The 71,595-nt window shown below is 47.9% G+C and overlaps 1 long non-coding RNA gene across 2 annotated transcripts; it reads right to left on the reverse strand.

The window, feature by feature from the left end:
* Positions 1–14,112: 14,112 nt before the first annotated feature.
* On the reverse strand, positions 14,113–36,602 carry LOC149122294 (uncharacterized). 2 transcript variants are annotated; one of them, XR_016220248.1, is made up of 2 exons: positions 36,353–36,602; positions 14,113–17,573 (listed from the first exon to the last, which is right to left on the reverse strand). It is a non-coding gene; the product is annotated as an uncharacterized LOC149122294 (long non-coding RNA). The 2 variants fall into 2 exon arrangements; XR_016220249.1 differs by lacking the exon at positions 36,353–36,602 and adding an exon at positions 23,017–23,847.
* Between the last annotated feature and the right edge of the window lie 34,993 nt (positions 36,603–71,595).

Below are 71,595 nucleotides of genomic sequence, written 5' to 3' on the forward strand. Positions count from 1 at the left end.
CTTCAAGAACTCCTGTTGCCCTCCAAGCCTCAGCACACTGCTTGGAAGCGGCAGGTTCATTTCTTCTTTGACAGAAGTTAACACAAAGGGCTCACAGGAAGCTAGAACGAACTGGGGCAGACTCTACTTATTAGGCAATTAATACTTAAGCATATAACTTTATAAAAAATTTAGTTTTATTTATGTATTTACATATTCATGTGTTTATGGATGTATGTATGTATGCATTTGCAAGATAAACTATCAGATAGAGAGAGAGAGAAAGAGAGAGAGAGAGAGAGAGAGAGAGAGAGAAAGAGAGAATCTTCCATCCGTTGGTTCATTCCCCAAATGGCTGAAAAAAACTGGGCTGAAGCCCAGGAGCCTGGAACTTCCAGGAGACTGGAACCCTCATGGGTGTCAGGGGCCAGGCACTTGAGCCGTCTTCTGCTGCCTTCTCTGGCACATTAGTGGGGAGTTTGATTGGAAGTGGGACAGCCAAGACTTGAACCAGACACACCAACATTGGATGCTGACATCCTAAGTGGTGGCTGAACCAGTTACACCACAATGCTGGTCCCTAAGTATGCAACTTTTTGTCATGGTTGGAAATAATCTTGGTATTATATTATGGTTAATTCTTTTTAAAAATATTTATTTATTTATTTATTTGAAAGACAGAGTCAGAGAGAGGCAGAGGCAGAGAGATAGAGAGAGAGAGAGAGAGAGAGAGAGAGAAGTCTTCCAGCTGCTGTTTCACTCCCCAAATGGCTGCAATGGCCAGAGATGGATGGATCTGAAGTCAGGAGCCAGGAACTTCTTCCAGGTCTCCCACATAGGTACAGGGGCCCAAAGACTTGGGCCATCTTCCATTGTTTTCCCAGGCTATGGCATAGAGCTGGATCAGAAGTGGAGTAGCCAGGACTAGAACTGGTGCCCAAGTGGGATGCCCACACTTCAGGCAGTGGCCTCACCTGCTATGCCACAACACCGGTCCTTATGGTTAATTCTATGTATCAACTTGACTGGGCCAAGAGGTGCCCAGATTAAACATTAATTCTGGATGCACCTGTGAGGGCATTTCCAGATGAGATTAGCTTTTCGATCGGTGGTTTCTTAAAGTCCAGAGCCCTCTCCAACGTGGATGGCCATCATCCAACTTGCTGAGAACTTGAATAGAAAGAAGCCTGGGGGAGGCATGTAACTCTTTGCTTCCTGCCTGCTTACTTGAGCTGGGACATGGGTTTTCTCCTGGTCTTGACTAGATGTACAACAGTGGCTCCCCTGGTTCTCAGGCCTTGGACTGATATCAGAACACTACACCACTGGTCCTCTTGGGTCTCTAACCTGCAGATGATGGGGATTCTTAGCCTCTATAACTGGAAACTGATTCCATCTCTCTGGAAAACCCTGATACAGGTGGCTTCAGTGTGACTTCAGTGGCTTTAGATTTTTCTAGTCTGGAATATGAAACAGTGACATCTCTTTCCATGGTCAAAGGATATTTTCCTGATTCAAGAGATGAAAAGAATTTGACCAGAGTTTATAAATGATTTAATGATTAGAAAATATATCCTATCAATACTAAGGGATTAATCTTATATTAATTTATATTGTTTGATCCGAAGAGAGAAAAGGATTGAGGGGGTACCTTTAAAATGGTATTCAACTATAAGAAAGTTTGTTGACTAGCTGTTCTCAAGTTCACCCAAAAAGAGGGGAAAAATAAGAAATGCATTTCAGAAGCACCTTGGGGGAATGGAGGGCAAACTTAGCTCCAAACACATCAGTGGTGCTCAAATGTTGGAGTGCATAAATCCTCCAGGAACTTGTTTAAAAGGTAGGCTCCTGGTCTCTACAGTTAGCAGCTCTGACTTGGTAGATCTGGGGTGGAACTTAAAAGTCTCCATTTTAAGAAGCCCCATCTCTTGAAGTTGAATTGGGTTGGATGGACCATTTTGAGAATTGTTGGAGTTGATGGTTCAATGCTTAGGAGATTCATTGAGCTTTTCTTCTCTTTTCTTTATTCCTTTAAACACAGGAGAGCTTATCTGGTATTTAGGGGGTATATTAGATTGGGTAGTATCCCTTAAGATTCATGTCCTTCCTAGAACCTCAGAATGTGAACTTAGGGTCCTTGGAATTGTACTCAGTTAAGATGCAATCCTACTAGAGAAGCATGAGTCCCTAATGCTAGGTGACTGGTGTCCATACAAGAGGATAAGAAGCCCAGAGAGACATGCTACGTGACAATGGAGGCAGGGCTTACAGTGATGCACCTAAACGCCAAGAAATGCCAAGAGTTGCTGGCAGCCAACGAAAGCCAGCAAGAGGCAAGGAAGGATCCTCCTCTAGAGCTTTCAGAGACACGCCAATGACACCTTGGTCTACGCCTATAACCCCCAGATCTGTGAAAGTAAATTCCTACTGTTTGCAGCCACCCAGTTGAGACACTTTGTTCTGGCAGCTCTGGGAAAGTAACAAAGGGAGTTTTGATACAATCCTGCCACTGAGCAGAGAAGCAGATGAGCTGTTGGTCTAGCATTTATTGTTTTAAAGACTTGTTTGCTCATATTTGGAAGGGTATTGGTATTCAAATATTTACGGTTGTAATAAACTAGATAGTGCTTTATCTATATTTATAACATCCTTGACCCAAACTGCTCCTTCAAATTGAACTTACATGATCTTGAATGTTTGAGACAAATGGTGCTTTGATTTTTGTTTTAGACGATAAAAGAAGTAAATGCATTTGTGTGTGTGTGTGTTTTCATAACAAACAGAACATGCCAAACTTCACAGCAGAAAGCAAGTTATTTAGAAGTTGGGTTATCTGTCATGGATAGATCTGTAGTCACTTTCTTCTCTTTAAATTTTAGAAGTTAATTTCAAGAAAAAAAAAGTCTGAATTTCCATCAATTTGAAAGTGGAATTTTGTACAGGAAGTTTATCTACTTGAAAGAGGTGTCAGTAATGTGAACCTAGATGTATACCTTATGCAAGAAATTAAACTTATTTCCTTATAAGGTATGTTAAGAGAATTCCTCTCTCCCCCACTTTTTTTTGGCAGTTGCTTTGTAATTGTTGAATTATTCTAAAAGATTTCACTTCTCCAGTGCTGAAAGCTCCTTATGCTTTTTGGTTGTTTACTTTTTAGTGAGACAGACATCTAACAACCATTGATTTGCTGGCACTTAACTTGTAGTTCCTTGCTTCTCGATGGGTGCTATATTATGGTGTAATGTGATAGAGCAAGGACAAAGAACTTGGAAGGTGGCTGGCATATCAGTTCTTTCCGTTAATAAAACACTCGACTGAGTCATTTTCTCTGGCCACTTTTCCATTGTAAAAAAATCTAAATCAAAGAACATGACTGCTTTTATTGGCAAAACAGTAGATAAATCAGGGATGTAAAAATTCAAGAAGGATTCAGTACAAGCACTACACAGAATGGGCTCTCTGGGTGAAAGGTTTATTCTGTCAGTTTTCCTCTTGAGACACTTAGGTTTAAGGAAATGTTTGCACTACTCTAGAGAAAAGGCTGGCTGTGTGTTTTTCTTTTGTGTTTAGGCCACTCTGGAAGTAATTCCTCTGGGCACAATTATCTAACATACGGTGATTTAGAAAAAGCCCAAAGCAAAGGTCATTTGGATGTTTTCGGCAGGAAAGAAGAAAATCCATCTTGGAGAAGAAAAGGGAGTCAGGAAGAAATGAGATACAACTTATGGTCAAAGGGACATGGAAAGTAAAAGTGGGGTAGACCTCAAGCAAAAAAAATGCAACTCAAGTGTTTTTAATTTTGTTTTGCATGAAGACTGCATGTGGATATAAAGGAAGGGCTTTGTTATCAGAGAAGCTTGGTACTAGACCTGGCACAGAAAAGATCAAGGCCAGCATGGAACCTGAAGGGAGCATGCTGCAAAAAGTTCCTGGGGAGCTGTGGGAGACCTGGAAGAAGCTCCTGGCTCCTGGCTTAGGCCTGACCCATCCCTGGCTGTTGTGGCCATCTGGGGCGTGAACCAGTGGGTAGAAAATCTGTCTGTCTGTTTCTGTAACTCTTTCAAATAAATAAATAAATCTTAAAAAAAAAAAGTTCATGGAGGGTAGGCTATTAGCCTAATAGTTAAGATGCCTGCATCCCACATCAGAGTGCCTGCATTCCATTCCCGACTCTGACTCCTGACTCCAGCTTCCTGCAAATGCAGACCTTGGGAGGCAGCAGTGATGGCTCAACCATTTGGCTCCTGCTGCCCACGTGGGGAACCTGAATTGGGTTCCTGGCTCCTGGCTTTGGCCCCAACCTGGCCCAGAGCTGTTGAGGGTGTTTGGATATGAGCTATCTCTGTCTGACTGTCTGTATCTTTCTCTTGAATTAAAAAAAGGAAAAAAGCTCACAAAAATTGAATTAAAAGATTATTTTATTTTGGTGCAAAAAATTGAAAGCCACACATGATTTTTTTTTTTTTTTTACAGGCAGAGTGGACAGTGTGAGAGAGAGACAGAGAGAAAGGTCTTCCTTTTCCGTTGGTTTACCCCACAGTGGCCCCTGCAGCCAGCGCACGGCACTGATCTAAAGCCAGGAGCCAGGTGCTTCTCCTGGTCTCCCATGTGGGTGCAGGGCTCAAGCACTTGGGCCATCCTCCACTGCACTCCCGGGCCACAGCAGAGAGCTGGCCTGGAAGAGGAGCAAGCGGGACAGAATCCGGCTCCCTGACTGGGACTAGAACCCGGGGTGCTAGCACCGCAGGCAGAGGATTAGTCTATTGAGCTGTGGTGCCAGCCCCGCACATAATTTTTTAATAAAACAGGTTTTTCATAAACTGTTTGAAGACCCCTAGTATACATGGATTTCAAAAAGTTTTTTTCACCAAAAATTAACTCATCTTTCCATTCCATTTTCCACAAACCTTTTGAAGTGTCTTTGTGTATAACCTGTGCTGGTGAATGAGGCCCAGCACTCAAAAGATCCCTTCACATAGATCAATGCTCTGCTGTTGTTATCTTGAAGTTCTTAATTTTTTTAAAGATTTATTTTTATTTATTTGAAAGTCAGAGTTACATAGAGAGAGGAGAGGCAGAGAGAGAGAGAGGTCTTCCATGCCCTGGTTCACTCCCCAATTGGCTGCAATGGCCGGAGCTGCACCTATCCGAAGCCAGGAGCCAGGAGCCTCCCTGGATCTCCCATGTGGGTGCAGGAGCCCAAAGACCTGGGCCATCTTCTACTGCTTTCTCAGGCCATAGCAGAGAGCTGGATGGGAAGTGGAGCAGCCGGGACTTGAACCCGCGCCCATATGGGGTGCAGGTGCTTCAGGCCAGGGCGTTAACCCACTGTGCCACAGCACCAGCCCCAAAATTCTTAATTTTAAACCTTAGATCAGTGAGTTAAATTGCCATTTGCAATGCCGGCATTCCCTATGGGATTGCCAACTGGAGTGCTGGCTGCTTTGCTTCCAATCCAGCTGCTTGCTAAAGCTCCTGTGAAGGCAGCAGAAGCCGGTCTAAGTGCTTGGGCCCTTGCCACCCATGTGGAAGACCCCAGTGGAGTTCCTGGCTCTCATGGCTTTGCCTGGCCCAGACCTGGCTGTTGCAGCCATCTGGGTTGTGAAGCAGTGGATGGAAGCTCTGTGTCTCTCCCCTATTTCTTTCTATGTTTCAAACTAACAAAATAAACAAATCTCTTTTTTAAAAATCAACCTTAGGCCCTACATTTTTTTTTTTGACAGGCAGAGTGGACAGTGAGAGAGAGAGACAGAGAGAAAGGTCTTCCTTTGCCGTTGGTTCACCCTCCAATGGCCGCTACGGCCAGCGTGCTGCAGCCAGCACACCGCGCTGATCTGAAGCCAGGAGCCAGGTGCTTCTCCTGGTCTCCCATGGGGTGCAGGACCCAAGGACTTGGGCCATCTTCCACTGTACTCCCGGGCCACAGCAGAGAGCTGGCCTGGAAGAGGGGCAAACTGGACAGAATCCAGCACCCCGACCGGGACTAGAACCTGGGGTGCCGGTGCCGCAGGCGGAGGATTAGCCTAGTGAGCCGCGGCGCCGGCCAGGCCCTACATTTTTATTTTGCGCTGGACCTGCAAGTTATGTAGCCTTTTGACACAAGATGATCTCTTCCAAACCTTTGGATTTTTAGATGAGAAAATGCAGTCCAGAGAGGATAAATGACCTGCCGAATGGAGCTAGGAATAGCTTCTCTGGGCCAAAACTCAAATGAACTCACATTCTAAGTGTCTCACAAAGAGAAATGTTTTCACCCTCAATATTGAAAAGAAACTTCTTCATGCATCAAAAATGTGCCAAATAAAACATTCAAAGAATCCAAAAGGAAGAAAGGTTTGGATATGATCGGATATGAGGAAAACCTCTTATTGATTTTTTTAAAGTCATTTCCAAAAAGCATGGGCTGTTATATTGATTTTCCTCACTTGACTCCCTGAGGTCAGGAAATCCTGGCATACACTCCTTGTCTTCTACCCCAGGAGTCACATAGTCAGGAAGTAGATCCAGCTAAACTGATGTTCTGATGCCGTGGAAAACGAGCGTGTTCTGTGCACCCGTATCACTGGTGTGGCCCAGTGCAAAACGGATTAATCTTAATCAAAGTGCACTTTTCTTGTAGGGTCAAGAAGAGAATTAAGATCCAGCCAGCTTCAGCCATGCAGCAAACAACACTGCACATCAGAGCATGCAGTACGAGCACCATGCAGTACGAGGCCATTGACTGTGGCTTCCAAAGAGGAACTCAGCCCAGAGCAAACCAGCACGGGGAGCATTCGCAGCAAACTGGAAATGCCCCTGACTCTGCAGTGTCCTGTGTCCCCTGATGCTGCCGTCAGGATTAATACTTTTGGAGGATTCTAGATGAAGCAAGCTAAATTAAAGAGTGGATTTTTAAGATGGGAATGAAAGAGCTACTTTTAGCTACTATCCCTCCCCAAACCGACTCTCCCCAACTATCTCACGATAAACAACATCTATGGAAATGACAAGGTAGGCTTACCACTGTGCCCAGAGGGTCAGCTGAAACTGTGTTTGGCCAGAACAGGCAAAGGAAATCTCAAAACACATCTTCCTCCCCATGAGAGACATCCTACTTAAAATTCCCTCAGTGTACATCAGAGACGAATAGGCAGGCTGGTATGAGCTGATTCACAGAGAAAAAGATTTCTGAAATAACCACATTTGTTACTAGATTCAAGGAATCTGATAAGAGCCAGCCATCTCGCCAGAGTTCTGCCTACTCACTGGGTTTGGAGAGGTTGCAGGAGTTGACCGGCAAACAGGAGCCAGATGTGAAGGAAACATGGCTCCAGCTCTTTTATAAAGAAACCGTCAGGCTTTTCTCGGGTTTCTGCAGAGGGTGTGGAAGGGTGAGGCACCGGACACTTCCCACGTGCAGGTCAAGGACAGAGAAGGGAAGTGTGGAAATACAAGAAAACAAACTTAAGAGGTTTGTCTTGGCAGAATTTTTACATCCTAACATCTTGGAGCTGAAAGATGTCCTAATCCTCCACTCTCATTTTATAGACGAGGAGTCTGACGTCTGAGGAGGGTGGGAATTACTTGAGGTCACTTGGGCAGCAGGAAGCAGAACCAGGTCACAAACCTTCAACTCACACAACGTGAGTGCAGCAGTGAGCGCTCCGTAGGGAGAGGTTCAGGCAGGAGAAAGCTGGTCCCTGTTAAAGGTTGAGGCACAGTGACAGTAACTTCTGGAGCTCAGTAGTCCAAAGTGCAGGTCTTGGGACTGTGTTTCCAAGCTGACAGCCAAGCAGAGGCACAGAGCTGATGGCCCTGAGCCACCTTGAAAACCTCCACGATCATAGAAACAATAGCAACAGTGGTGATCCAACAGATCCAGACCCACTTCTGGAGAGAGTCCTGTCTCTGACAGCTGGAGCTCTCTGTCGACCTAGAACTCTGAGCCCCTTCATTTTGCCCATGTTTGGGTGAACGACGCAGAGGCACAGGCCGAAGGCGTATGAAATCCAGCACCAGGCACAGCATATGCATGTGGACTCAGCGGCTGCCAAGGTGGCTGCCACAGAGCAGTTTGTTGCGAAACAAGAGACTCTGGGAGGACAAATGCATCCCCTCCCACTAATTCCAATAATAGTCCCAGTGCTAGTGAGCATTACACAGCCAATGAGCCGGTTTAGATAGGAGAATGATCATGCAAGCCATGAAAGTATTACTGCCTCTGGACTTGGTTGATTTATTTGTAAGAGTACTTCCAAAGGTTAGTGGAAAATAGAATAAAAAGGTAAGTTTATTGTGGTGTGAAATATGGAAATCCATGAATGGCTTCTCATACTATGAATTTTCCATGAGTTTTTTGAAAACCCCCTCCATCCTTCATCCATACTTTTTTTAGGGAAATTTTCCTTTCTTTAAGATTTATATATTTAGGGGCTGGCACTGTGGCATAGCGGGTTAAGCCAATGCCTGCAGTGCTGGCATCCCATATGACACTGGTTCTAGTCTTGGCTGTTCCACTTCCGATCCAGCTCTCTGCTAGGCCTGGGAAAGCAGTGGATAATGGCCCAAGTGCTTGGGACCCTGCACCCACATGGGAGACCCATAGGAAACTCCTGGCTCCTGCCTTTGGATTGGTGCAGCTCTGGCCGTTGAGGCCAACTGAGGAGTGAACCATCAGATGGAAGACCTCTTTCTCTCTGCCTCTCCTTCTCTCTCTGTGTAACTCTGACTTTCAAATAAATAAATAAATAAATCTTTTAAAAAAAGATTTATCTATTTGTTTGAAAGTCAGGGTTACAGAAACAGAGAGAGATTCACTCCCCAAATGGGCCGCAGTGGTGGGGGATGGGCCAGGTTGAAGCCAGGAGTCAGGAACCAGGAGCCAAAAGCTTCATCCAAATGTCCCACGTGGGTAGCAGGGGCCCAAGCACTTTTTTTTTTTAATATTTATTTATTTGAGAGGCAGAGTTACAGAGAGGCAGAGGCAGAGGGGGAGAGAGAGGTCTTCCATCTGCTGGTTCACTCCCCAGATGGCTACAATGGCCAGAGCTGTGCCAGTCCGAAGCCAGGAGCCAGGAGCTTCTTCCGGGTCTCCCATGCAGGTGCAGGGGCCCCAGGACTTCATCTTCTACTGCTTTCTCAGGCCATAGCAGAAAGCTGGATTGGAAGTGGAGCAACCAGGACTTGAATTGCCGCACGTATGGGATGCCAGCACTGCAGACTGGGGCTTTAACCCACTGCGCCACACACTGGTTCCAACCATCAACTTTGAAGTTGCATCTGATAACCTGGAGAAGTTCACTGGATAGGAAGAGTTGCTGGCTACTCATTGTCATAGAATTTTTCAAGTCTGTAAAAGTTGCTTTTGCAATATTTCCTTAAAGCATACAAAATTTAGCTAAAGCACCACAGACTGTTAGCATTTGCGTTAGTATAATGGGAAACTTAAACTCACACCCATTCCCAGGTACTGCAGGTTATATTCAAAATTCAGTATTCCCCATAGTGAGAACCCCACTGCAGGCCGGAGCTTGCTTCTCAGATCTGAACTCTGTGCTCTGGATTGACTTCTAAAAATAGATCACCTGTGTACAACCCCTAGCTCAAGTTCTGCTTTTTGGAAGAAATTCTTTTCTCATTTTCTTTCTTTACTCTGATATCCTGTTTGGGTTCCAGCTATCCTATTTGTCCCTCATTTTTAACCTGCTTTCCTCATTCAAGCCAAGCGTACTGAAACCCCAAATCCCTTGAAATCCACGGCTATAAAAATGCCTCAACTCTTCTTCTTCTGAGTCCAAATGCTCACTAATTTCTGTGGCGTTAAGCCCAGAAGGTGAGCACAGCATTGTACCTTTAATTAGTTACTTTTCAAATCCCCTGTGGTATGTACAGTTTGGATTACTCAATTCTGCCAAAAACATTTCATGTGAGAGATGGTGTGAAGATTAATAAATCGTGGTTTCTAAATAGCTTTAAAAGGCTAGGATGGGAGGTGTTTTGCAAATATATGGCAATGCCTTTCGTAACAGACATTGCTGTAGCCCACAGAATAAATTCTATTCTGGGGAAATGTCTTGTCCAACTAAGCCTGAATAGATTGAACGTGCTGCTGTAATCCCATACTTTGACAGCTCAGATTGCCGCGGTACAGCCAGCCATCCTTCCTAAACACTTAGGAGGCGTTTCTCAAGTATCAGGAACTCTGCTGGGCCCTGTAGATGAAAAAAAAAGTCCCTTCAAGTTGCTCACATATCAGTGTATACGTATGTGGGGGCCGGTGTTGTGGCGCAGCAGGTTAAGCCACGGTGTGTGCGTGTGTGTGTGTTGTGTGTTTGTGTGTGTGCGCACATGTGTGTGGAGGAGAGGACCGAGCAGTAACGATAACTGTAATGTGCAGATACCCTTTAAGGAAGAAGCAAAATGCTAGCAGAGTTTAGAAGAAAGAAAGGTCAGATGGAATGGGAATTCAAGGAAGTCACAAGGGAGGTAATATTTGGATGAAGCTTGAAGAAGTGGGATATCTTAAAATAGGTTTCTTTTAGCTTTAAATACATTTAGATACACAGAAATTTACAAAAATAGAGCAGAGAGTTCCCACATACCTCTCAACTAGTTTCCCCCTTCTTAACATCCTTCACGTCCATGACATTTGTCCAAACTAAGAAGCCAGCACCAGCATCTTTCCATTAACTGCACTCGGTATCTTTTTGGGTGTCACTGACTTTTCCATTCATGTCCTCCTGCTCCAGGATCCAGTTCAGGCAGCGTCACTGCATTTGCTTGTCATGGTTTGTCCGTCTCCTGTGTTCTCTGACAGTTTCTCTTACAGTCTTGAGTACTGGCCAGGTATGCTGCAGATTGTCCCGCAGCCTGAGTTGATGTGTTCTCCTGATCTGACTGAGGCCATGGGTTTGGGGGCAGAACAGCACAGAAGTTCCCTCCCCCTCACAGCACATCAGAAGTACCTGATGTGCATGGGACACTACTGGTGATGTGTGCCAAGGAGTAGCATGTCAGTGCAGAAGGCTGCCTCCCAGGGAGAGCCTGCAGGTGCACAGTGTGATGCTGGCCTAGCGAGAATCTAGGTGGGGTGACAGCAGAGGACTCGGGAGACAAGCGTTGCCTGGCATGGCACTTTCCACTTTATAAAAGATTTTGTGGAAACTTTTTCAAAGCTTAGCATCAAATGGTGAAGTGGTTGGGTAAGTATTGTCCCCATCAAAAGGTGAGAAAACTGAGGCCCAGGGGAGTAAGGAAGATGGCGGAAGAGCACACAAGCAGCGGCAAAGCCAGGACTTAGACGACTCTCCCGAGTCTCGTTGCTCTTGTTTCATCACTTGGAAAGGCCTGTGGAGCAATAGTTGGGAGTGATGAAACCACACACATGAATATTTCGTGGCTGGAATCCCTGTCTGTCTGTCCCAATTTCCCATCTAAACTCCTCTACTCACAAAAGCTAGGCGGAGCAAAGCCAATTCCTACTTCTGAAGAGATTAGAGCTTTCCCACGCAGGTCTAGGTACATTTTCTTCTGCTATAGCAAGAAAATCTTGAAAGTACTTGGCTTCCATGTCCACTGGGGCCCTACGGGCAGAGGGGCTGCCGTGTAATGACTGCTAGCCAGTGTTCATTAGCGCCCTCTGCGAGCTGCCAAGGGAAATCAAAGGACAAAAGCATTTTGGCAACTGTTGGTCTTGGGAGGCACAGATCCAGACTGAGGGAGAATGAGAAAGGGGACCTGAGCAGTTTCTACTCTTTCCTTCGCCATGAACCATGGGACTGGTAGTTTACTGTCTCAGAAAGGGAGCCCCAAGTTGGATGAATGAGAAGTTCCCTTAATAGGAGCTTTTAAAATCTGATATTCACTTGCTCATTTCACGACCTGGATTGGTGGTAGGTGATGGAAGTGTAGGAGAAACACTGTCAGCATGGATTCTTTCTTTCTTTTAAGTTCACCAGCAGGGGAAATCATAAGAAGAAACAATTAGGAGGAGGGAGTGATTGACTGAGGTTCATGGTAGAAGTGATGCTGGAGCTGGGCATTGGGGGATAACCAGTTTTCAGGGTGGAAAACGGAATCTAGCCAAACATGGAGGAGAGAGGCACCCTCCTATGCCTGGGACAAGGAATCATGTGGTATTGCTGGAGCATGACAAGGGGTATTGGGATAGTGAGAGACAGAGCAGGGGCAGGTGCTGTGAGGCAGTGGGTTAACGCCCTGGCCTGAAGTGCTGGCATCCCATATTGGGTGCCCGTTGTAGTCACGGCTGCTCCTCTTCCGATCCAGCTCTCTGCTATGGCCTAGGATAGCAGTGGAAGATGGCCCAGGTCCTTGGGCCCCTGTACCCATGTGGGAGACCCGGAGAAAGCTTCTGGCTCCTGGCTTTGGATAGGTGCAGCTCCGTCCATTGTGGCCATCTGGGGAGTGAACCAGTGGATGGAAGACCTCTCTCTCTGTCTCTACCTCTCTCTGCAACTCTGTCTTTCAAATGAATCTTAAAAAATAAAAAAGAGAGAGACAGAGCAGGAACACTCAGCTCCAGGACCAGCCTCTGGGGTTCAGAGCAGAGACCTCCAGCAAGGAGCCCTCCAGCATTCTACCCACCCTTTAGCCAGCCAGGCACTTGGACCTTAAGTGTTTTCCCTGACTTCCCATTATTGCAACTTGATCTTGAAAGTACATATCCATGACGCGTAATCCCTTGAAATGTGTTGAGAGTGCAGCAGCGCTTGGTCTGTGATTGGCAGCAGCTTCTCTTGTGACTCATTTTATGCAGCTCAAGGCTGAGTGGAAACATCCCATATACTTCATGCAGTATTTCTGTCAAATTGCAGGGGTTTTTTGGGAGGGGAAAAGATTATCTGCAGATCTTTGATATTCACTTGTTCATAGAGCTCTGGCATTAGCCCGTGTCACATGGCTCCCTTATAGTTTCCAAAGCCATTAAATTCTAAAGAAAACAGGATTTTTCCAGCTCTGATCTCATTATGTGTACAAATTCCAAGAGCAGCCTCCCAGAAAATAAAAGTTTTTATACAACAGAGTAGATGTGTTCATGAAAGATATATTGTTTATTTTCTTGGCACAGAGTTAACTCTAAAATAAGATTACTTAATTGGAGAAAACATTTCCTGACATGCTGAGAAGGAACATTTGAACCAAATCTCCTCTTTCAGATTAAGTCTAGGGTGGATGTGTTCTAGGCTATTTAATCCCTGTGAATCTCAAACAAAATCACTTTAACTACCGAGGCATTTAGTTGGTAAGGCAAAATGTAACTCAACACTGGAGGCAACAGTTTGTAATCAATTATGATTTTTAGTTGGGAAAGTGCCTGGAGTTTGTTGTCACAGTAATACTTTTATTTATTTATTTATTGGCACAAAAATCTTAAATCTGGAAACATTTAATTGATTTTTTCATAGCACCAGACTGTTTCTAGCTTTGGTTCACAGAGTGATTCAGCTCATTTTTTGTGGTTCTTTTATAATACTTTTAAGACTTGGAATCATATAGAGTGTTATATATAGATACATATACCAATATCTATTACTCTTAATAGTGTGAGTGTTATGCCGGCGCCGCGGCTCACTAGGCTAATCCTCCGCCTAGCGGCGCCGGCACACCGGGTTCTAGTCCCGGTCGGGGCGCCGGATTCTGTCCCGGTTGCCCCTCTTCCAGGCCAGCCCTCTGCTGTGGCCAGGGAGTGCAGTGGAGGATGGCCCAGGTGCTTGGGCCCTGCACCCCATGGGAGACCAGGAAAAGCACCTGGCTCCTGGCTCCTGCCATCGGATCAGCGCGGTGCACCAGCCGCAGCGCGCCGGCCGCGGCGGCCATTGGAGGGTGAACCAACGGCAAAGGAAGACCTTTCTCTCTGTCTCTCTCTCTCACTGTCCACTCTGCCTGTCAAAAAAATAAAACAAACAAACAAACAAACAGTGTGAGTGTTATGATACATAATTGTATATAGTTATATAATATATGACTATAATATAGTTATATACAAGGAGTCTTCAAAAAGTTTATAGAGAAATGTATATTATAAAAAAATGCATGGATTCTAAAATTTGTTTGCACCAAAATAAACTCACCCTAACTTGTTATCCTATGTCTGATCAGGGTTCAGTTTGAGGCACCAAGAAAGATAAGGCATCATTTTGAAAACAGCCCCTATCCAGAGCAACATGAATTTTATTAAAATTGAACAAACATGAAATTGATGGCAAAGCTTGGGCAGAAGAATGGAGCAATCATTGATGCTTTATAAAAGTTTATGGAGACAGTGTCCAAAGGAAATCAGCAGTTTACAAATGAGTAACTCATTTTAGAAAGGGATGAGATGAAGTTAGAGATGAAGCCTGTGGCAGCAGACCATCTGCATCAACCTTGCTCAAGTCCTCATGGAAGATGACCAATGATCAACTGCTGACATCTCTGTTGGTTCTGCTTACACAGCTCTGACTGAAAACTTAAAGTGGAGTAAATTCTGCCCAATGGCTGCCAAAACTGTTGTACCCAAATCAGCTGGAGACAAGAATGAAGCCTTCAATGGAAATTTTACACAAGTGGAATGCAGTTCCTGGAGCATTTCTTCCAAGATTTGTTAACAGGAGATGAAACATGGCTTTACCAGTATGACCCTGAAAACAAGACACAATCAAAGCAATGGCTACAAAGAGGAGAAAGTTGCACACAGATCGAAAGTGGGCTGGTCAAGAGCAAAGGTCATGGCAACAGTTTTTTTTTTTTTTTTTTTTTTTTCTGAATACTCAACTTATTTTGCTTGTTGATTCTGTTGGGCCAGACAATGACCACATCTGCTTATTAGGAGAGTATTTTGACAAAATCAGTCAAAGTCACAGCAGAAAAAGCAACCAGGACAGCCTTTCCAGGGGGTCCTGTTCCATCATGAGAATGCTTCTCTTCACTCATTGTAGCAAACAAGGGAAATTTTGTGAAACTTTTGTTGGGAAATCATTATTCATTCACCTTCCAGTGTTGATTTGTCTTCTTATGGCTTATTTTTGTTTCATAATCTTAAAACCTCCCCAAAGGACACTCATTTTATTCCACCAATGATATAAAAATGTTGAATTGACATAGTTAAGTTCCCAGGATGCTCCATTCCTTAAGGATGGACTAGATGGCTGCTGTCATTTCTTATAAAAGTGTCTTCAACTTGATGGAGCTTATATTGAGAAATAAAGTTTAAATTCCAAGCATACTTTGATGTTCACTCATATAATATATATATAATTTTAAAATAACTATTTATTCATTTGCTTGCAAGGCAGAGGGAGAAAGTGAAAGAAAAAGAGAGAGCGAGATAACATTCCCATCTGCTGGTTCACTTCCCAGTTGCCTGCAACAACCATGGCTGAGCTGTTTATTTTATAAAGATTTTGTTTATGAATTTGAGAGGTAGAGTTACAGAGAAAGAGAGAGAGAGAGAGAGAGAGAGAGAAAGAGAGAAAGAGATAGACAGACACAGAGATGGAGAGAAAGGTCTTCCTTCTGCTGGTTCACTTCCCAAATGGCTGCAATGGCTGGAGCAAGCCCTATCTGAAGCCAGGAGCCAGGAGCTTCTTCTGGGTCTCCTACTTGAGTGCAGGGGCTCAAGCACTTGGGCCATCTTCCACTGCTTTCCCAGGCCACAGCAGAGAGCTGGATTGGAAGAGAAGCAGATGGGATATGAACCAGTGCCCATATGGGATGCAGGCGCTGCAGGTGAAGGTTTAACCTACTCCATCAGAGTACTGGCCCTTGAGCTGATTTAAAGTGAGGAACTGGGAATTCAAATCAGGTTTCCCATGTGAGTGGCAGGAATCAAACTACTTGTGCCATCAATGCTGCCTCCCAGGGTCTGTATTAGCAGAAAGCTGGAATCAGGAGCAAAAACTCGGACTTGAACCCAGGCACTGCAATCAGGGACATGGACATTTTTTCTTGTAAGATTTATTTATTTGAAAGGCAGAATTACAGAGAGGGTGGGCGGTGGTCCTCCATCTGCTGGTTCACTCCTCAAATGGCCGTGATGGCCGGAGTCAGGCGGATTCAAAGCCAGGAGCCAGGAGCTTCTTCCAGGTCTCCTACCTGGGTGCAGGGGCCCAAGGACCTGTGCTATCTTCTACTGCTTTCCCAGACCAGAGAGCTGGATGGGAAGTAGAACAGCCAGGACCCAAACTGATGCCCATATAGGATTCCAGCACTGTAGGCGGCAGCTTTACCTGCTATGCCACAGTGCCGGCCCGGGTCATGGGCATTTTAACTGACACCTTATTTGTAAGATTAGATGCCTGTCACCACATAATATTTTAGTATTATATATGTGTGTGTATATATTGCATATAATGATATTCTCACTATTAAGACTATTCTCCATATATGGTAGAAATACTTGGTTATTTACCCAAGTAACTTTTCCCTTTATTCCCCGGCTACATGGCTGTCCCATGGAATTGACTTCCCAGCCTTTCTTGGAGTTGGGTGAGGCCACGTGATGAATGTGTGTCACTTTCGGGGCTATGCCTTGTTGTTGGGGACACCTTGTCAATACGCTTTTGCCCTTTCCAGCTGACTGGAATTTCAATGTGGGGACTCAGCTTTGAACAGGTGGGCAATGACGATGGCCTCCGACAGTGGTCCCAGAATGTCCTTGTAGAGAAAAGCTGCCCTGCCTTTGAAATGCTAAATGTGAAGGAAGTGAAATCCCTGAAGCAGTCAGGGTTCAATAATAGACACAAAAGCACAAGGAAGAGGGCCAGTATTGTGGCATAGTAAGTTAAGCCGCCACTTGAAATACTGGCATCCCATACTGGAATGCCAGTTCGAGTTCTGGCTGCTCTGCCCCCCGTCCAGCTTCCTGCTGTTGTGCCTTGGAAAGCAACAAAAGATGACCCAAGTGCCTGGGCCCCTGTTACTCATGTGGGAGACCCAGATGGAGTTCCTGGCTCCTGGCTTCAGCCTGGGCTGGTCCAGGCCATTGCAGCCATTTGGGGACTCAACCAGTAGATGGAAGATGTTTTTTCCTCTGTCTCTTCCTCTCTCTGTGTCAATATGCTTTTCAAACAAACAAACAAACAAACATTTTAAAAAGCACTAGGAGGGATAGATATGGTAAGGGATTTGTTATAGAGATTTGATCTTTATCAACTGTGGGAGCTGCATAAGTAGTCTTTATTTGCTTTTGTTTTTGTTTTTAAAAATTAATTTATTCACTTGAGAGGCAGAGTTACAGAGAGAGGGAGAGACAGAGACAGAGAGAGAGACAGAGAGAGATCTTCCATCCATTGGTTCACTCCCCAAACGGCCGCAATGTCTGGAGCTGAGCCGATCTGAAGCCAGGAGCAAGGAGCTTCTTCTGGGTCACCCACATGGGTGCAGGGACCCAAGCACCTGGGCCGTCTTCTACTGCTTTCCGAGGCCATCAGCAGTGAGCTGGATCGGAAGTGGAGCAGCCGGGACTCCAACCAGCTCCCGTATGGGATGCCAGCACCACAGGAGGATGTTTAACCTACTACACCCCAGGGCTGGCCACGTGGATAAGTGATCTTTAAAGACTGTTGTCTTTATGACTGATGCAGAATTTGAAATCTTCAGTGCAGATAATTTGAAGTCTGTAAGGTCAGAAGGGAAGGTGATGTGAAATACAGTAAACCAAGAAAAGGGTGGAACACACAAGCACAAACAGTGGTTTCAGCTGCCCCTGAACTTGGGGGTATGTGCGTCTGCAGGAGAAGTTGCATTGCCATCACAGATCTGGGCCCCAGGCCTGGCCCAGGAGTCTGAGCAGCTTCAGGAGGGTCCCAGAGTCAGTGGGGCTGGTTCAGGCCCAGCTGCTGCCTCACAGCAGTGGGGTGAACAAGATCAACAGTGGTGGCTGCTGCTCCTCTCCCTCCCGGTCCCACACAAGAATCGCTCTGTGACCCACTCTAACTGGAAATGCACGGAATGCAATTCTGGGAAATAGAAGTCAGTGCAGCCAAGCTGACACATTATAAAGCCACCAGTCAACTCCTTGTCAGCTGGCACTGCACACAGCTCCTCACACCATATTTTCTCTCCAAATGAAAGCTGTAACGAAGTCATGCTTCTTCCTGACATGATACAACCGCCACACAGAAAACCAAAACCACATGAACGCTTTCCTCAGAGAAGAATGCAAAGGCCCCTTTTCGTCCTTAGATCGCGGACTTGTCCTGCGAAGTCTGCACCGTCGGGGAGGGTGGGGTGACGGCGTTCTCCCACAAGAAGCGCCGGGGACGGCTTCAGTGAATGTGTCCGCCTTCATTCACGACCACGCTCACTTATAAAAGGCAGGCAGAAGGGGGTAACTAACTCAGGGAACACTAACTCTATAGCACAGAGCCGACACTGGTGCCAATATGCCTCTCTAATTGGCTTGAAGGTCACATAGCTAGGGTAGCTTTCCAGGTGGGCCTGGGCCACACCCGGGAGCAGTTTACCTGATTGGCAGGAGGAGGGGGTGGGGAGGGGGCGGTGAGAGTGCTTGGGACTCCTGCTGCCCACCAGCAGTCAGACTAACTGCATGGGCTAGGCAGGCAGTCTCATGCTTTTACTTGAAAGTCAGAGTTACACAGAGAGAGGAGAGGCAAAGGGAGGGAGAGAGGTCTTCCATCCGCTGGTTCACTCCCCAGTTGGCTGCAATGGCCAGAGCTGCACCTATCCGAAGTCAGGAGCTTCTTCCGGGTCTCCCACATGGGTCAGGGGCCCAAGGATTTGGGCCATCTTACTGCTATCCCAGGCCACAGCAGAGAGCTGGATGGGAAGTGGAACAGCCGGGTCTTGAACCAGTGGTGCTTCAGGCCAGGGTGTTAACCCACTGCGCCACAGCACTGGCCCCATAATTCTTCCTCATTATATAAAAAGTTAATATTATGCATTATTTATAAAGTTAATTATAACATATTTAGGTTCGGTGATGTAGGGATGAGGGAGGGACAGAAAACAAAAATATGGATTAATATACATACATGAATACTTGAAAAAATTTGTGGAAACAGATGAAGTTCTTTGGTGCAAAATATTTTTGAAATCCGTGCAAAGCTTTTTCACATGAAATATTTTCCATGAACATTTCAAGAACTCACATGCATGGATTTCAAAAATTTTTGCACCAAAGTAAACATATCCTTTAAGTCCATTTTCCGTAAACGTTTTCAAGTACCCTTGTATAAGCATACTCAAGTGAAAAAAGGGAAGAAAGAAACTATCACAGTCCTAATTTGTGCAATGATCACGTGGTCATTTCTGGTACTCATCATTGCCATTCTTTTTTTTTTGGACAGACAGAGTCAGACAGTGAGAGAGAGACAGACAGAGAGAAAGGTCTTCCTTCCGTTGGTTCACTCCCCAAATGGCCGCTAAGGCCAGCGTTCCACTGATCTGAAGCCAGGAGCCAGGAGCCAGGTGCTTCCTCCTGGTCTCCCATGTGGGTGCAGGGCGCAAGTACTTGGGCCATCCTCCACTGCCCTCCCTGGCCACAGCAGAGAGCTTGACTGGAAGAGGAGCAACCGGGACAGAATCCGGCGCCCCAACCAGAACTAGAACCCGGTGTGACGGCACCTCAGGCAGAGAATTAGCCAAGTGAGCCGCGGCGCCAGCCCATTGCCGTCTTTCATTACTCATTCTATGTTCCCTTTTCCCTAAGCTGGCCATGGTTCCTTGTCTGAGCGGATGACTCAAATCTCCATTCCTGAAGGGCCGGGGCCATTAGCAGGCTCTCCACTGGTGTTTGTGTAGCGAGTGGATGGCCCTGCCGCCTGCCCACGCCACTGCTGAGCCTTTCTGAAGGTGGCAAATGCAGCACAATTTCAGCATCTGTCAGCAGCCAAGACTGCCTCCCACGGGGACACCGACAGCACCTCAGCCAGGTGGATCGAGTGCCTTCTATGTGCCTGGTTACTATTCCCCAGTAATGTTTTCATGCCAGTTGTTGGCCTAGATTGATTTGAAAGGACACATGACATCAATTACGCGCTGCTACATTTATTTCTTGTTCAAGTTGAGCACATGTGTGTATCCGGGCCTGGAGAGTCGTAACTACTGCCCTAGCAGTGCTCAAAGGAATTTATTGTTTCCTACTAATTATACATCTAAGTTGCTGGAGCAATCTGCTGTTAAGCTCTGAGAGACTAAGGCCCCTTTCTGACGTTGGGCTTGTTCAACATGCTTAAGCTTCCCTTGGTGTTTGGCACATGATAGAGCTTTGTAAATAATTGTTGAGAACGAATGAGTTGTTCACCAAGAACATGTCAAACACTAGTAACTTTCTGAGATGCCTCAAGGAGCTGACAACAGGGACTGGAGCACAGTTTAAAAAAGAGAAAGCTCTGGGCTGGGGCCAGGACAGCTGAGTTCTAGCTGGTTACGCCACCTTGAGCAAGGCTTACCTTGATTTCTGGTCTGAGACTACTTGGGAGTTGAGTTGAGGCCTCTGGTGCCCAAAGGCATTTCTTAAAAGCCTGCACAATGGCTGGCGCTGCAGCTCACTAGGCTAATCCTCCACCTGTGGCGCCGGCACACCGGGTTCTAGTCCAGGTCGGGGCGCCGGATTCTGTCCTGCTTGCTCCTCTTCCAGTCCAGCTCTCTGCTGTGGCCCAGGAGTACAGTGGAGGATGACCCAAGTCCTTGGGTCCTGCACCCGCGTGGGAGACCAGGAGAAGCACCTGGCTCCTGGCTTCGGATCAGTGCAGTGCGCCAGCCGCAGTGACCATTGAGGGGGTGAACCAATGGAAAAGGAAGACCTTTCTCTCTATCTCTCTCTCTCACTGTCCACTCTGCCTGTCAAAAAAAAAAAAAAAAGGCCTGCACAGTGTTCTAAGACGTTGTATTTGGGACATTGGCCTTCTGGGACGTGCATGCTCTGATTTGTGCATGCAGTTAACACTCCTTCTATGCACCTTTGTGCATTTTTGCTCCTGGCCTGGTCCCCGTAGATTTTGGAGTTTATAAGTTCTGAACACAATAGGTTCTAGCTCCGGCGTTCTCTGAGTTTCGTTGCCGCTGGAGTGTAAGCACCGTGAAAGCAGGGCTTTGAGCATTTTTTGATCTCTGCTGGATGACCAGTCTTCCCACTGCTCTGGGACATTGTAGAATGAATGCCTGCATGCAGAGACCCTTGGAAAAAGGGAGGTGGAGGGTCAGGTAGGGAGATGTCTCTCTCCCATTTGGACGCTTTTTTCTTTCGAAATGGAGCTGGAAAATCTCTGGTCTTCTCCAGTTCCTTGGCTTATCTGGGAGGTTCTGAGTTGGCTGCCACTGTTCAAAGAAAAGCATCTGTGCAAAAAACTTGTATCATCAAACAAAATAAATTAAAAAAATATTTTCATTTATTTGCAAAGCAGAGTGATAGAGAGAGTGAAAGTCAGAGAGAGATCTTCCATCTGCTCATTCATTCCCCGAATGCCCACAACAGCCAAAGCTGGGTAAGGATGAAGCCAGAAACCAGAGACTCAACTTGGGTCGCCCACAGGGGTGGCAGGGACCCAAGTATTTGAGCCCTCACTGCTGCCTCCCAGGGTGCACGTTAGCAGGAAGCTGGAGCTGGGAGCCGGGCAAGGACTTGAATCCAAGCATCCGAATGGGATTTGGGCATCCCAAGTGATAGCTTAACCGCTGAGCCAAACACCTGACCCAAGGAGGTTTAAATATTAACTTCCACTGTTCAAGACCTTTTGCTAAGCACCACTGGTCACTTTGTGTTGCTATGGGCACTGCAGGAGCCCTGTTCCAGAAGCCTCTGCCCAAGCTTCTCACCCATTTCCTGAGTTGATGTTTCCACTACAGGGATCTGATGAAGAACTTCTGTGAGCTTCTTACTGTGTGTGTTCAAAATTCCTTTCTGAGGGGCCGGTGCTGTGGCACAGTGGGTTAACGCCCTGGCCTGAAGCTCTGGCATCCCATATGGGCACCGGTTCTAGTCCCGGCTGCTCCTCTTCTGACCCAGCTCTCTGTTATGGCCTGGGAAGGCAGTATAATATGGCCCAAGTCCTTGGGCCCCTGCACCGCATGGGAGACCCAGAAGAAGCCCCTGGCTCCTGGCTTCAGATCGGCGCAGCTCCAGCCGTTGCAGCCATCTGGGGAGTGAACCAGAGGATGGAAGACCTCTCTGTCTCTACCTCTCTCTGAAACTCTTTCAAATAAATAAAATAAATCTAAAAAAAAATCCTTTCTGAGAGGACAACCCTACAGCACTGCTGTTAACACTCAATAAAACTTTTTTTTCCCCCTAGCAGCTGTTAAACTTTAACGTGGGATTACAGGACAGGGCAGCAGAATCTCCCACACACGCCTTCCTTGCCGTGCACAAGCAAAGGCCCCTAACGCGGCAGTCCCTGGGGTGCACTGGATTCAGCTCCCCTTCAGACCCCCTTGGGAGAAACGGCAGGCAACACTTCCCTGCCTCAGAGCCAGCCTGGGCCGCGAGATGCCTTAGACTCACTCTCAGACAAGTGAATGCGAAGGACTTAGAGACTTGAGATTGGGAGGAGAAGCAGTCTAAAATCTTACATTAGAGAGGAATGCTGGGGCCGGCACTGTGGTATAGTGGGCTGGGCCTCTGCCTTCATTGCCGGCATCCCATATGGATGCTGGTTCTAGTCCTGGCTGCTCCACTTCTGATCCAGCTCCCTGCTAAAGTGCCTGGGATGGGACCAGTGCTGTGGTGTAGCAGGTAAAGTTGCCACCTGCTGTGCCGGCATCCCATATGTGTCCCGGTTGCTCCACTTCCTATCCAGCTCTCTGCTATGGTCTGGGAAAGCAGTGGAAGATGGCCTAGGTCCTTGGGCCCCTGCACTCATGTGGGAGACCCGGAAGAAGATCCTGGCTCCTGGCTTTGGATCGGCCCAGCTCCAGCCATTGTGGCCATCTGGGGAGTGAACGAACAGATGGAAGACCTCTCTCTCTGTCTCTCCCCCTCTCTCTCTAACTCTGCCACTCAAATAAATAAATAAAAATCTTTTTAAAAAGAGAGCTATACATTAAAAAAAGAATGTTAAATTACTTCAAGCGTATGCTACTTTCTTAGGCTTTTCCTACCTCTGATAGTCCGTAATGTAAATCTTCTTTGTGAATTACAGAATGAAGCAACTTGACAAACTCTCTCTGACAAATCCAGAAAAATACCTATGTGCACAGCCTGTGGAAAGAAGACAGAGCAAGGAATTCTCCTGGTCTCCTGTAATTTGGAACAGCAAGTAGACATGGTGCCGTCCTGGGCCATGTTGACAGCCGGAGAGGAGCGTGGGCCTCTCCCCTGAAACTTCTCGGTGGAGACTGACGGAGGCAATGCTCCGTTGCCCTGTATAAATGTGGCTTTGCCAGAGTTTCCACTTTTGATTTCACTTGGCATCTGGAGACAGATGAGCCAGGTGCTTTTGCTCTGCCCTGCCTGCCCATCGGGGTACAAAGTTCGAGAAGTCTTGGGAAGATAAACACGCCGCAGAATCTGGGCCCACGGGGTCACAGGTTGTGCCTTTGCAAATTACACTCTGAGATAGCACAGTCATGCGTCGGGCTCACAAAGGTCGGGTCTGAACCGCCAACTGCAGAATCGCAAGTTTGAGGTTTATTTATACATCTGTGGCTTAACGTTTTGGAGTGGTTATCTCACTACCTAATTGAAATATATATATTTATTTAATATATTAAATTATATATAATTAATATATATAAATATATTTATATAAATAAATATATATATGAGCGTTCATTTTAACAGATAGGGAGAAAGTTCAGTAGGCTTCCAATTTAAGACAAAAGTGATCATCGAAAATTACTCTAACCATTTGACGTCCCATGGTAGCCTTGACAAGGATATTGAGAGAAAGTAGAGACAAGTTTCTAAATATGATCCTGTGAAACCTTGTCATAGTTTTAACAGATGTAGACAATCACTTGGGCAGAATTGAATGAGAGCTTCTGTGTTTTCATTTAGTGCATGTGAAAACATTGTCCTGTATTCTTATAATCATCCTCACCATCTCCAGCCACTCATGCGAATCTAAGCATGTGTGCAAGTGTTCCTGGTATCAGGCCTGGATGTACAACCCCAGGACGACAGCAGTGGTGGAGATGCTCATGCAAGAACATGCGATTAGAGGGCAACAAGCTAAAATTCAAAGGGACTTCAAAATATCTGTGGAAATGCAGAATTAAAAGATAAGCCTGGGGCCAGCGCCATGGTTCATTTGGTTAATCCTCCGCCCGTGGCACCGGCATCCCATATGGGTGCTGGGTTCTAGTCCTGGTTGCTCCTCTTCCAGTCCAGCTCTCTGCTGTGGCCCGGGAATGCAGTGGAGGATGGCCCAAGTGTTTGGGCTCCTGCACCGGCATGGGAGACCAGGAAGAAGCACCTGGCTTCTGGCTTCGGGGATCGGCGCAGCACCAGCCATAGCGGCCATCTGGGAGGTGAACCAATGGAAGGAAGACCTTTCTCTCTGTCTCTCTCTCTCTCTCACTATCTATATCTCTACCTGTCAAAAAAAAAAAAAAAAAAAAAAAAAGAGAGAGAGAGAGAAGCCTGGAAACAGTGTTAGCATGCAGCAGGCTAAACTGCCGCTTGCAATGCCACCAGAGCACTGATTGGAGTCCTGGCTGCTTTGCTTCCAATCCAGCTTCCTGCTAATGTACCTGGGAAGGTGGTGGAAGGTGGTCCAAGTCTCCATGTGGGAGACTGGGGTGGAGGTCTAGTCCCCTGGCTTCAGCCTGTATCAGTCCTGGCCAAAGTGGCCGTTGGAGAGAGAACCAGAAAATGGAAGATTTCTCTCTCCAGTTTTCTGTCTCTCCCTCTCTCTCTGTCACAATACTTTTGAAATAAATAAATAAAATTTTAAAAATATACATGTATTTTGGTACAAAAATTGGAATTCATGAATAGTTTTTTCATAATATAGATTTTCCATTTTTTAAAAAAGTCTATTTATTTATTTGAAAGGCAGACTTACAGAGAGAGAGAGAGAGAGAGAAGGAGAAACAGAGAGAGCGCTCTTCCATCTGCTGGTTCACTCCCTATATGACTACAATGGCAGGAGCTGGGCTGATCTGAGTCAGGATCCAGGAGCTTCATCTGGGTCTCCCACATAGGTGGCAGGGGCCCAAACACTTGGGCCATCTTCCGCTGCTTTTCCAGGCACCTTAGCAGGGAGCTAGATTGGAAGTGGAGCAGATGGGACTTGAATTGGCACCCACATGGGGATGCCAACGACGCAGGACCTGCTACACCACAGTGCTGCCCCTGTGAAGATCTTTCTTATGCAAGGATATATATTTTTTTCACCAAAATAAACTTATGTTTTAATGTATTTTCCCACAAGCATTGTGAAGAACCCTCTTGTGTTGACAGCCTGTTTTCAGGGAGAGGAGTTCTAGGCATCTCAGACTCAATAAAGCTCTTGCAGAGAGTCCCCCTGCATACAAGTTTTACCCATAGAGCAGCCAGCACAATATCTCCTAAAATCAGTATCCAGAAGAGTCTATGGAGAAGGTAGGATGTTTAAAATTGTTTGGAAGATGGGATGAAGTGTATCTCTGAGAGTCACATTAAATTTTTTTTTAAAGATTTATTTTATTTATTTGAAAGACAGTTACAGAGAGAGGCAAAGACAGAGAAAGAGGTCTTCCATCTGCTGGTTCACTCCCCAGATGGCTGCAATGGCTGGAGCTGCACCTATCTGAAACCAGGAGCCAAGAGCCTCTTCCGGGTCTCTCACGTGGGTGCAGGGGTCCAAGGACCTGGGCCATCTTCTACTGCTTTCCCAGGCCATAGCAGAGAGCTGGATTGGAAGAGGAGCAGCCGGGACTAGAACCGGCGCCCATATGGGATGCCAGCACTTCAGGCCAGGGCATTAACCCGCTGTGCTGGCCCCTCAAAAAAAAATTTTTTTTAAGATTTGTTGTTCATTTGAAAGGCAGTTACAGAGAGGCAGAGGCAGAGAGAGAGATCTTCCATTTGCTGGTTCACTCCCCAAATGGCTGCAGTGGCCAGAGCTGGGGTAACCTGAAGCCAGGAGCCAAGAGCTTCTTCCAGGTCTCAAGGGTCCAAGGACTTGGGCATCTTCCACTGCTTTCCCAGGCCATAGCAGGAGCTGGATTGGAAGAGGAGCAGCCAGGACTCAATCCAGGGCCCACACAGGATGCCGGCACTGCAGGCAGCGGCTTTACCGGCTATGCCATAGTGACGGGCCTCAAAATCTCTTAAAGAAAGGCAAGCTTTTCTTCTTCCTTCTTCTTCTTCTTCTTCTTCTTTTGTGTGTGTGTGTGTGTGTGTGTGTGTGTGACTTCTCTTTAAATGTGTTCTTTCTTCAAGAGGAAAAATCCACTTCTTCCTAAGTTCGGGTACTCTCATGGGCTACACTGCTCAGGGAAGCTCCTCAGGGACAAGTCTGTGATGTGTGTCCCTGGAACCTTCACCACATATCACTGTCCCATGTCCAAGCAACAGAAACTGCCAAGCTGCCCTGGGACTTTGGGGTAAGTGACTTCGGAATGCTGAGATTCGTTCGAAATGCCTGACTCAGTCCTAGCTGCCTCATATGGTCAGCACGGTTATGAGGGGAGCCTTCTCACACAATGGGAAGAAAAGGGCTCCTGAACTTGCGGACTGTGAAACTACAAGCTGCTCCCCTCGCTTCCTCTGCCTTCCGCGGAACAGGCCTTCATTTCTGCTGCCTCTCATCACCCTGAGAAAGAACGGGGCAGGCGCCCTCCCAGCTCCATCCTGGCCCATCAGCCTCGCCTTGCACATGCTGGTGGGCCAGCAAACCAAGACCACCGAATTGCACGCTAGAACTGAGATGAGCAGATGCATGAAACAGACCACCAAGGCCTTGGAAAGCAGAGCCCATGGGTCTGTGCGCAGTATCAAGCGGTGTATAAGAACGTGCCAGGCAGAAGCCCTGTGGGGGCGTCATGTTTTCTGTCATTTTTGCTCTTACCAAAGAGAAGTGTGCATGCACGTATGGACACAGAGTGTACGAGGCTGGTATGGAAAATGGAGGGCTCTCCCAGCTCTTCCACTTCCCACTCTGAAGGCAACCCCACTCGACTTCCCAAATGATGTCCTGGGTGTTTACCTCTGGAGCCCTAAATCAGATACTTTTATGGCTACTTCTTGAATTTTGACATTTGAATGTTATCTGTTGACTTTTTTTTTTTTGGACAGGCAGAGTTAGACAATGAGAGAGAGAGAGAGAGAGAAAGGTCTTCCTTTTTCCATTGGTTCAGCCCCCAAATGGCCACCACGGCCGGCGCGCTGTGCTGATCCAAAGCCAGGAGCCAGGTGCCTCCTCCTGGTCTCCCATGCAGGTGCAGGGCCCAAGCACTTGGGCCATCCTCCACTGCACTCTCAGGCCACAGCAGAGAGCTGGCCTGAAGAGGAGCAACCGGGACAGAATCTGGCACCCCGATCAGGACTCGAACCCGGGGTGCCGGCACCACAGGTGGAGGATTAGCCAAGTGAGCCATGACGCCGGCCCATCTGTTGACTTCTTGCTATGGAAGAGACAGATTTAACCCCCTTCCTAGCTTCTTGCCACCACCCTCCAGCTGGGGACGCTCAGGTGTTTTCACACACTCAGCTCGATAGATAAATCTGTTCCCACACGATGGCCATTCAAAAGCTATTTGCAGCTGAGCTAGGAGGTGCTCGTGGGAGAGCTTTCCCTGTTCGCCATGCTGTGGTCTCAGTGTCCCACCAAAACCTGTGAAATTTCATCCTCATCGTGAGGTGGTAAGAGGTGGGACTATGGGAGCTTTCAGAGCTGATTGGCCACAGGGGCTCTGCCCTCAGACGTGGAGGAATCACTCAGTGTTCATGGGTGAACTCCAGAGCGGGTCTGTTGTAAAAACCAGCGTGAGTCTGGCCCACCCTCCACTGTGCCGTGACCCAGCAGGACGCTGAGACATGACGCCAGCCGCTGAGCAGCGGCTGGGCCTGTGCTCTCTGAGTTCTGAGCCTCCAGCACCGGGAGCTCAATCAAGCTCTGTTCTTCCTCAATTCCCCAGCCTTGGCATTCAGTGATAGCAACAAAAGAACAGACTGAGACGCTCTACAGCTTGCTGCCTTCCCTGGTAGCAACCAGGTGCTTGCCTTCTTCTCTATCTGTTCATCACTAGGTCAGTTTTTATTTTTGTTTGTTTGCTTTAGAAACCTTTTATTTAATGAGTACAAATTTCATAAGTACAACTTTAGGAATATGCCCACCGTCCCACCACCACTCTCACCCCACCTCCTCCTCCCTCTCCTATTCCCAGTCCCATTCTCCATTAAGATTCGTTTTCAATTAACTTTATACACAGAAGACCAACTCTATACTAACTCAAGAGTTCAACAATTTGCACACACACACAAAAAATATAAAAACTGAAAACAAGTTTTACAGTTAATTCTCATAGTAAAACTCACTGAGGACAGAGGTCCTGCATGGGAAGTAAGTGCACAGTGACTCTGTTGTTAATTTAGCAATTAACACTCTTATGTATGACGTCAGTGATCACCCAAGGCTCTTGACATGAGCTGCCAGGGCTATGGAAGCCTTTTGAGTCCACAATCTCTATCAGTATTTAGACAAGGCCATAAGCAAAGTGGAAGTTCTCTCCTCCCTTCAGAGAAAAGTATGTCCTTTTTTGATGGCCCCTTCTTTCCACTGGCGTCTCACTCACAGAGATCCTTCATGTAGGATTTTTTTTTCCACAGTGTCTTGGCTTTCCATGCCTGAAATGCTCTATGGCTTCTCACCCAGACCAGAATGCCTTAAGTGCTGATTCTGATGTCACAGTGCTATTTATAGTGATTATCATTCTATGAGTGTGCTGTGTGGACTGTTTCCCATGTTGGAACATTCTCTCCTTTTTAATTCTATATATTGTTATTACCAGACACTTGGTCTTATTTATATGATCGCTTTAACAATTAATACTATCTATATTTATATCTATTAAATATATATAGATATATATTTACATCTATATATATATCATATTTTTTTTAAACTTTTATTTAATGCATATAAATTTCCAAAGTACGACTTATGGATTACAATGGCTTCCCCCCATACCGTCCCTCCCACCCACAACCCTCCCCTTTCCCACTCCCTCTCCCCTTCCATTCACATCAAGATTCATTTTCGATTATCTTAATATACAGAAGATCAGCTTAGTATACATTAAGTGTGGTAATAATACCATCTCAAATGTTAAAGTGATCATATTAAGTGTTAAATATATATATATATATGCATATATAAATATGATATATATATATATCATATTTAACACTTAATATGATCACTTTAACATTTGAGATGGTATTATTACCACACAGCTGAATGGGATTTGGAGTCCCATAGCAAGTTTTTTTTTTTTTTTAAGATTTTATTTATTTGACAGAGTTATAGACAGTGAGAGACAGAGAAAGGTCCTCCTTTAGTTGGTTCACCCACCCCCCAAATGGACACAACAGCTGGGCCGATCCAAAGCCAGGAACCAGGAGCCCCCCCAGACCCTTCACGTGGGTACAGGGGCCCAAGAACCTGGGCTACCCTCCACTGCTCTCCCAGGCCACAGCAGAGAACCAGACTGGAAGATGAGCAACCGGGACAGAACCAGCGTACATAGGGGATGCCAGCACCGCAAGGGGGAGGACCAACCCAATGCGCCACGGGGCAGGCTCCCCTATAGCAAGTTTTTAGCTGTACCCTTAGAAGTATGCTGGTAGGAATGTATGCTGAACTATACAGCTCCTCCCTCTCTTATTCCCACTCATTATTTGCTGGAATCTATTTTCATTTGACTTTATACACGTATGATTAATTCTATGTTAAGTAAAGAGTTCAACCACTGATATTAAGAAGGAAGAGAAAAAAAACCTGTTTCTTGAAAGTCAAGATAAGGGCAGTTCAAGTCATTGCTTCTCAAAATGTCATTTTCACTTCTACTGGTTTCCTTTTAGGTGTTCTATTAGTTATCACAGATCAGGGAGAACATATGGTATTTGTCCATTTGGGACTGGCTTGTTTCACTAAGTATGATGTTTTCCAGATTCATCCATTTTGTTGCAAATGACCAAATTTCAATTTTTTTTTTACCATTGTGTAGTATTCCATAGAAGACATATCCCATAGTTTCTTTATCCAGTCTTCAGCTGATGGGCATTTAGGTTGATTCCATGTCTTAGCTATTATGAATCGAGCTGCAATAAACGTGGAGGTGCAGATAATTCTTTTACTTGATGATTTCATTTCTCTTGGGTAAATTCTCAGGAGTGGGATGGCTGGGTCATATGGTAAGTCTATATTCAGATTTCTGAGGTATCTCCAAACTGTCTTTCATAGTGGTTTTACCAGTTTACATGCCGCCAACAGAGGATTTGGGTGCCTTTCCCCCCACATCCTCACCAGTATTTATTGTTTGTTGATTTCTGTATGAAAGCCATTCTAACTGGGGAGAGGTGAAACTTCATTGTGATTTTCATTTACATTTTCCTGATAGCTAGTGATCTAAAGCATTCTTCCATGTGTCTATTGGCTGTTTGGATTTCCTCTTTAGAAAAATGTCTGTTTGAGTCCTTTGTCCATTTCTTAACTGGGTTGTTTTGTTGTTGTAAAATTTCTTGATCTCTTTATTTATTCTGGTTATTAATTCTTTATAAGTTGCGTAGTTTGCAAATAATTCCTTCCATTTTGTCGGTTGCCTCTTCACTTTCCTGTTTCCTTTACAGTACAGAAACTTCTCAGTTTGATGTAATCCCATTTGTTAATTTTGGTTTTTAATGCCTATGCCTCTGGGGTCTTTTCCAGGAACTCTTTGCCTGTGCCAGTGTCTTGCAGTGTTTCCCCAATGTTTTGTAATAATTTGATGGTATCAAGTCATAGATTTAGGTCTTTAATCCATTTTGAATGGATTTTTGTATAAGGTGTAAGGTAGGAGTCCTGCTTCATAATTTTGCATGTGGAAATCCAGTTTTCCCAGCACCATCTGTGGAAGAGACTATTCTTGCTCCAGGGATTGGTTTAAGCTCCTTGGTCAAATATAAGTTGGTTGTAGATGCTTGGATTGATTTCTGGTGTTTCTATTCTGTTCCACTGGTATATCCATCTGTTTTTGTACCAGTACCAGGCTGTTTGATTGTAACTGCCTTGTAGTATGTCTTGAAATCGCGTATTGTGATTCCTCCGGCTTTGTTTTTGTTGTCTAAGTTTGCTTTTGCTATTTGACATCTGCTGTGTTTCCAGATGAATTTCAGCATCATTTTTTCTAGATCTGAGAAGAATGTCTTTGGTATTTTGATTGGTATTGCATTGAGTCTGTAAATTGCTTTTGGCAGTATGGACATTTTGATGATATTGATTCTTCCAATCCATGAACATTGAAGTTTTTTCCATTTTTTGTGTCTTCTATTTCTTTATTTAATGTTTTGTAATTCTCATAGAGATCTTTGACATCCTTGGTTAAATTTATTCCAAGGTATTTTATTTTTTTTTTTGTAGTTATTGTGAATGGGATTGATCTTAGAAATTCTTTCTCAGCTGTGGCATTGTCTGTGTATACAAAGGCTGTTTTTTGTGTGTGTGTTGGTTTTTTAGATTTATTTATTTATTTGAAAATCAGAGTTACACAGAGAGAGGAGAGGCAGAGAGAGAGACAGAGAGAGAGAAAGTGCGAGAGAGAGGTCTTCTATCCACTGGTTCACTCCCCCAATGGCGGCAACAGCCGGAGCTGTGCTGATCCAAAGCCAGGAGCCAGGAGCTTCTTCCAGTCTCCCACATGGGTGCAGAAGCTCAAGGACTTGGGCCATCTTCTACTGCTTTCCCAGGCCATAGCAGAGAGCTGGATCAGAAGTGGATCACCAGGACTCGAACCGGCACTCAGATGGGATACTGGCACTGCAGGTGGTGGCTTTACCCTCTACACCACAGCACCAGCCTTTTGTGTATTGATTTTTATATCCTGCTACTTTACCAAACTCTTCTATGAGTTCCAGTAGTCTCTTGGTGGAGTCTTTTGGATCCCTTATATATAGAATCACGTCATCTGCAAATAGGGATAGTTTGACTTCCTCTTTCCTGATTTGAATCCCTTTGATTTCTTTTTCTTGCCTAATGGCTCTGGCTAAAACTTCCAGGACTATATTGAATAGCAATAGTGAGAGTGGGCAAGCTTGTGTAGTTCTGGATCTCAGTGGGAAGGCTTCGAACTTTTCCCCATTCAATATGACACTGGCTGTGGGTTTGTCATAAATAGCCTTGATTGTCTTGAGGAATGTGCTTTCTAAATCCAATTTGCTTAGAGTTTTCTTCATGAAGGGGTGTTGTATTTTGTCAAATGTTTTCTCTATTGAGATAACATATGGTTTTTGTTCTTCAGTTTGTTAATGTGCTATATCACATTGATTGATTTGCGAATATTGAACCATCCCTACATATCAGGGATAAGTCCCACTTGACCAGGGTGAATCATCTTTGTGATGTGTTGTTGGATTTGATTGGCCAGAATTCTGTTGAGGATTTTTGCATCTTTATTCATGAGGGAAATTGGTCTGTAGTTCTCTTTCTCTGTTGCATCTTTTCTGGGTTTAGGAATTAAGGTGATACTGGCTTCATAGAAAGAATTTGGGAGGCTTTTTTTCCTTTCAATTGTTTTGAATAACTTGAGAAGAATTGGAGTTAGTTCTTCTAGTAGAATTCAGCAGTAAAGCCATCTGGTCCTGGGCTTTTCTTTATTGGGAGGGTCTTTATTATTGATTCAGTTTCCATCTTGGTAATCCATCTGTTTAGGTTTTCTATGTCTTCATGGCTCAATTTAGGTAGGTTGTATGTGTTAAGGAATCTATTCATTTCTTTTAGGTTTCCCCATTCATTGGCATACAACTTTTTGTAGTAGTTTCTGTTAATTCTTTTTATTTCTGTGGTGTCTGTTACATTTCCTTTTTCATCTCTAATTTTATTGATTTGGTTCTTCTCTCCTTTTTTTGTTAGTTGGCCAATGGTGTGCCAATTTTGTTTATTTTTTTTAAAAAAAAACCAACTCTTCATTTTGCTGACCTTTTGTACTTTTTTTTTTTGGTTTCAATTTTGTTTATGTTTTCTCTAATTTAATTAATTATTTATTTTCTTCTACTAGTTTTGGGTTTGATTTGCTGTTATTTTTCTAGATCTTTGAGGTGCATGGATAGTTCATTTATTTGGTGCCTTTCTAATTTCTTGATATAGACACCAGTTGCTATAAACTTTCCTCTTAACACTGCTTTTGCTGTATCCTATAAGTTTTGATATGTTGTATTGTTGTCTTCATTTGTTTCCAGAAATTTTTTTATTTCTCTTTTGATTTCTTCTATGATTCACTGTTCATTCAGGGGCATGTTGTTCAGTTTCCATATGTCTATATATGTTCTGGAGATTCCTGAGTTGCTGATTTCCAGCTTTAATGCATTGTGGTCCAAGAAGATGCATAGTTTGATTTTGATTTTTTTGAATTTGCTGAGACTTGCTTTATGGCCTAGCATGTGGTCTATCCTAGAGAAAGTTTCCATGCACTGGTGAGAAAAATGTGTACTCTGTGGCTGTTGGGTGGAAGGGGCTGTAGATATGTTAGGTCCATTTGGTCTATTGTGTCGATCAATTCTGTTGTTTCCTTGTTGATTTTCTGTCTGGTTGATCTGTCCATTGCTGAAAGTGGGGTATTGAAGTCCCCCATTACTATTGTATTTGAGTCTTTATCTCCCTTTAAAATTTCTTTTAGATAGCCAGGCACCCTGTAATTAAGTGCATATACATTTATTATAGTCACATCTTCCTATTTAATTGATTCTTTAATCATTATATAGTGTCCTTCTTTGTCTCTTTTAATAGTTTTTGTGTTAAAGTCTATTTTGTCTGATATTAGGATGGCCACATCAGCAATTTTGTGGTTTCTATTAGCTTGGAATATCTTTTTCCATCCTTTCACTTTAGTCTTTGTGCATCTTTCTTAGTGAGATGTGTTTCTTGTAGGCAGTAAATAGAATGGTTTTCTTTTTTAATCCATTCAAACAGTCTGTGTCTTTTAACTGGGGAGTTGAGGCCAGGTCAGTCTTAAACTCCCTTCCAGCTATGAACATGTGTGGCGATTCCTTTCAATATGCTCAGATGCATTCCCTCAGAAGTCATTTAAAGTCTTTAAGCCTCTCTGATTTGGATAGTTTGATCCCTTACTTGTTGTCACTTTAGTGGTGCTTCTGCCAAGAGTGGAGGCAAATGTGTGAATACAATCAGCTATGTTTACCTGGAAGTCTGCTAAGCAAGTTTTACAAAGATTTATTTATTTGAAAGGTAGAGCTACAGAGACAGAGAGAGAGAGAGAGAGGTAAGAGTGAGAGAGATTGAGGGGACTTCCATCCACTGGTTTGCGCCCCATATGGCTACCTGGTTTCAACCGTGAGCCTGGAATTCCATCTGGGTCTTTCACATGGGTGCAGGCACTTGGACCATCTTCTGCTGCTTTCCCAGGTGCATTAGCAGGGAACTAGATTGGAAGCAGAGCAACCAGAATTTTCCATATGGGAAGCTGGCATTGCAAAGCGGCAGCTTAACTTGCTATGCCACAACGCAGACCCCCCACTAAGTAATTTGAAGTATATTTTAAGAAAAAATAATAGAATTGGCCAGTGCCGTGGCTCAATAAGCTAATCCTCCGCCTGCAGCACTGGCACACTGGGTTCTAGTCCTGGTCGGGATGCCAGATTCTGTCCCTGTTGCTCCTCTTCCTGTCCAGCTCCCTGCTGTGGCCTGGGAGTGCAGTGGAGGATGGCCCAAGTCCTTGGGCCCTGCACCCGCGTGAGAGACCAGGAGAAGCATCTGGCTCCTGGCTTTGGATCAGCGCGGTGCGCCAGCAGCAGCGGCCATTGAAGGGTGAACCAACGGAAAAGGAAGACCTTTCTCTCTGTCTCTCTGACTGTCCACTCTGTAATGTTGTACAGAGCAACCTTCAAGTGCAGGCCTGGCATGTGTAGAGTCTAGGGCCTCCTCTAAGTTGTTAGGTTAAAGGAGAACAACACCTCTATCAGTTCTTCCCAGCATCTGGTCTGTGGGTTGAATCTATGATTCCCATGACATCTGTGTGACAGATGAAGTCCCCAGGAAGTCCTCAGCCCTTGGTCTTCACCACCAGCCTCAGAGTCTCATGGAGGCTGTGAACCTCTTGCTTCGTCTCTCCGCCCCACCTACAGCAACTGACTGTAAACAGGAGACTGCAAATAGAAGAGCAGGACCTTCCAAGGCCCTGCGCCACAGCAGAGACTTGGGACTGCCTTCCACTCTCCTTTTGACTTCTCTTTCCCCTGGTCTCCTTCACAACCCTGGGGTAGGAGGAGGAAGCACACGTTCCACTAGAGCGCTTGGGCCTGCCCAGCCTGCAGGATCAGGGGTTAGAATCCTGCCAGGTCACCTTTCTCAGAAGTGAATGAACACAGCCTTGCCAGGAGACAGCTTCATCTGCCTCCCACTGCCAGCACATTTCAGGCAGGGGACAAAGGAAAAGGGAAGTGTTTACAGCTCAGAGTTCCCACAGGGTCAGTTCCTAGTAGGGGAGTTAGGAAGGGGCTTCCACCTACCTCCTTATATACACCCATTCACTCAGTATTTTTATGTAGGTCAAATGGGACTTGAAGAAATATCAGGCAACCCTGAACTGGGAAAGAATTCTCCAAATGAGAACTGTATGGTCTCAAGAGGGCATTGTGGGAGGGCTAAGAGAGGACCCTTAGCTTGGCAGGCACGCAATGATCATCTCCAGGAACTGACAGTGGGTAGACAGGCCTCTGGGTTGTCTGTGTGTTTGCTTTTCTCATACCACCTGGGGCTGGGCATTTGATACAGAGGTCCAGGTGCTGCTTAGGGTGCCTGCATCCCATACTGGAGTGTCTGGGTTTGAGTCCTGGCTCTGCTCCCAAGTTCAGCTTTCTGCTAACGCACATTCTGAAAGGCGGCCATCAAACAGTTGGGTCCCTTGTCCTTGGGAGACCTGGATTGAGTTTCCTTGATCTTGGCTTTGGCCTCATGCAGCTCAGAATGTTGTGGGCATCTGGGGAATGAACCATTGGATAAGAGATCTCTCTGTGCCTGTTCTGACTTGTCTATCTGAGTCTCTTTGCCTTTTAAATAAATAAAACACATTAAAAAATAAAAAATATAAAAAGAACCACTTGGCTGTCTCGTATCTTAGGCTCCACACTCTAGGCATTTGTCACGTTGCTGTGTCCCAGTGATATCTTTGGCTCCTAGGATCAGAGCTTGTTTGCTTTACTATTTGGATGCCTCACACAAGAAACCCACACCCTTGCCTGCTTGGGCTGTGGAGTGCTGGCAAGAGCCACCTCCCCTTCTCTTAACTGCAGGCTTACCTGGTGCTTCTCATCCAGGTTTCTGTCATGTGGTCTAGTGCTCAGCTGGAGGCGGGAGGGGACGCTGCCCAGGTCTGGACCTCAACCGCGCTGCTCATTTCAGCTTCTCAGACAAGAGCTCCACTCTCCATCCCGCTCCGAGCTCATGGCAAGCTGCTTGCCGAGCCAACCCCATTTTCTGCTCGTGTGTGTCTTTATAATTTCCAGTAATAACTCACAGGCAGCTGCCTTCCTATGTAGGATCAGCTGCCGGAAATGCAGGAAACCACACAGGCCAGAAACAAAAAGACACTCGAAGTATTGTGTAGACAACACGTGTAAGACGTTAGAAACCACAACATCCTACACCTGTGGCAACATCAGCTGCAGATGGGGATGCCTCAGCAGGCCACGTTAGACTGCAATGCCTGTTTCTTCTAAGGAACAGACTGGGGCTGACTTCCTGCCAAGTCGATGATTGGTCCTGAAAGGCCACATATATTACAGACTTGCTGCCTCCGGAGCAAGGAGAAGGCCTCCTTTGCAAGGGTTTGCCCCGGCTCAAGCCAAGGTCATGGTCATCAACCGGGGATCCTGCCAGAGCAGCCCTGGCCCCAGAGATTCTGCATGTTCTTTCAAAATAAACAGGAAACCCAAACAAACTCCACAGGCAGGGCTTACAAAAAAGCAGACTCAGCCGCGCACACGCTCGCTCGCTCTTGTCGGAAAGCAGCACTTGCCGCCTTGCTACCAGTTCCACCAGAACACGTTAGCCATGCTTGTTTTCAGTGCCTCCTACCCGTGTTTTCTGAGGACGGATCCGGCGCCCAGAGTGGCCTCAGAGCCTTGCTGTGTGGCAGGAAACTTTCCATTGACTGGGGTTTGAGCACCTTATCAAACCGAGATTTTTATCTTTATTAGTTTCCTATTTAAGCCCAAGCTGTAAACACCATAACCATTAACAGTTTCACTGCTCAGAATACTCCAATGTTCTCAAAATTGATGGCGGTGTGCAATTTTGGGCCAGATCCAAGCCCATAAGCTCTGTGCACTATGGGAACCAGAAGAAGCGGGCGCCGGGGTAGCAGGAGTGTTATATAATGCTGACTGCCAAGCAGGAAATAACTGCTAGTTACAGACTCTGGGGATTTTTTTCATTTGTGTTTTATTTGGTATTGATTCGCAGAGTCTTTTGCCTAAGCCAGTTTCTAAACAGGAATACTGGCGAGGCTTGGTGGGAGAGGGCCGACATGCTTTGCTGTTAATTTTGCTCCCTGGGTCCCTGTAGCAAGTCTGAGAATGGGTTTTCTGAACTTGCACTTTCTCTGTTTCTTCCATGTAGCTTCTCCTTCCAAAAGCATAAAATGATATGGCTTTTTTTTTTTTTTTGCCCTTCAGAGTTAAGGGTAAGGTTATTCAATTATCCAGTACACTTGTTATGTATGGCTTTGTAACAATCCATCCACAAACGAGAAGCCTAAACCAGCAAACATTTGTTATCTCACAGTTTCTGTGAGTCAGGAATTCAGGAGCTATTTAGCCCCATTATCTGTGGCTCAGGTGCTGGCCCACATTCTGGTTATCTGCAGGTTTGGCTGGGGCTGGAGGATCCACTTCCAAGATGGCGCGCTCACATGGGTGGGGCTGGAGGCCTCAGGTTCTTGATACGTGGGTCTTGCTTAGGGCTGCTTCAGAAAACATGACACAGCCACCAGCTTCCCCCAGAGTGCTCCAAGAAGGGCAGAAACCACACTGTGTTTTCTGAACTAGCTGTGGAAGTTACACATTGTCATTTGCATGACTTCTGCCTGGTTACACAGATCGGCTCTATTTAACATGAGTGAATCACACAAAACTGTGAATGCTAACAACACAGAGTCATTGGGGGGCTGTTTTAGAAGTTGATTATCACAAATCCTAGCTGTATATTGACAAATAACTAAGCAAATTAAAACTGGCTCTTTAAGTGCATGTTTGAGTCCAGCATGTGTCATGTCTGCGTATTCCCCCATGTTCCAGGCACACAGCTGGCTAGCATCTGTCCGAGCACCATCTGACGAGCTCCATGTAGGATGAGAGCAAGCACGTAGCCCTTGGAGTCAGAGAGTGATGGGTACAAATTTGGTTCATTCACCAACTTGTTTGAGCCTCTATTTCTTATTTGAAAAATGGAAATTACATAATTACTTCACAGGCTTATTGCAGCCATTAATCAAAAGACCACAGAATGGGGTCCTGTGTTGTGGTGAACCAGGTTAAACCATTAATTGCAACCCTGGTATCCTACATTGGGGTGCAGTTTGAGTCCCAGCTACTCCACTTCTGATCCAGCTTCCTGCTAATGTGCCTGGGAAGACACTGGAAAATGGCACAAGTACTTGGGCTCCTGCCACTCAGGTGAAAGATCAGAATGTGGTTCTTGGCCCCTGACTTTGGCCTGGCCCAGACCTGGCCATTTGGGGAGTGAACCAGAGAATGGAGGGCCTTTCTCTGTGTGTATGTCTCTCTGTCACTCTGCCTTTCAAACAAACAAATCTTTTTAAGACCATAGGACAGTATCTAGGAATTCAATCAATGATAGACATTTTATGAATTATTATTATTCAGCTTACGAGATGGTTATGGGCCTATGTATCTTAATTTGTATTCCAGGTTCTTGCCCCGGCAGAGATAAGAATTCAAAGCAGAGCCACCTTCATAGTACACAACTGAGAACAGGATTTATTCAAAAGAGAGAGAAAGTGAAAGACATTCACATGTGAGTATGGGCTACCCGACATGGGGAGACACCCGTAATGAGTGAGCCAGATAATTGCCTATGGGGAGAGGGAGGCAGAGGAGGCCAAAGAAGGATCCCAAATGATGGGCAAAAGTGAGACCCCTCTCCCATTATCAGCTTCTTTTATGAGATAGAGGGCAGTGCTTTAATTGAATAAACAAATGAGGTGGGGTGTGGGCAGAGCCCTGTGTGCATGAGGCTTTTTTGGAATTTTCATGGTTAAATTCCACAAGGACAGCCAGCGCCGCGGCTCACTAGGCTAATCCTCCGCCTAGCGGCGCCGGCACACCGGGTTCTAGTCCCGGTCGGGGCGCCGGATTCTGTCCTGGTTGCCCCTCTTCCAGGCCAGCCCTCTGCTGTGGCCAGGGAGTGCAGTGGAGGATGGCCCAGGTGCTTGGGCCCTGCACCCCATGGGAGACCAGGAAAAGCACCTGGCTCCTGGCTCCTGCCATCAGATCAGCGCGGTGCGCCGGCCGCAGCGCGCCGGCCGCGGCGGCCATTGGAGGGTGAACCAACGGCAAAAGGAAGACCTTTCTCTCTGTCTCTCTCTCACTGTCCACTCTGCCTGTCAAAAAAAAAAAAAAAATTCCACAAGGACATCATGGCCTCTCCTCCTCCTTGGTCCTGGATGAAACACAGGTGCCTCTGGGAATGCGCATGTATGACTCACAGGTGAGGGAGCAGAGTTACAATGCAGGGCTGGCAAAACTTGCAGCTCACTTGTTTCTAACTCCTTGCCTGGTTTCCCTGCATCAAGATGAGCACAGAGTTGCATTTTGGCACTCACATAATCAGAAGTCTGGCTGCAGGCCACTCTCAAATTTGATTCCTGTAGTGGTTCCCTGGGTTTTTATCATTGTTCTCCTCTGCCATCCTTGGATTCTCTCCCCGGGGTGGGAAGCTAACTGCAGCAACTTGAAGCATCGAGTCCTCACAGAACTACTTTCCAAACACAGAAAGAACAAGTCCTTTCCTTTTACCCCTTTTTAAAGGGGGAGAAAAATCACTCCATAACTCTAGTAGACTTTCCCCAGACTTAACTGATCTTAATTGTACTCATTCTACAAGTCATTTCTAAGCCAGTCATTGTCAAGGGGTAGGGAATTGTCAGTTCTTTGCTTAATCAAAGCTGTTTCCTTGTAGTTGGGGAGAAACTTGGCTTCCTGAAGACACATAGCTGTGTGATGCCTGAAAAACATTAGTAAGAAGGAAGGGAGGGTAAGCAGCAGTGTCCTGTAGATACATCGAAGGAAAATTTTGAGAATTCTTCTTGACTGAAAATGTCTTTTTTCTCTCTGCACACTGCTGGATAGCATAGCTGGATATGAAATTCTAGACTGGAAATTGTTCTTCCTTAGAATGTAAAGGCACTGGTCTATTTTCTTTTCACTTCCTGTGTTATTTTTGAGAAGTCCAATGCTATTCTAACTCCTGGCTTTCTTGAAGGGTTTAGGAGAAGTTTCTGAAATTTCATGATTACTATGTGCTTTTTTTTAAAAGGATTTATTAATTTGAAAGACAGTATGACAGAAAGAGAGAGAAGAGGGAAGGAGGAAGGGAGGGAGGGAGAGAGAGAGAGATATCTTCCATCCTTTGGTTCACTCCCCAAATGTTGCAACTGTCGGGGCTGGACCAGCCCAAAGACAAGAGCCAGGAACTCTATCTGGGTCTCCCATATGAGTGGCAGGGCCAAAGAAGTTGGGCCATCATCTGCTGCTTTCCAGGTACATTAGCAGGAAGCGGGCTTGGAATTGGAGCAGCTGATAGTTGACCAATATGGGATGCTGGTGTCACAGGCCGAGGCTTAGTCCACCACACAACCACACTGGTCCTTGATCATGTGCTTCAATGCAAGTCACTTTTCATTCTGTGTGTTGGGCACCTAGTTGGCCCTTCTGGTCTGAGGACTCAGCCCAATAAATCCTGGGAAATTCTTGTGCTGTGTTCTTGAAATATTTTCCTCTTTTTATCACTACCTTTTTCTTGGAATTCAATTTGAATGTTAGATCACTTGTTCTGATCTTCCAGTTTTCTTATCTATTTCCCTCTTTTTTTATTCTTTTCTGAGATATGTGCTCAACTTTGTAAATTCATTTATGGCATTTATTTCTGCTGCCTTATTTCTACTTTCCAAAATTTCTTTCTTGTTCCTTATTTCTCTTTTAGATCATCCTTTTACTTCATGAACGCAACCCCTTTCCTCATTTCCCCAGATACTTCATGTAGAGAGTTTGTTTCCATACATGTGGGTGTATGTATGCATATCTTTGAAATTTCCTCTGGGAGGAATCCCAGTTACTATTTTTCCATGTTTGTTTTTTAAAGTTTTCTTTAAAATATCTGGTTATTCTTCATCACTTTCTCACACTTAAGTGAAAAAAAAAATAGCACTTTCCCCCATCACACTGCAGGTAAGCTGTAATATTAGAGCAGGCAGGAAAGCCATAGGCCTTACATTATGATATGGTACCCAGGAAAAAAGCAACTATTGCTAACATTTACTAAATGCCTCTTATCAGGACTGGCACTGTGGCATAGCAGGTTAACTGCCCCCTGTGACACCAGCATCCCATGGGGTGCCAGTTCGAGATCTGGCTGTTCCACTTCCAATCCAGCTCTCTGCTAATGTGCTTGGAAAAGCAGCAGAAGATGGCCCAAGTGCTTGCACCCCTGCATTGAAGTGGGAGTCTGGGAAGAAGCTCCTGGGTTGCAGATTCGGTCTGGCCCAGCCTCAGCTGTTGCGGCCATTTGGGGAGTGAACCAGGGTACGGAAGATCTCTCTGTTTCTCTTTCTATGTCTCTCCCTCTGTCTCTGTAATTCTGCTTTTTAAATAAATAAAAAATAAAGAAGTGCCTGCTATTTTATTTAACCCTCACAACTCTGTAGTACGAGTCCTTGGGGCCGGTGCCACAGTTCAATAGGCTAATCCTCCGCCTGCAGCGCTGGCACACCGGGTTCTAGTCCTGGTCCAGGTGCCAGATTCTGTCTCGGTTGCCCCTCTTCCAGGCCAGCTCTCTGCTGTGGCCCAGGAGTGCAGTGGAGGATGGCCCAAGTGCTTGGGCCCTGCACCCCCATGGGAGCCCAGCAGAAGCACCTGGCTCCTGGCTCCTGGCTTCGGATCAGCGCGATGCGCCGGCCGCAGCGGCCATTGGAGGGTGAACCAACGGCAAACGGAAGACCTTTCTCTCTGTCTCTCTCACTGTCCACTCTGCCTGTCAAACAAAACAAAACAAAACAAAACAAAACACAAAAATCTGCTCGGAAATGTACAGCCAGAGAGTGATGACTGTGAGTTCTTAGCCACAATATTAGGTGAAACTTGTCCTTGGCATTGGCCCTTCACCCTCCCCCCCAGCCTCCCACGCCTCCGCTCTCTCAATTTGGTTTCAGAAGAAAAACAAGTCTATTGACATAATTTACAACAAAGCAGGAATTTATGACCAAGGAAGAGCTGGTACCTCCCCCCAACACTACTCTAGCTATTAGCATTTTAGGGAACACTGTGTTAACTCAAATTAGCTGTGGAATCAACACAGATAACACTTCTTGACCCTGTCCTGCGCTGGAAGAAACAACACAGATAATTCATCCTAGTCATTGTCCCCAAGGGGCTTCACATTTAGCTAGGGAGATAAACTGTTTACCTAAACAGATGATTAGTTTATCCACAGGCACTTGGACGATCTGAACAGCTTTTAAAGGTAACGCCTGGGTGACGTCATAAAGGCAACTTGACCTCCCAAGTACACTGAGATTTTTGAGGAGGGGGTGGGCTCAGCCAGGGCCACCCCAGGCTGGAGGTGCCCTAGGGAGGCCAGGAGGGAGCCTGTGGGATCTAGACCAGGGCTGCAGGTGAGTAAGGAAGGGGGCTTATGAGAGGTGACCCAGTGTTGTCCTTAGGTCCCCAAAGAACAGGGGTCAGGAGCCAGGCCCTCCACTTCTGAAAGGCAGTGGCCCTGGGATCAAAGGTGAGGACGATGCCACAGTGACACTTGGTTGAGAGTCAATAGTCACCCGGGGCCGCCCAGTCTTAACCTCGTGGGCTCTCACAGCAGACAAAGCTGCAGGGAGAGAGGGCTTCTTCCCAGCCCTCCTCTTCGGCCGCTCTGGGAGCCGTTACATGGAAGTGCTTTCTTTCGATACATTTGAAAACTCTGCACGGATTAATAGAAATCAAAGCTGTAAGCCTTATGAGCTGCAGATTCAGTCACGTTTCTTAACCCAAACTCCCCACAGTGTTTAAAGGGCGGCGGGAAAGGGAAGCTGTCAGCACGGGACCCACGCTGTGGGACTCCAGCACCCAGGAGCTGGCGACTCTTGGAACACACATCCGGCGCTATCTCAACTTACCTTCGGCGTTCACACCTGGCACCACGGCAGAGTGCAGACGTCTCCCCTAGGCGTCCTCTGTCCAGCCCTGGCCTGGAAGGAGCAAGCCACTCTCTGCTCTCCCCATTCCAGCACACAATCACAGCCCCCCGGAGCCAGGGGGCTCAAGGCAAGGTTCCCCAGGGGCCGCCAACCCCGCCAGTGCGCGGACCGTGATGCTGCTGGCACGTTCAGTGTGCAGGCTGCGTGGTTCCCATCAAGCAGGACGGACATACTGCACAGACCAGCAGGGCTCCCCAGTCCCTGGGGGGCGACAACTACATGGGAGCAACGCCCGGGCCCTGACTTCCTCGGGGCGGCGGGGGACGCGCGCAGCCTCCCGAGCGGCCCCGGGCTCGTTTTCCACTCGGCTGCTTCCCGGCCGAGCTGTAAACCCAACCTGACGTGGGCTCATTAATTTGGCAGCGACTGGAAGGCTGGGCCACGGCGGCGCACCCGGGAGTCCTTTGTGCGCCCGGGGTCGGGTCAGAGGGCAACCGAAACACGGCTGAACCCTGCACGCGGCTCCCAGGCGCGGAGTGGCGCGGCCGGGCTGCTTCCTCCTGCCCGACGGCCTCCCGCCCAGCGGCCCCGCCAGCACGCCTTCCGGGAGTCCGAGAGCGCGAGGATCCCTGGCCACCGACCGGAGCTCGGGAGCCGGCCCTTTCTCCCCGACTCTAGCGGAGAGGGGCCCAGGCGGGTGGGGCTGCCGTCCGAGGCCTCCCGCCTTAGCCCTCCATCACCGGTGTTCGTCCCTGCCCTGCCCACGGCCTCCTCTCGAGTCGCCTGGCTGCGCGTTCCCCAGCGCAGTGCCTTCCTGGCCTCGGAGAAGAGGCCCGAGTGCAGAGCGTGGCCCCGCGGTCGAGCCCAGCCTGGCGTCCCCGCAGCATTACTGCCTGCCTTCCCGCTGGGGATTCGGTCGCTAGTCTGCGGCCCAGGCGCCGGCGGCGGTACTCGGCCCAGCTGGCTCTTTAAGCGGGTGGTGCGGCCCTGCTCCCGTGGCCGGGACAGGGTCCGTCTTCTAGGTGGGAAGGGGCGCGCACCCCTGGGCGGGTCCGGGAGCTGCGGCGCGTAGGGGCTGCCTCGGCCCACTCGGGTGATGGACGGCGGGCCCGAGTCCCCCAGCGCGTACCAGGGTCCCTGCTCAAGCTGGAGAGTGCCGCTGGGGTCGTGGACCGGTGCGGTCCGACCAGGAAGGCGTCGTGCCCCCCCCACCCCCGCGCCCCCGGCAGCCCAAACGCCTGGAACCTGGCGGCGCGGAGAGCCTGGGGCGGGGGGAGTGGGCGCGGGGTCTGCTTTTTCACAGCGCAGATTAATTTTAGCAAGTTTCGCAACAAAACAGAGCGGCCTCGCCCTGGGCCTTTAGGTGACTTTTGTGACATTGAGCAGCAAAGAAAACCATTTCCTCTGCCCTTCAGAGCTAACCACGTGTAATTGGCCCAGAAGTCGGCCTTATTGGGAGAAACTTTGCGATACGCCATCTGTTTTCATCTCGCGGTTCAAACGAGTCTGTGTTTACCCGTCTGTCGGAGAAGCTGGTTTACAAGCGCAGCAATTTCGCCTTGAACTAGGGCTGCGGCCCGGCGCGGCTGCGCGCTGCCAATAGCCCTCCATTAGGTCCGTCAGGGCGCGTTGACTCAACTCGCCATGCACCCTGCGAGGGACACGGCCATCCTGGGTTATCACAACTGTCTGTAAACCACGGCCAGAGACGCTGAAGCGCGGCCCGGGAGCAAGTGAGCTCCCTAGGGAGCAAAGCCTCTGCGCCTTCTGCCCTCGTAGGGAGTCGAGCTGACCCTGGGCGGCCCGCAGACCCGGCATGTGGGCATGTGCGTCTCCTCTCTCCGCACCACCACCCCCTGCGGGGTATCCGGATCTTCGAGAAACGGGTCGCGAGAACTCGCCAGGGAGTGGGCGGGAGGCGTGTTTCACAGGTGGAGGATGCAAGCGGGCGCACGGGCGGCATGCAGTTCGTACTCCCGCGAAGCCAGGTCGTCGGCCCAAGGGACGGGACCGCGGAGACAGACGGGGCAGCCGAGGGTGGAAAGCCGGCCCGATGAGGGGCTGGTGGGCCCTAGGGTGGTCTTGACCGGCCTCGCGCGCCGGCCCGGGCCGGCAGAGGGTGCGAAGCTCGGGGGTGCGAGGCGGCTGCGCAGGGCTCGGCGCTCCCAGGGCGCTCCGCCGGGCCGCGTAATCGGAGAAATTGCTCCGAAATCGCGCTGGCCGCCCTGGCTGAGAGCCCTGTAATCAGCCCCTGGCAAGTGTGCAAATGCTGATTTTGCGGGTGTTACTGCATCCACGCCGGCGGTGAAAAGCCTCGGGCGGGTGGCAGGCTGGCCTCCCACGCCCGGCTTCTCCCGGCTGGGGCGAATTGCGTATGAGGCAAGGGAGGGCTTCTTTGGCTCAAGGATTGAGGCCTGAAAAAAGCATGTGAGCCTGAATCTGGCAACTGTGCCGCCTGTGGCCCCACCAGGGCCCGCGGGCCCCGCATTCCACACTGACTTGCTGTTTCTTCGTAGGGGAGGGAAAGTTGGAAGAGGAGAGACAACGGGGGACTCCCAGGCCAGTAGGTGACCAGGGCTGTCTTGGGGAAGGTGCAAGGTGAGCCTCTTCAGTTGCTCATCTAAAGCTCTCTACCAAAAATAGAAACCATTTTCGCTGCCCTTGCTGATGGCCCTTGAACAGGTAGACACTGACCCCGGGGACAATGTGGGAAGGTGAGGGTCTCCCCAGGACCGTGTTCCCACACACGGTGCCCACCTTTCCCAAGCCCTCTGCCCCCAGCTGCCCAGCTGGCCAGCCCTGACTGCCTCCCGCTCCCCCCACCCCCATTCCTTCCTTCCTTTGACTTAAGTAGGTTTGGCAAGGAGCAATTAAAAAACAAAACAAAACAAAATATTCGGGGGGGGGGAGACATACCTCTGGCATACCTCACCCCTCAAACTCACTGCCACCCCCACTCCCCCCAAAGGAGCAGGAAGTTAGAGATTTGCATAGGTATGGATCTGAATTATATGGGGCCATCTCTCCAGCTCTTAGGGCTTTGGATTCTGAGGCTTTTTCAGTACTGCCTGTTAAAAACCAAACAAATCCACAGAGCTGGGCCGATTCGAAGCCAGGAGCCAGGAGCTTCTTCCAAGTCTCCCATGTGGGTGCAGGGACCCAAGGACTTAGGCCATCTATTCTACTGCTTTCCCAGGCCATAGCAGAGAGCTGGATAGGATTGGAGCAGCCGGGACAGGAACCAGTATGAGATGCCGGCACTGCAGGCGGTGGCTTTACCCTCTCTCTATGTCATAGCCCTGGAGCCAGGGTTTTAAGGCCAGGATTCTCCTCTGTACCCTCACAAACCTTGAGGAGGGGCCACAGGATGATCTCAGAGGATGGTGCTTACCTGTCTGCACCATTCATAAAAACAGGTTTACTTTATCGGGGTCTCTTAGTGGAGGCGGATTTTGCCTGTCATTCCTGGTGTTTGTTGTCTTTTGTCCTTTTATCCAGCTGACTGTAACCTGCCCCTATGAGATAACTCACACAATTAAAAAAAATTTTTTTTTAGTTTATTTATTTGAAAGACATGGTGTCAGAGAGAGGGGGAGACAGAAAGAGAGATCTTCCATTTGCTTGTCCCCTCCCCAAATGGCTCCCAATGGCCAGGACCCTTTTCGCTGCTGTCCCAGAACATTAGCAGGGAGCAGACTCAGAAGTGGAACAGATGGCACTCCAACCATTGCTCCCTATGGGATGCTGACATTGCAAGTGGCCGCTTACCCTACTGTTGCATGAGGCCAGCTCCACATGATTTTTTTTTAAAGTTTTTATTTAGTGAATGCATTTTTTCATAGATACAACCTTAGGAATATAGTGGTTCTTTCCCCCATACCCTCCCACCTCAACTTCCATCCCACCTCCTTCTCCCTCTCCCATCCCCTTCTTCATTATGGTTCATTTTTAGTTTGATTTTATATACAGAGGACCAACTCCATGTTAAGCATAGATTTTTTTTTTAAAGAGAAAGAGAAAGGTCTTCCATCCACTGATTCACTCCCCCAATTGGCCACAATGGCCGGAGCTGTGCCAATCTGAAGCCAGGAGCCAGGAGCTAGGTCTCCTACCCAAGTGCAGGGGCCTAAGTCCTTGGGCCATCTTCCACTGCTTTCCCAGGCCACAACAGAGAGCTGGATTGGAAGATGAGCAGCCCGGATACGAACTGGTGCCTATATTGGATCCTGGCACTGCAGGCGGCCGCTTTACCAGCTATGGCACAGCGCCGGCCTCATAGATTTGTTTTTGAGAGACTGCTGTTTGCTCAACACTATCCTAGCAGTAATGAAGGCCTCAGAACTGCATTTCCTTCTTTGCAGAAGCCTCTGATTCACGCGGGGAAAGGGACTTAGAAGATTTAGAATATTCATGAGGGAGGAGGAAGGGCCTGCCTGGTGTTGCTAAGGGAGAAGAGTTGGGGGGCCGCTGGCTTCAGGACAGTGCAGTTAAGAGAATGAGGACAGGCACAGGTACCAGAGTGTTCTCCAGGTTACCTGCGTGGTGTTCGGGCCACCAGGCAGCCAGCAGCGGGATGGGCTCGCTCAGCTCTTGCGCTGTTCCTGGTCTTCCCTGTGCCTACGTGCAGTCTGGAAGTCACAGTGTTGGCAGTGGATCATCGGGATAGCCCTCCACCTGTGGGGAGGCGACAGCTCCATTTTCTGGCCATTGACCCAGAGCTGTGCGAAGTGCCGTTTGCATCAGCACAGTGCCCAGAGGGGCTCCGGGGGAAATGAACTAACTGGATTATGAGCTCAAGATTCACATGCCTCTCTCCCCCACCGAAAGGATCCCAGCAGCTGTTCCAGGACAAACATGGCCCAACGAGTCGGCCCCCATCACAGGGCGAATCGCAAAGGCTTAATTGCTTGGGAGTAATTTGCAGAAAGTACTTGAAATTTTGAATGTGATTAGAGGAATAATCGCAGCGGAACAGCTGCTGCGTTTCCAATTGAGTCTGAGACCATTTTTACCTGGCTGGTGTTTGAAAGGAAATAGTTCTTTCTGCTTGGGAAAAATGGCTCTGTTATTCCAGAGTGTTAGCGACAAATGGGGATACGGGTACTGTTTTGAGTCTACATGCCCACCCCCACTCCCAACACAGGTCCTGTTTGAGTTGACTTTGCAGACCACACACACAGAGAACCGAATTCTCCATAGGTGCTCATGGTCTTGTCGTTTCTGTTGTTGGCAAAGGACTTGCTCTTTGAGCACCTCTTGGTGGGATCCCACTCCCTGAATCATAGGGGGAATTGGGGGGACAGCTCACGGGAACTATCTGCTTTGCCATTTAAACCACTAGGTTAAGTTCCCTTGGCCTGAAATCTGCCTGCTTCATATTTTGCCCAAGATCTATAACCCTCATCATCCATCATGAGCTAAGAATGAGGCCCAGGCCAGCACTACTGTTGGGGTAGCATGGAAGAGCCCAGAGAAGCCTGACAGGTGAGCGAGGGCTTGGCCCTCCCAAGGCCAGCTCCCTGTCCCCCTACTGTACAAAGATCAAAGGTTCTACCTGCTCCTAAAATATTTGAAGCAAAATACACATTTGAAAGATTTGTCCATCTCTCAACTGACAAGCAGTTGACTTTTCAACTTTTCAATAACTGTAATGATTAACACCAAATTTAAATTTTCTCCATATATGTGTTCATTTATTTGTCCACTGAGATTCTGCCCAGCACACAGACTTGTCAGTTTCTTCCCTTTGGAGAAATCGCCTTAATGAGTTTTCAGGGGGTGACTGGGAGCCTCAGGTTTACGTGTGGTCAGTGAGGCCTCCAGCTAGTAAAGGCCATACTCCTGTCCAGGCAGTGGGTGGGGGTGGGGGAGGAGGGCCGCCGGGCTGGGCAGGTGATCTAGAGGTTCCAGCTGCCGCTGGTTCCTGGCAGGTTCTAGTTCTGACCCCGTATGCTGAGTAGCCTTCAGGTAAGGGGCAGGTCGTAGATACTAAACAACAAAGAACAAAAGGAGTAGTTTTTTTTAAAGGTAACTTCAAAATTTAAGCATTTTTAAAAGGATTTTTTATTTTGGGAAGGTTCTAGAGAGAGAGAGAGAGATCTTCCATCCATCAGTTCACTCCCCAGATGACTGCAACATCCAACACTGGGCCGGGCCAAAGCCAGGAGCTAGGAACCAGGCGCTTCACCTGGATCTGCCACTTGGGCCATTTTCCACACTTTCCCTAGGCCAATAGCAGGAAGCCAGATCAGAAGTGGAGCAGCCAGGACATGACCAGTGCCCATATGAGATGTTGACATTCCAGACAGTGGATTTACCTGCTATGCACAATGCTGGACACAACATTATGCATTTTAAAATTATTTACTTATTTATTTATTTGAATGACAGAGTGAGAGGGATAGACAGGGAGAGATCTTCCATCTACTGGTTCACTCCCCAAATGGCTACAACAGCTAGGGCTGGGCCATGCTGAAGCCAGGAGCCTGGAACTTCATCTGGGTCTCCCATGTGGGTGGGCAGGGGTCCTATTACTTGGTCTACCACCTGTTGCCTTCCCAGGGTGCATCAATGGGGAGCTGGATAGGAAATGGAGCATCTGGGAGTTGAACCGGTGCTCTGACATGGGACAGCAGCGTTACAGGCAGAGGCTTAACCTGATGTCAGTGCCACCACACCAGACCCTTTTATTTGTGTTTTAATTCTAGAAAAATAATGACACATTGTGTCTTATTTAAGATATTATAGTTATAGCCAATGCACATGTACTTGATTCTATGTATTTCTTTTTAAAATATTTTTATTTAAGGTATACAAGTCTCATGTATTTCATATATGCTGAGTTAGGAACATAGTGATACTTCCCACCCTACCCTCTCTCCTGCCCATGCTCCAACTCTTGCCTGTATTTCCTCCATTTGGATACATATAAATGCAGCATTTAGCCTATCATTCACATAGAACTATTTGTTCCTTAAAATGTACAGAATTTTTATTCTGTGCACTCTTTTCACGCATGAAAATCACTTTAGATTCTGAAGATCACTTTCAAGTTCTGTCTTTGGTTGAGTTCCCTGTGCCCTTCTTGCTAGCCGCCTTTATGTCTTTATGTATTTGGGGGATTTATAGAAATGCCCCCTTCAGTTTAGTAGTCATCCCTGGATGCCTGGGCAATGGCTCGGAAAACGTTCCAAAATATGGTAATAGCGCTATAGCAAAAAACATCACAGCGGCGGCACACACAAACCTACTGAGCAGCCGCCCAGAACAACATTCCCTCAACTATCTGGGGAAAAGAAGCCAGAAAGAGCCATCTTTCATCGTGCTTGAAAGGTCAGCTATCCAGGGCTCTCAGGAGAGCGCCAGGAATGGCATTTACAGAGGAGGGCCCGTATGGAGCCCCCTCTGCTTCCAGCCCCCACCCCCTCCACACGCACATTGGGGTGGAGCCTGGAAACAGATCTCACTGGGAGCAAAGCAGGGTGCAGCCTGACCGCCCCACCAGGCAGCTGTGGGCCTGGCTGGAGGAAGCCTCCTTGAGCTAATAACCCCTCTTGCTCCACAAGCTGCGGTCAGAGTCGTTTTGTTTCGAGTTGCTGTTATTTGTAAAGATGGGTGTGTGCGTGGTGGCATCACTGTATAGACATGGATTTGAGGCCCAGCTGTGCCCTTTACTGAATGTGTGACTTGGGCAGATCAATTGGCTTTCTTTCTTTTTTTTAAAGATTTATTTATTTATTTGAAAGGTAGAGTTACAGAGAGGCAGAGAGAGAGAGAGAGAGAGAGAGAGAGAGTCTTCCATCCGCTGGTACACTCCCCAAATGACCATAGTGGCCAAACTGGGAATCTGAAGCCAGGATCCAGGAAATTCTTTGGGGTCTCCCATGCGAGTGCAAGGGTCCAAAGACTTGGGCATCTTCTACTGCTTTTCCCAGGCCATAGCAGAGAGCTGGATCAGAAGAGGAGCAGCTGGGACTAGAACTGGTGCCCATAGGGGATGCCGGTGCTGCAGGTGGAGGCTTTATCTGCTATGCCACATTGTTGGCCCCAATTGGTTTTTCTTGAGCCTTAAGTATTTTCTCCACTAAAATCAGAGCCCCTGCTGGCTGCTTCACTGAGTCACTCTGAGGATTATATAACATGGGTGTGGTGCCAGTGTGGTGGTGCAGTGGGTGAGGCCTCTGCTGTGACGCTGGTGTCCCATATTGGAGCACTGGTTCAAGTCCCAGCTGCTCTAGTTCCAATCCAACTCCCTGCTAATGCACCTCGGAAGATAGCAGGTAATGGTCGGAGTTGTTGTGCCTCTGCTGCCCTCGTGGGAGACCCGGGTGGAGCTCTGGGCTCCAACCTTGGGCCTGACCTAGTTGGCCATTGCAGGCATTTGGAGAGTGAACTCACAGATGTAAGATATTTCTCTCTCCCTCCCTCTCTCTCTCTCTCTCTCATATTCTGCCTGTCAATAAATAAATAAAAAATAAATCTTGAAAAAATGAAATAACATGGACAAAAGCATTGATTTCACAAATTAAAAATGCTCTATAAATAGGCCTCCTGCTACCTGGAGTTTTTCTGGAGTCTGAATCATCAAAAAGAATTGCCTAAGCTCTCCCTATCTTGGGTGCGCACAGCCTTTACCAGATGTGAGTTGTAACCAAGGGAACAACCCAATAACCCTGTGGCCCTAGGACCTCATGTTGCACCCCCTCTGGCTGCACAGTGGCATGCAAATAAAAACAAACAAAAAGGATGTAACAGGAGTCCTGGAAGAGCCTGGAGTGAACATGTAAAGGGGTGGAAGAAAAGGGAGGGGGACACAAGTGTGCTGAGCTGACTGCACCAGGTGTGCAGAAGGGAGTATGGAGTGACAGTTACGGGGAAGAGTTCGGGCCTGCCTGCCTGGGCCCTTCCTCCCCGTGACACTCCCATCTGCAAGATCTGGAGTAATGGAGCCCACCACACAGCACTGTAGTGAGTACTGAACAGGTGAGTGCTTGGAACTATGCCTCAGAGACAACAAATAATCGGACCGGAGCACCTGCCTCCATGCGAGCTGCCCGAGTCTGCCCTCACCACTTTCAGATTGGGGGACCAGCTCTCCGTGTCTTTGCCTGTAACAACTCCTTCTTTCAAGCGCAGTGGCTGCTATGATTGAATGAATCAGTCGATGTGCTGTGCCTAGCGCAGTGGCCAGCATGTAGCACAACTTCACTATGATGGTTGTTTTTATTGTTATTGCAGGCAAGCAGCCTCTCCCTTTCCCCTCCATCCCTGTAGGTGGAGAGTGCTCCACAGCCAGTGTGCAGGACAAGTCCGCACAGTACCTGGGCAACTGCCGGCGACTCTCACCACTACCACGGGTCAGGCTGTCCCACACCACACCCGCACTCTCCCGTTGGGTAGCCTCCATGTTCCACTCAAAATATTTCACCCTCCTCAGCTCCACTACTTGTGTCTTCCTCCCCCTTCTCGCTCTTGAGTGTGGCCAAGGGTCCTGAGTCCCATTGTCTCCCAGGAGGTTGGGCACTGGGCTGCTGCGGGTCTAACGGATCAGCGGGACTCTATGGAGCAATGCTTGACTTGATTTTTATAGACTCAACAGTAAGTGAAAAGTGGAGTACCAAAAAAATATAAATGCACCAATGGTCTTTAGCTAATTCAATATCATTCAGAATGCTATGGGTCCAGAATGATAGCACTGCTATTCCAAGACATGGGGGATAGCTACTAATGCATCCCCCAAATAGTGTGGCATTCTGAAGTTTCCTCTAAACCCACCTCTCCTTTTTTGGGGTGGACTTGACTGCAGCCGAGGGGGGAGGACGTTCAACCTGCCCCTTTCACTAGTCTGGGATTCAGGCAAGGGCCTGCGCACAGCTGGGCAGAGGAGAATGGGTTGGACGCGCGGTTTTAGGCTGCGCTCTGAATCTCCACGTTGTGAGAAGTTAATTCGTACCTCCGCGTAGCTTCACGATTGACATTTATTAACCAAGGGTGTTGCTGCCAACACAAGTTTTGAGTAGGTTGTGGGATAAACAGATTTCCTCTTTACACGTTCTAATCAGTGCAGAAGGTCTGTTTTTATTGAAACCGTATCTCAGCGCAAGCCTCTCCACACATGTACAGTGTTTAAATTGTGTGTATGGCTGGTGAATGTTGTAATTATGGGCTGCGTATGTTCAGAGAGGAAAATTCAATCAGGGAACTTGGGAGGTCAACACCCCCTTCCGCTCGGCTTTGGGTTCCTTATGGTTTGGAGCTTTGGGAAATCCATGCCGTGAAATGGGGGGTGACAATCCCGGCAGACATTTGTCTCCTGGCTGATTTACAAGGTTGTCTACGGATCTTTCTTTTTTTTCCCTTGATGGGGAGAAGTTTGATTCCATACTGCCTGCTTCATCCTCACACATCCCAGAGCAATTTCCAACTGGCAACCCTTCTGGATCATGTCCCGGCCTCATTTGCTGTAGTAGAATGCGCGGAATGCTAAAATCGTAAAGGGATGTCAGTGACATTGAACCCATCGGCCCAGTCCCATGTACGCTGTCGGTCATGAAGCCGTGCCCAGGCCCTCCGTGGAACTACCTGAGCAGAGGTTTTGACATCTTTCCCAGCCCTGCTGAAGGATGGAGTCTTGGCCACAGAGACCGAGGACGTACTGACGGGGCTCAAAACTAGCAGCTGCTCTTGCTATCTAGGTAGCTCCAGGAGGACTGCAATTTGCAAAAAATGGGCAAAATACGCATTCCATGGCTATGGAGAACATCATCTAGCCAGGTCTACCCAACCACAGTAATTTTGCTGCTGCAAGCAAAATACTTTCTGGGGTAGGTTTGAATTGACAGATTACTGAGGCAAATTTTTGTCTCGCCCACACTCTCAGATTATTCAGCCTGTCTGTGATACTGTGCCTGGCCTTCCATGCAGATTGCACGGTAGAGATCTGGCACCCTAAACTGAATCCTCTCTGCTGACAGCTGAAAGTTAACGGCATCTGTGGCAATCAGCTGGGGTGTCTCAGGTTGGTTCCAGATGTCAAGTTGATTAATGTTGGAGTTGGGGCTGCCAGCAGCCAGGTCCTGGGAGTGCACAGATCCCCAGGAAACAACCCTGGTGGTTGCGGCATCGGTGGGTAGGGACCACGCACAGATCCTGAGCAGGCGCCAGCCCTGCTGTATCCGTTTGGCACAAGGAGCAGCAAATCCTCCAGGATGAAAACCTCTGAACGTGGAACTTTCCAGCCAGTTTCCACATTTGCTGACCCAGGGACTTGTGTTTATAAATTGACATCAATGAGTCTACACTAAGAAGTTCAACAAGGAAGACACCAGTAGGAAAAGCCCCAGTACCAAGTTAGGGTTGATTTGGTTGGGATTGGAAAAAGCAAAGAGATCAGAAAGTCCACATTTCTACAACACTTGTGATTTTCCAAGGTGATTTGTATGTTTTTAAAATATTTATTTATTTTTGAAAGAATTACAGAGAGAGGGAGAGACACACACAGAGAGAGGAGAGAGAGAGAGAGGTCTTTCATCTGCTGATTCACTCCCCAAATGGCCACAATGGCTAGGGTTGGACCAGGCTGAAGCCATGAGCTTCATCTGGGTCTCCCATATGGGTGCAGGGGCCCAGTGATTTGGGCCATCTTCTGCTGCTTTCCCAGGCACCATTAGCAGGGAGCTGGATCAGAGGTGGAGCAGCCTGGACTTGAACTAGGGCCCATATGAGATACCAGTGTCACAGACAGAGCCTTAACCTTTTATGTCAAAACACTGGCCCCATCCAAGGCATTTTGTACATCTTTCTTTTTTATAGATATGAGATATAGGGTCTTTTTTTTTTTAAAAAAAAGATTATTTATTTATTTAAAAGGCAGAGTGAGAGAGAGAGAGAGAGAGAGAGAGAGAGAGAGAGAGAGATATCTTCCATCTGCTGGTTCACTCCCCACATGCCCCCAGTGACTGTTCCACAGCACCCTGTGGCTAAGGTGCCAATGTCATTTCCCACCTCCATGGGGGCATTGTGAGAGGGATAAAAGTGCTATTGATGGCCAGGTTATTTGGTGGCAGAAGCACGGACTCATCACGTCTTCGATCAGTGTTTCTCCAAGTGTCATTCCCAGACAAGCCGTGTTGGCATCCCCCAAACCTACTGGGTTGGCATGGCTGGGGATAGAGCCATCAGTCTCTTCTGACGAGGCATTCAGGTAACTCCAGTGCATGCTAAATGTGAGAAACCCTGGCCTAGGCCAGTGCTTCCCAGTCTGGGATATTTAGACTCCAGGGCCCAGTGGATTTAGTGATGAAGCCCCATAAAATTTCATAAAACTTAGTAGCAACCCTGTTCCTAGTATCACTTTAAAAATTATTTATTGTGGGGCTGGCACTGTGGCGTAGTGGGTAAAGCCACTGCCTGCAGTGCCGGCATTCCCTATGGGTGCCGGTTTGAGTCCAGGCTGCTCCACTTCCAATCCAGCTCTCTGCTATGGCCTGGAAAAGCAGTTTAGAAGATGCCCCAAGTCCTTGAGCCCCTGTACCCATATGGGAGACCCAGAAGAAGCTACTGGCTCCTGGCTTCGGATCAGCTCAGCTCCAGCGTTTGTGGCCATCTGGGAAGTGACCCAGTAGATGGAAGACCTCTCTCTCTCTCTCTCTCTCTCTCTCTCTCTGCCTCTGCCTCTCTGTGACTCTGACTTTTGAGTAAAATAAATAAATCTTCAAAAAAATTATATATTGCATTTTATGTGGCTGACACATGAAAATTGAGAAAGGAAACTGATGATTAATGAAAGCTGATTGACATGTTTTCGTTAGTACAGTCACTTGTCTGGTCAGTTGTTGGTTCTAATATGCTCTGTGCTGGATACTGGATGAGACACTCTCTGTTTCTATGGTAACGATAGCCCTGTAAATATTGCTACAATACCGTACAAAATGTACCGAGAGGCAGACATGAACAGGACTGTGATAGAAACAAATCCAGGATACCTAGGGGACAATTTCCAGGCTGTGCTGTGTTGCTTCAAGGCTTTGAGTTGGGCTTGGCTGGCTGGGATGGGGAGAGGGGCTGGCAGGGGCCAGCCTCGGGTGGTCTTTCCCCACCACACAGCTGAGGACCAGGAGAAACCTGAGCCCACTTTGGGGGTTTGGGTTTGCCCCGTCTTGAGATCTTTGTCCTAGTCAACAGCATTCAGGCTCTGAGAAGCACCGACTGTCGGCTGTTTAGGACAAGACCACAGGGCCTCTGTGTCAGCAAGAAGAGACTTAAAGAAGACCCTCAGCTGCTATGTTTCTCCACCAGCTCGGCGATTGTTTCAGACACGCCTCTGATGAATCGAGGGCATGAAACCAAGCACAGTGTCAGTTTGGAGAACATTTTACTTTTATTCCAGTTCAATTACTTCTGAAAAGGCACAGGTTGAATTTCAGGTCGACTATTTCCCAGATCATTGTCTTTGCGGAAAGCCTGTCATTATGTGGTTTGTAGTTCAGAGACAGGAATATAGTCTCTGGGTTAGTGCTGCCGTTGGACGCTAGTGAGGTTTATCTCTGTCGGGTTCTTGGCTGCGGCGCCCCAAGCTCAGGGACCGATAGGCAGGGCCATCAGTGTGTCTGAGCGTGAGGGCACCACGCGACAGGGCGGGCCCAGGGCAGAGAGGTGCCCACCACGACCCTTCCCGCATGGCGACTGACACTCCAACAGCACCAGCAGTCGCCGTCTTCTGTGGCAGGGTTGGGAGGTGGGGGGCATGCTTCTGGTTCTACATGAGGTGTTAGTGTTTGTGAGGGTGATAACCTTGTCCCATTGAATTATAAAGAGAAAACAACCCAGTTGCCTGCAGAGCCAGAGCCAAGCCTCAGAACTGCTTAACTCATCCGTCAAACAAATTGTGTTTTAGGAAATGCAGGACAGAGAAAAATGCGCAAAAGAAAAGGAGATTTATTTATTTGTACAAAAGTAGACTGACAGGCGTTTGAATGGATCCAAAGAGCGTTTAGGGAGAAAAAAAAATGTGATTCATGGCCAGCTATTAAATCTTGTTTATCCTTCTTTAAACTAACCAGAAACACATTTTTGGGAAAACGCGAGTTAACAGTGGGAGCTCTGCGCGCCGGCTGCGGTGCTGCGGGGCCGTCCCGCCTCGCAGGGTCGGTCCTCTCCAGGCCTGCTGCCTGCACCCACTCGGCCGGCGGGGAAGGAACTCCTTGCTCTCCTCCAAGGGCAGCCCCACGAAGGGTCAAGTTTTACAAAGCGGTTTCAGGAGAAGGGCCCCGAAGGTTAGAAAACGTCTCCCCAGAGACACCAGCCTGGCTGGGTGGCAAGCCCTCCCTGCGGGCACCCGGCCCCAGGGGTCGCCCCTTCTCGGCATTGTTGGCTGAGCCTCCTAAGGCTGAGATTCTTCAGGGTGCTTGACAAGCACCTGAACAATGTGCTGGTATCCTGGTACCCTGTGGAATTAATCCCCCCAGCCCACAGGCGCTGGGACCCCCCTTCCAGCCCTGCCCGGCTTCTTCCCAGCGCAGGGCCACTGATCGAGTATCTTTCCCAGCTCTCCCCACCTCCCCCCTACTGCCGTGCCCTCCTTGGTTAAATGCATTAGGATTTAATGGGGGTGGGGGGTGTCAGTGTCCTTAGAATTCGAGGGGAACGTTCCCACCCTGAGCTATAGGAACCCACTTGATTTGAAAACTCCCTGAGGCTACAGTTCCTGAAAGAAGCAGGACAAACCCAGCATCTCTGGAGCAGAGCCTTTAGCTTCTCTCTGTTTTCAAGTAACGAATCCCCGTGAGGACCAGGTAGGCTTGGCCGTCTTGGTGGAGTGGGGACTGTTGGCCTACAGAGGGGACTCTGTGAAGTTTGCGGCCGCAAGGAGAGGCCTGCGTGGCCTCACTAGACCTAAAGTACTGCCCTCGCCTCTCCTGCGCTGCCAGGCTGGCCAAGCAGAGGGAGCGGCACCCCTGTGCACCGTGTCGCAGAGACCGTGCCGGCTCTGTCCTCTAGCTTCCCTCAGAAACCTTCACCTTTGCTCTTTTTCTCACCTGACCTATTTCTGCTACTGCTATCAACTCTCTGGGAACGAGAACAGTGCATTTTCCATTTCCATGTCCCTTCCCTTAGCAGAACACCTGTCACGCGAAGGAGGCAAGGACAAATGGTGAGTGAACCAGGGCTTCCTGGGGCCAGCCACAGGCCTTCTTCCCTGCCACCTGGCTGGGTCTATGCAGGCTCAAGATGCAGGGTAATGCACATTTCATGTGTTAAGATACAGATGTTGGCTGGTGCCACGGCTCAGTAGGCTAATCCTCTGCCTGCGGTGCCGGCACCCCGGGTTCTAGTTCTGGTCGGGGCGCTGGATTCTGTCCCGGTTGCCCCTCTTCCAGGCCAGCTCTCTGCTGTGGCCCGGGAGTGCAGTGGAGGATGGCCCAAGTGCTTGGGCCCTGCACCCTCATGGGAGACCAGGAGGAAGCACCTGGCTCCTGGCTTCAGATCAGCGCGATGCACCGTCCACAGCGGTCATTGGAGGGTGAACCAACGGTAAAGGAAGACCTTTCTCTCTGTCTCTCTCTCTCACTGTCCACTCTGCCTGTCCAAAAAAAAAAAAAAAAAAAGATACAGATGTTGGCCATAATGCCTAGTGTTAGGAAGATTCTTCTTAAAAATACTTATTTATTTTTAAGATTTTTATTTTATTTACTCAAAAGACAGAGTTACAGAGAGAGGTTGAGCTAAATAGATAGATAGATAGATAGAGAGAGAGAGAGAAGAGAGAGGTCTTCCATCCACTGGTTCACTCACCCAACAGCTGCAATGGCTGGAGCTGTACCGATCTGAAGCCAGGAACCAGGAGCCAGGAGCTTCTTTCAGGTCTCCCATGTGGGTGCAGGGGCCCAAAGACTTGGGCTCTCTTCTCTTTGTTTTCCCAGGCCATAGCAGAGAGCTGGATTGGAAGTGGAGCTGTCTGGGACGTTAACCTGCTGCACAATAGTGCTGGCCCCATTAAAATTAAATTCTAGTAGCAACATTTCCACTTTAACCAAAACAAGCAAACAAACAAAAAACAGTCTTGTGATGGGACATCCCAAGATACTGCTTGGGATGTCCGTGTCCTGTATTAGAGTGCTTAGACTCGAGTCTCAGTCCCTCTTCCAATTCCATTTGACTGCTAATGTACACCCTGGGAAGCCACAGGTGACAGTCAAGTACTTTCCCTGCCACTTACTGCTCCTGGCTTTGGCCAGGCCCAGCCTTGGCTGTTGTGGACATTTGGGAGTGAGCCAGCGAATGGAAGATCTCTCTTTGTAGCTGTATCTCTTTCACATAAATAAAAACTGTAAAAGAAGTCTTCACCCTCCTCCTGTGGATATTCTCAGCATCTGTGCTTCCAGGGTAAGAATCCCTTAGAGCTATAGCCACAGAACCTAGAGGACTGATTTGGTGGGATGGGCATAAAATAGACCAAGAGGCAGAGGAAGAGAAATAGATGAGAAGAAGGACGTGCTTTCTCTCTGCCTGTTGGGCTGTTTGCAGAAGGCAGGCAGAGAGTGCTAGATGTGTTCAGAAATGCCACAGTGTGCATTCTTCCAGAAGGTGCACGCACAGCCACGCGAGCACCGTCTGTTGTCTTGAGGAAAACCTGGCATGATACTGGGCCTCACAGATTCTTAGCTGGGGACCAGCCTCGCTGTTCTCTAAGTCTCACCACAGAGCACCTGCAAAAGAGAGAAAGGATTCGTCAAATACCTTAGATACAATTGCCAGGCAATACTTAAAAAAAACTTTATCAACTCTTCCCACCTGTTTACCTGACTACCTGACCAGTGTTTCTGGAAAGGACAGCAGTGAGTGGAATGTCACAGATGCATGGATGGCGTGACATGGACAGGGCTGCAGGGACAGGAGAGGACAGGAGAAGCCCTCTAAGATCTTACTCTGGCTTGGTGCATTGGCCAACTCCCCTTCTATTTCCTCTTCCCAGGGAGCCTGTGGTCCCAGCCATGCTCCTGAAGGTACCAAGGTCTCGTTGTCAAACACAGCACTCTCTAAGCCATGCGCTTCATCTCCAGGAGCCTGGCAACAAGGACAATGCGGTGGCCGTTTCGTCCCACACTCCTGCACAGGTGACCGGAACTTCGGGAAGTTATGTCTATGACCCAGCAGTTCCACTCTAGGTCAACAGAACTGAAAACAGATCTTCACACAGAGCCTTGTACGTGAGTGATAGCAGTAGTACTGATAATATCCAAAAAGTAGAACAAACCTACATGTCAACTGAAGGACAGATGAACAAAATGCAGTGTGTCCATACTTCAGACTCAAGCATTGAAAGAACTGAAGTACTGATTTTTGCTAAAATGTGGGTGGACCTTGAAAACTTGATGTTATTGAAAGGAGCCAGGGCCGGCGCCATGACTCACTAGGCTAATCCTCTGCCTGCGGTGCTGGCACCCCGGGTTCTAGTCCCGGTTGGGGCACTGGTTCTGGTCCCAGTTGCTCCTCTTCCAGTCCAGCTTTCTGCTGTGGCCTGGGAAGGCAGTGGAGGATGGCCCAAGTGCTTGGGCCCTGCACCCCATGGGAGACCAGGAAGAAGCACCTGGCTCCTGGCTTCGGATTGGCACAGTGCGCCAGCCTTAGCGGCCATTTGGGATGTGAACCAACGGAAGGAAGACCTTTCTGTCTCTATCTCTCTCTCTGTCTAACTCTGCCTGTCAAAAAAAAAAAAAAAAAAGAAAAGAAAGGAGCCAGCTACATTGTGTGATTTCCTTCTCATGAATGTCCATAAAGGCAAATCCAGAGAGATAGAAAGCAGATTAGGGGCTGTTGCTGACTGGGGGAAGGGAGAATGGGGAGTGAGTGCTGATGGGCTTGTGGCTTCTTCCTGGGGTGGTGGAAAGGTTCTGGAATTCCATTGTGGTGATGGTTGCTGCAGCTTTCTTTCCTCCCTGAGCTACCCAGAAACCTTGCTCCCTTGCACAGTCCAGACCTGCTGTGGGGCTGATCCATTGGTTCTTCCATCTATCCTCCCTGTCCGCTTCAGTGGCCATCCTTCAAAAACGCAAATGGGTATTCGGTTCCGAATATTCCTCTTGGTGCCTGCCCTGGGTGTAGGTCTTGGGGCTGAGCTCATCAAGACAGAGATCTCGGCTCACCGCTCTGTCTCTGGGAGCGCTGCTCTGTGGAAGCTGGATTCCTCAAAGCAGCAGGCCAGCCGGTGAGGAAGACTGATCACCCGGCGTGGAGGACGCCCCCCTGGGCAGTGTGCTCTATGTCGCTGCTGTCATTTCTGCTCGCACAGGTCAAAGCTGTGGGGTAAAGAGATGCCTCTGTCATGGGGATCCCGAGGCTGCCTCCATTCACTCTTCATCTGCCCTGTCTCCCTCCTCGGCAGGTGCTCTCATAAGCGCCCCCCTCAAGACACTTCTGTGGAAGCCACACTGCATTTGGCCACACGTGTGAGGGTTACTCAGGGATCAAAACTCATCAACGGGACAGCCGGGCACTGGCCGTGCCCAGTCACTGGGGCCCCGTGAGACCCGGCTTCTCCCTCTGCTCTCTGTGTGAGTGATACACTCTCCGTGTGAGTGATGCTCTCTCCTCCCCACCACAGGTGCCTCGATCCAGTCTCCATCCTCACTTGGTTTTCTCTCATTTCAGATCAGCACAACCAGGAGCATTTTCTATTCCCATGGAATAGAGGCACAGACAAAATGGGAAGCCTTTGTCCTACCAGCGCTGGGAAGGAAGAGAAAACCCAAAGCCAGCAAAGGCTCTTCGGCTGGCTCACTGAGATGGGACGTGGTGAAGGGGCATGGTCTCAACCAGTGCACAGTGGTCAACACAGCTCATAAAACAATGGCTCTGGGTGTAGTGTTTAAGTGGTGACTAAAGCCCAGAACAGTCAAGTGGGTTGGAAACTCTTCAAAAATTATCTACATCAGTAAACGTAGGCTGTTGCTCAGTCCATGAGGAGTGCTTGTGGAAGTAGGCTGAAGGTACCCCCAGCCCGCCCAGCCATCTGTCTGCAGACTCATGGAAACACTGACCTGAGTCATCCCCAGCAGGTGGAAGAGATGTATGTGGGGCTAGAAGTGCATGTTCCTTGGGCTGGGTATTTGACGCAAATGGTTAAGGTGCTGCTTGGGATGCCCACACCCCAAATTACTGCATGCAGTGCCCTGGACAAGTCCCAGCTCTGCTCCCAAATCCAGCTTCCTGCTAATGTGCAGTGACGGCTCAAGTACATCGGTTCCTGCTCTTGTGTGCATTTAGGGAGTGAATCAGCAGATAGAAGATCTCCCCCCCGCCCTTTCTCTTTCTCTCTCTCTGCATTCCAAATAAATAATGCAGAAATAAGGAAAAGTTAAACCAAGAATTTTGGTATCTGTCTCTTTTTGGTGGGTCTAAGTGCTGTGGTGTAAGCAACAGACAGACCCTGAATATCCAGGTTGAATGAGGTGAGATTCACTGGTGCCTGTCAGGTGTCCACAGATTGACAAGAAGCCTGGAGCTCCAGATGCCAAGCTTGCTCTGAAGTGGAATGCCACCACAGCTGGAACAGTCAAAATCAAGCACAGTTGCTCCCTTGGGGTTCCTCCAGAGACACAGTCCTGCAGGAGTGCCTCTGACTGGTTGAGCTCTCGTCCCAGGTATGCCCATGGCATTTACCTCATGGCACACCAGGGCGAGAGGGGAAAGGGTCTAGTCTCCCAGTTTCTGTAACAGGACATGGATGCGGAACGACCGAAACTACACATGAAGGGAGGCGTGAGCGCCCCGACAGCACTCGGGGCTGATGAGGAAGAGGGAACAGGTGCTAGGTGGGCAAGAAACGCCCAGTGTTTCTTTTATTTCAAGTACAGTAAATCACTTGGAACCAACTAAATTGATCAGAGCTCTTCTCTAAATGAGGATACCCAGTTAACAGTAGCGAAATGACTTTTTCCCATGCGACCTGCATTTTGGGAATCCTAGCAAAGGTGATGTCTGAGTGTGAACTAAAGAGATGCTCTCCTGCTCAATGTGCCTGCGCAGACTTGACCATTTCAGTGAAGCAAAGTGAGCGAGAATGTGGAGCGACTGAATCCAACTAGCTAAGGGGAACTGAGTAAATCCACTTTGTGGGAGGGGTCTTCACCATTGTTTCCTATTAAAACACTTAGCAGGTGATCAGCTCTTCAGGTACTGAGAGGGATGGACAAGGAGAATCACGACACAGATGGAACCTTTATATCTGTATCTAACTCTTTAGCATCCAGGTTAAGCACACATGCTGTTAGCCAATAGGGGCAGAGAAGTAGCCCAGCACCCTGTACGTGTTGTCAACTGAAGAGGGTTCTGCTGGCTTCTCCAGCATAGGCGATGCTATTAGCAGGCTGTTTACTTTGCTGTGGCCTCTCCTACCACTTCCGTTTCATTCATGGCTGAGAAGGATCTACTGTGAAAGTACTGGACTTGTTCCAAAGAAACAAAGGCAAAGGCTCATGCTGGACTGCTTTGTAAGTTTTACAGCTGCCCGCGGCCCTGAAGGATGTGGTCGGGCAAATACAGGGTGAAGTTCAGCAGGCAATCAGGGACCAGTGGACGTCCTTTCCCGCGATGCGAGAGCTCACAACTTTCACGGCAGCCTGGGAAGACTTGGCAGAAATGTAACCAACAGGAGCTGGAAGAACTGTGCTCAGAGGCACATAATGACTTCAGGGACTGCGATTGCCAAGGCACAGTGTGCTCACTGTCTTCAGGGGGAGGGGCCAGGTAGCGCTCCCTCTCCCGGGCATGCGTTCTGCTTACCTAAGCCAAGACACCTGTGTACAAGACATAGCCCGCCTCAAGGAGCTGCTCTTTCCCCACTGGTCTTTCTGAGAATCAACTCAGCTTTCCACTTGGCAGAGCAGCTCACAAGGCTTCAGCAGAAGGGAGATCCGTGCCTCTCTGTAGGATTCGACCTGGCTTTGTGGCCCCGTTAGGGTTCCTGGTGGGTGAACCGTAGATCACATTTCTCCAGGTCTCATTGCCTGTCATTTTGGTAAGAAAGCACTTGGCCAATATTTTATTGATTATTGAGAATTATGAATAATAATGCTTGTGTTTGTTGGAAAGCCTGCAGGGAAAGATAAGTAGAAACATATTTTTGTCATGGCAATGAAACAATTATCGTGTTAGTTTTTAGGGAATAACTCTAAAAGCATAAGGATTGCTTCTCTCTTTTTTTTAGGAAAGGCTTCTAAAATAAAGACTGTAATGTAGTGCTAAAGATGAATGATTTGTTGGAAAATTTAGGAATCCATTGGAGAGTACTATTAGCAACAAAGAACAAAATATAAGATGCCTTATGTTGACCCATTCCAATTCCCAGAAAATTTGGTCTCCAGGAAGGGGTATGGTGAATTGAGGCCAACTCAGCAGTGTTTCCCTCATTTTCCGTGCACTTCTTCATAAAATACAGTTACAAATTTTAATGCAAGCTTATAAAATACTCTAAGAATACTTAAAGTCTGTGTGAATACAAACAGGACTGAACTGACAGTGACCAGACACTTGTTGCATGTGTAACACAGATTCTGTTTTAGAAAAATGGAGCAATGTGGAAGTAGTATTTCACAGTCCCAGACAACTCAATCTCTTAATTATACATCTCTAGACATGACCAAAGACGGAATTTTGTAAAATTAAACATTAAAAAACAGTCAGTGAATGCCTGCGGTGACCTAATGTATTCCCCCGGGGGGCGGGTTCATGGGGAAAGTACTTTCATGTTTTTATTACTAATACATGACTCTCACCATTTCTCAGGTTGTAACATAAGGAAATAGAAATCATAGCATTGCAGCGTGGTGAAAAGGATCCCTGATGGTGGCAGGGAGGCCAACTAGAAGGCTGTGCAAGAAATGGTGCCCTGGAGATAGAAGTTGGATTGTGAAGATCCTTCGAAAGAAGAAGACTCAACAGGGTTTGCTGGTGGGTTGCATGTAGGGTGTATGAGGGAGGGGTCGAAGATGACCCTGAGATTTTTACACTGAGAAGACAGGAGAACAGATAAGCCATCCACAGTCATAAGGAGGGCTGTTGAGAAGAGCAGGCATTCTGGGAGAGAGCAAGAGTATGGTTTCGCGCTACCAAGTCTGAGATGCTTCATGACTGCCCAGTGTGATGCCAAGGAGCCAGTCAGACTAACTCTGGCAGCCACGGGAGAGGGCTATGGAAGCCGCAGGTCCTCATGTGGTGTTTGCAAGCTGGACAGGGAGGGGAGCCGAGAAGAGGATGGAGGAGAGAGAATCCAGTGCTTGCCAGCATTCAACGTGCAGGCGGAGGCACAGACGGCACAGGAGCACGTGGTGGAGTCCCAGGGAGGCAGGGAGGGAAGGAAGAGTGGGCCAAGGGAGGATGGAAGGCCAGGGAGGAACAGTGTTCAAGAAGAAGGGAAGGCATCACCCCCTCTGTCAACTGCTTTTGAAAAGTTGAGAGAGATGAGGACTGAGAAATCTGACAGTCGACTGCCCGGACTCCCCCAGGGTTCACGCTGAATGCCTGCTGTGCTGAGCATGTGCGTCCCCCCAGTTCAGTCCCCAGTGTGATTAGAAGGCGGCCCCTTGGGAAGTGACTGGGGCATGAGGGCTCTGCTCTTGTGAATGGGATCAGCGCCCTCATCAGGTGGACCCCAGAGAGCTGGTGAGCCCCATCCACCCTGTGCAGACACAGAGGAGGCGTCTTCCGGGAAGCAGAGAGCAGCCCCCATCAGGAGCCTTACTGCTGCTGCCTTGACCTGGGACTTGCAAGCTTGCAAGTAAAAGATCAATTTTTTACAAAGATTAATTTATTTATTTGGAAGGTACAGTTAGAGAGAGAGATCGAGAGATCTTCCATCCACTGGTTCACTCCCCAGATGGCCACAACAGCTGAAGCCAGGAGCCAGGAGCTTCTTCTGAGTCTCCTACCAGGGTGCAGGGGCCCAGGCACTTAGGCCATCCTCCGCTGCTTTCCGGAGCTGGTTTAGAAGTGGAGCAGCTGAGACTTGAACAGGTGCCTATATGGGACGTCACCCGTTAAGCCACAGCGCTGGCCCCCACACTCTTTGTTGACTGTCCCCCCCCCTCCCCTGTCCCACTCCCTGGCTCCTCTACTGATGTTTCATAGGATCATCTCCCAAAAAACTACTTGTCTTAATCTATTTTATGTGGATTTAACAAAATGCCCAAGACTGTGTCATTTGTGAAGAAAAGATAGGAATCTCCTACTTCTGGTGGCAGGGAAGTTCAAGATCAAGTGGCTGCACTTGGTAACAACCTCATAAGATGGCAGATGGGATCACATGGTGGGAGTGTGGGGGTTGTGCATGTGTTGGAAAGAACAGGGGAGGAATAGGAAAGGCATGTTGTAACAACCTGCTCTCCTGAGAACCAACTCATTCCTGTGTACAGAGAAATACATTCATTCTCTTAAAGGGTCTCCAACACGGTTGGTAGGGGCTGTTGTCCACTGCTTTCCCAGGTGCATTAGCAGGAATATGGTTAGGAAGTGGAGCAGCTGGGACTTGAACCTTCGTCTGTATGGGATGCCTGTGTTGCACACAGCAACTTCACCTGCTGCATCACAACACCAACCCCTTATGCCAGCAAGTTTACAACTGAGTATCAAGCCCATGATGTTTCAGTTTTATTCTCTCGTTTGCTTGTTCCACAGACTTTCCAGAGGCAGGCAATTTATCGTGTGAAAGAGACTTGCTTTCTTTATGAGTTTATAGGGTTGCTGATTCGTATTTGTGAAGGTGAGAAACCTTTTATCAGCATCACAGTGAAAAATAGAACGTCTTGGGGTTTTCCAATAATTTATCAAAAACTTGTGAGCTTATCACCACGATCCTGAATATAATACTATTGGAATTGCACTGGGGCTTTGTGCCTGGTTCTTCATGGTTCTCTGTGGACGGCCCTGGAGGTGCCTACTGAGAGGGGAGCAGGAGGCCTCGCTCTGTGTCTACCTCTCCGAGTCCCTCCCTCCCTGATTCATGGCAGCACACGTCTCCTGCTGTGTGAGAGCTGTGCTGCCTGCTGCTTTACCACTGCTGCTGGGCAGGCCTGAAGCCGAGTGCTCCCTGTTCTGCCTGTGCAGCTCCCCTGTGAACCACAGAATGCCCTCTCCTGGCTCCTCAGGGGACCCGGTATTTCGAGGCTGGTGTATTGACTTGGCACACAGGAGGCATGTGTTGAGTATTCGTTGCCTGAAGACCATTGGATCCGTTTATTTGTTGAGCAGCTCAACAATGGGCGACCATTGTTCTAGATACCGAAGTAACAGTGGTGAAATAAGAGGAACGGAAATCTCTGCCTTGGGGGGTCTGAAATGCTGGAGAAGGAAAAGCAGTGGTTCTCATGCATGTGCCCGTAGTTCCTGGGTAGGTGGCAAAGACTTAACTCCAAGAAGCAAGATTTAGCAGCTGGATGCTGAGAGCCTATCTCGTGCCCATTGTTGTAAACACTCTATCTAATGCCCTCATGAACATACAGTAGGAAACACTGATCCCAGTCTTAGAAATATGCAAAGGGAGGCTCAGAATGGTGAGTGAATTTCCCAAGACAGTGGTGTTAGGTTGGCAGAGCAGGCATTTGAGTCTGGGGCTCTGTGACACCAGGGCCCCTGTTCCTAACCTTCCTGGCATGTTGCTCTCATTTTCTGTTGACTACTAGCAGGCACATGTATCTGGGAGAATAGGGCATCGATGAAATCTGGAATCTTCTAACTTGGTCATGGACCAGCATGACAGCAGATGGCTCACTTGAAACCAGGCTTTTACTCTAATTGGTTGAGAGCCCTAAGAACTCCAGCTCCTCTGATGAATTTCTGTTTGGCTGCAGATGCAAATCTGAAGGCAAGGCCAGGATCCTAGGTTCCGGAGTTAACACCTTTACAAAGTACAAGTTTTCACCATGAAAATAAGGAGAAGAATGAAGAAACTTGGCAATCCACCCGCATCACCTGAAAATCAGTGGCAAACCCAATGCCCACCAGCAGATGAAAAGGCAAACAGAAGGTGCTCCATCTATGCAGTGAAATACTATTCAGCCTTAAAGAGGGAGGAAATCCTGCTGCATAACGTGGGAACCTTGAGGACATCAGGTTGAGTGAGATCCGCCTGTCACAAAAGACAAACACTGCATGATTCCATGGATCTGAGGCATGTGAAATAATCAAATTCGTAATGTAGAGTGGGGGGGTGCTGGGGGCTGGGAGATGTGGAGGAGTTGTTGCTTACTGCATACAGAGTTTCAGTTTTACCAGACGAGAAAGTTCTGGAGATTGGTTGAACAACCATGTGATCATACTTAACATGACTAAACTGTACACCTAAAAAAGGTGCAGATGTATGTTTTATATGTCTGGACTTTTAAAAAGAGTTTACTTATTTATTTGAGAGTTAGAGTTACAGACAGTGAGGGAGAGACAGAGAGACAGGTCTTCCACCCATTGGCTCACTCCCCAAATGGCCTCAATGGCCAGCACTGAGCTGATCCAAAACTAGGACACAGGAGCTTCTTCCAGGTCTCCCATGTGGGTGCAGGGACCCAAGCGCTTGGGCTGTCTTCTACTGCTTTCCCAGGCCATAACAGAGAGCTGGATTGGAAGAGGAGCAGGCGGGACTAGAACCAGCACCCACATACGATGCCAGTGCTGCAGGCTGAGGATTAACCTACTGCACCACAGCGCGGGCCCCAAGAGTAGTTCTTTACAGCAAAGTAGACGGGAAGGTGGAGCTTTCCCCTGTCTGCCTTCCCCCACACGCCCATAGCCTCCTCCACTAGCAACATCCATACAGTGACACACTTGCTGCAACTGACACATTTTCTACCCCAAGTCCATGGTTCACATTAGGGCTCACTCCAGGGAGCTGGAAAACGTGTGGTGACCTTTATCCTCTATTATAGTATCATACAGGATAGCTTCACGGTCCTGAAAATCCTCCGCCCTCCACCTATTCATTTCCCAGCTCCCAACCTCTGGCAACTACCTGCCTTTTTCTGTCTGTAAAATGTTGCCCTTTTCAGAGTGCTGCCTGTTTGGAATCATGCAGTGGGTAGCCCTTTTAGATTGGCTTCTCTCAGGAGTATGAGGCCGAGCTTCCTCCTCGCCTTTTTGTGACGTCATAGTTCATTTTTCGGCATTGCATAATAGTCCATTGTCCAGAGTCATGTTCCATTTATCTGCTCACTTCCTGAAGGACATCTTGATTGCTCCCAAGCTTTCACTATTGCCAATAAAACTGCCATAAACATCTGTGTGCAGGTTTTCGGGTGGACATAAGTTTCCCAGTTCTTCAGATCCAATGCCAATGAGCAGAATTGCTGGAGTACATGATAAAACAATGGTTCATGAAACCAGCAAACACTATTCCAAAGTGGCTGCACTGCTTTGTATTCTCACCAGCGAAGACTATGAATTACTATCGCTCCACCAGCATCTCATATTGTTTCACGTGTTTTTAACCATAATAATAACAATAATAATAGTAGAAAGGGGCTGCGCTGTGGCACAGTGGGTTAAAGCCCTGGCCTGAAGCGTCAGCATCCCATATGGGTGCCGGTTCTAGTCCTGGCTGCTCTTCTTCTGATCCAGCTCTCTGCTATGGCCTGGGAAAGCAGTGGAAAATGGCCCAAGTCCTTGGCTCCTGCACCTGTGTGGGAGACCGGAAGAAGCTCCTGGCTCCTGGCTTTGGATCAGCGCAGCTCTGGCCATTGAGGCCATCTGGGGAGTGAAGCAGCAGATAGAAGACCTCCCTCCCCTATTTAAAAAAAAAATAGTTAAAAAAAATGAGTAGCAGCTCCCTCACAATCCTGCCTCAAAAGATACCAGAAACCCAGACAGCATGATCTTGGAATCTTTGAAAAGCCCATTTCTATGTAAATATCAGTGCAGGAGAATTAGTTTTACAAGGGAGACTTGGGAAAGAGAGTCTGACTTATATTTAAAGACACAGAAGAGGAAATTGTCCAGCCAAGGAGAGCTGTGCGCCACGGGCTGTCTGGATGCGCACTGTGCATGTGAGCGGTAATTACTTCCACACAGACCTTGGGCTACACGCAGCCTCCGGCTCCAGTCTTAGGCTTCAGTGAAGGGTGGGCCGCCTGTAGGTACCTGGGAGGCTGCTCTACCCAGGAAGCAGAGCACAAAAACTTCTCCCTTTTAGTAACGCCCCAGAAGCTGCCAGCTGGGAGGCACCCATGACACGGTGCACCTGACCTGCCTGTCTCCTGACGGCAAGCCTTCGCATCCTGGTTCTCTTTCGTGCTCAAGAACATGTTTTCCATTGTGCCCAGGAAAGGCTGCAGCCCTGTGGCTAAGGGCAAGGCACACCAGCACCGGGACTGCCAATGGGCTGTGTGACTGCCCGAGAATCTGCAATGTGGTCCTCTATGGTGGGTTGGGGAGAAGGAATGGGGAGACACATACCCTGTCTTCAACCACCTCCAAGGCAGCTGGGTCCCGGTGCCCACAAACAAGAGGACTTTAGGAAAAGGGACACTTGCAAATACTGCGTTTCCCACCAGAAGTTAAAACAAGGCACGAAGCAGCAGGGGTTTGCTGCGTTCGGTTGAGTTGGAGCAGCTGTGCTGAGCGGCGTCTCTCGCCCCCATGGAGTGGAAAGCAGTGTTCTGCCCCGGGTGGGCGCTGCTTCCATCCAAACCAAACTTCCCCTCAATGACTTCATTGAAAGCTGGTTTACATCATGAAGAGAGACTCCATTTATTTATTTGTAATAACTTCAGGATTTTATGGACCCACAAGAGGATGTAATTTAAGAAAACATTAGCAAGCTATTCCAAACACCAAGGTTTTGAAACTGGCTTGCCCAAATCATCATCAATGGAAATATTTCACTATTACAGATGAAAAGCTGTAGCAAAACTGCTTTTGAATGAGGCTTTGGAGGAGGAGAAGTTTTAAAATGTGTATTTTGGGGCACAACATCCCGGGGTCCCAGGAAGAGACAACTGGACTTCCAGGAACTCTGTATCACCAACATATGACCTAATAGGATCGGGTCCATCCAGTGCCTCCCTGGTGGGGCATTAGCCCTATAAATATCTTAGAAAAGATGGGCTGGTACACCCTCTGAAGCCTTGTTGTGCG

The sequence above is a fragment of the Oryctolagus cuniculus genome, chromosome 14 (genome assembly GCF_051225735.1).
Source record: "Oryctolagus cuniculus isolate XC-2025 breed Fujian yellow rabbit chromosome 14, ASM5122573v1, whole genome shotgun sequence".
In the NCBI taxonomy this organism is placed as follows: domain Eukaryota; kingdom Metazoa; phylum Chordata; class Mammalia; order Lagomorpha; family Leporidae; genus Oryctolagus; species Oryctolagus cuniculus.